The following is a 51,357-nucleotide window of genomic DNA, read 5'->3' on the forward strand; positions in this document are numbered from 1 at the left end:
TTTGTCACCAAGCTCTATTTTAACAGAATGTTAGTCAATGATGTTTTAGAATCGATTAAAAGGGAATAGGGATTTGTTTTAAAAAGAAATTGGAAATGGATTTGGATTTGATAGAAAAACGGAAATAACAAACAACCCTGGCGCATTAGGATTGACGGGGCCCTGGTGTAAGACTGAAGTAGACCCCAAACAAAACAAAAACAAGAATGAAAATGAATGAAGACAGTGTAGCTGACCAAGTAACGTTTAATACAAACACGCCCACCGTGTGTTTGTGTTGTCTTTACTGAACAATGGCACATCTTATTTCATTTTTAATAAACTGACATTCAAAAAATAAATAAAATTAACAATAATAGCAACAATAATAAGAAGAAGAAGAATAAACAGCTTTTGTAAATAATGTAAAATAATAAGACACATGAGGCAGCTGAGCAATCACGTGACCAACTGCCAATCTGGTCGCTCCGATTTGCACTTTCGTGTTTTGATTGACAGTCCGGCCAACACGATCTTGCCGCGGTGTATTTTTTCTAATCCCAGTAGGACGGTTACGCTGCTGGGAATGTGACGTCACCAGCTTCTCTCCCAAACGCAGACAAATGGGACACTTTTATATACACTGAATATCCACACAGAAATGAACTTTCAGGGCTCGTCTGCATTGGTGGCTTTAGAGCTTCCCTCATCTCACCGACAGAGGGCAGCATAGTAACGGCAAAGGATCACACATCACAGGCATGTTAAAGAAATCCTGGAGGAGTAGGTCAAGATCCTTCAGGCAGAATTCCCCTGCTCCCTCCATCCAGTCTCTGCAGTGTAAAGGTATACCCTAAGGGGTAGCTGGGCTGGTTTCTGAGCAGAGGGAGGGATCGCTCAGCCTGTCACAGCTGCTCAAGCTCCATGAAGAAACATGCCGAGCACCAGCAGCAACACAAGCAGCAGTGAGAATGTAACAGGTAGCCGGCTTCTCTGTTCAATACGAACGCCTGCAGAAAGAGGAGACGAGCGCTGACATAATGTACCAACATGGAGCAGAGTGGAGGTGTACAGTGGGAAACTACTGTCCTCAAGGGGGGTTAGTGTCTGACAGGGGACTGCATTGGGAGAGGACACCAGAGCAACATGAGGGGGGCTAGTGTCTGACAGGGGACTGCATTGGGAGAGGACACCAGATCAACATGAGGGGGGGTAGTGTCTGACAGGGGACTGCATTGGGAGAGGACACCAGATCAACATGAGGGGGGGTAGTGTCTGACAGGGGACTGCATTGGGAGAGGACACCAGATCAACATGAGGGGGGGTAGTGTCTGACAGGGGACTGCATTGGGAGAGGACACCAGATCAACATGAGGGGGGGGTAGTGTCTGACAGGGGACTGCATTGGGAGAGGACACCAGATCAACACAAGGGGGTATTTGTTTCTCAAAGCCTAAAGTATACTGTCCAGTCAATATATGATTAATTAAAGCTTCTGCATTCAGTGTCTATATAATATTAACTGAACTGTAAAGGAGAACTCTGCTGCTATCTTAATGAAATGAAACAATGCTCCCCTTTAATTTCTTTATCTGAGCGTGTTCAACATTTATCAGCGTTTTCTTTGTGAATGTTTCATTTAACAAGGCCAGGCACTTTAACAGTTCATAGCCTGACTACTGCACACATGACTAATCTCAACAGGGTCTGGTAGCAACGGACAAGGAGTCTCCTGTAATCGGCTTCCCACTGAACTTCAGTAAAGAGCTGCAGCGGAGAGGGAACAGAATTGGACGTTTTGAATTGAGGTTGACTCGGGTTGACTGAATTATAAAAACGGTGCACCCTCACCCCCGCGCGCTCAGCCCTGATTTCTCTCCACATGCCCTTACCTGTGCTTGGGTGCAGGGTGACAGCTCGGCTCACTCTCTGCTCCATCACGGGGTGATCCAGCTCGAAGGTGAAGGTCTCTGCTTCATTCACCACCGCCTCCAGCTCGTTCTGGATCTGGTAGAGCCCCCTGCTGTCCACAGACGGCTTGGTGTGGCTCTGGTTTGTGATGTCACTTCCTGCCGCATTCAGCTACAGCAGTGTGGGCCGGGGATAACCGCCCGCCACCCTGACAGTCAGGGTCACATGATCACCGGGGCGAGGCAGGCCAATCGCTAACTGCGGCTCGCTGTAAGGGGCTGGACAGACACAGAAACACAGCCAATGAACACTGAGGATTCTGGAGCAGAGAGCCTTCAATAAAGCACATGGTTAATATGCATGGAACACAATGTTAAGAGCACATCAACATACTATCATGGACTCCCTTGTAAAAGTAATAGCACAGCAAAGTGTAATAAAGCACAGTGAAAGCACGGTAAAGCAGGAGGTAAGTGTTATGAAGCGCAGAAAGGTATGGCAAAGCACATTTAAAAACCATGGCAAACCAGAGTAAACTATGGCAAACGCACTGCATGATCATGGGAAAGCTGCTAAATAACCATGGGAATTTACAGTGATAAACTTGAATAAGGGTATTTCCACACACGCTCAGGTTAGTATTAAAACCAGCACCACTGCAAGTCAGCAATGCAAAAACAAAACAGAGATGATACAAATGATCCAGACCTGTGATCTTTACAATGCTAGTTAATGAAGTGTCAGCATCAGTGCCGGGGTGAGTGCTCCCCCGTCTCCTATTACAGGTGGTACTGTCTGTAGGAACATGTTATACAGAAAGCTGGCTGACAAGGACTGAATGGGGGGGGGGGGGGGGGGGGAAACATGCTTAGACAAGAGAAGCTGCAGCTGCCAAGCTTGTCTGAGTCTGTTTCTTTGTCAGGGACGGTTTCCTCTCATCTGCAGTGCCAGCTAGTGTTGGGATCAATTCCTTTTATCTTTTAAAGCAGTTCCCAGTTGCTGCTTTCAATTGAAGCTGCTTTTCAGTTCAGCTGCTTTCAATTGAAGCCAATGTTAATCGATTAACAAAACAGCGACTGATTGAAGTAATTTGTTGTCACTGTGTGAGGAGCTCGTATGAACAGGATGCTGCTAAATGCAATTTTGATCAATGATGTGTGGGAGCTAATGAAAAGGGAAAGGGAATTGAAAAAAAAGGAATTGACGAATTTCAGCCACCTTCTAAAGAAAAGAAAGCCTCTGCGTCATCAATACAATCAGAATTTTTAGCACTGGTATTTACACGTACTAGATCTGAGGACAACCCAAGACCCCAGTGCGGTATTTGTCAGGAGGTTTTGTCAAATGAAGCTCTTAAACCTGCAAAATTGATAGGCCATTGTGACAGGAATGGCTGAGTGGGTGGTGGGAAGAATAAAAGAGACCAGTCACGGCTTTTAGTTATAATAATCCGCGGCTTTATTGTGCCACAACAGAAAAATAATGGAACCGGGATACACAACGATGTGTAACCCGGCAACCACAAAGCAAAACAAACAGGGGGAAATTGGAAAAACCAAAAACAACGAAGAATGTCAATAAACCAAAACAAAACAACAGTCCGTCCTTCCTCCTTTCCCCCAGGTACACAGGGCGGAACCAGTGTTGCGCTCCTCCCGTCTCGCTCCGGAGCGTCCCGTTAGTGCTCTAATGGGTGCAATAAAACAAGGGGTTAACAGGGAACCTCTGTGCCACACAACCTTCCTTCTTATTTCCCTTCCCCTCGTTATTTGTACTCCGTCCGTTTACTTCCTTTCTCTCTCTCTCTCTCTCTCTCTCGCCGTCTCTCACGCAGTACCTTGCCAGAAGGAACAGAACTCCGGGCCACGCCCCCTTTTGTACGCTCCGTCCCGCTCCCATTGGGCAGCGCGGGCAACCGCCGTTGACCAATGCGCGATTGCCACAGCGCTCCCCGTCTGGGTTGGTGACGTTGCGCACCGTGGACCCGCCCCCCTTCCAAGATGGCCGGCTTCCACCTCTCCTGGGGATGTCTGCTCCTCCTCCCCAGCACCGTCACCGGTCGGAAGGGAGATCTAAAACTAGAATTCACTCTCTCTTTGTCACATATCCCACCGCTCAGAGTGGAGCCGAAGGAACACTCGGCCAAACCTACCATTCCCATTACTCCCCCCTCCCGGGAAAAATAATCCGCATTTTGGTGATCTTTCCCGGCACGATGCACCATATGATACATATAAGGCTGCAATGCCAAATACCACCGAGTTATTCGAGCATTGCTATCCTTCATAGTGCTTAACCATCTGAGTGGGGCGTGGTCCGTGACCAGATCAAATGAATGTCCCAGCAAGTAATATCTAAGGGAGTGAGTTGCCCATTTAATGGCTAAACACTCCTTCTCCACAACGGAATAGTTGCGCTCCCGAGGAAGCATTTTTTTGCTGATATACAGAATGGGGTGTTCCACCCCGTTAACTCTCTGGGACAAGACCGCCCCCAAACCGACCTCTGACGCGTCAGTATGGAGGAGGAATCTCTTGCTAAAGTCTGGTGCTATTAGCGCAGGAGCCTGGCACAGTTTTTGTTTAATGGTCTCAAACGCCCCCTGACACTCTTCTGACCACAATAATTAAATTTGGTGCACATTTCTTAGTGAGGTCTACCAAAGGATTGACCACGGTGGCATACTCGGGGATAAAGCGGCGGTAATAACCAGCCAATCCCAATAGTGACCTCACCTGGGATTTGGTTTTGGGGACAGCCGCATCCACCAAAGCCTGGACTTTGGTGGCTACGGGTTTCACCCGTCCATTCCCCATGATAAATCCTAAATACTGTGTTTCTAATTTAGCAAACGCACATTTCCTCAGGTTAGCTGTTAGCCCAGCAGCCCTTAGAGACTGAAGGACGGCTTCCAGTCGAATTACATGCTCTCTCCAGGTGGAGCTATATATAACCACATCGTCAATATACGCTGCTGCATACTCACGATGGGAATGTAACACCTCGTCCATCAGTCTCTGAAAGGCAGCGGGCGATCTGCCAATATCCCTTCGTCAGGTCCAGAGTTGAGATAAACCCTGCCGTCCCCAGTCGGTCGAGGAGTTCGTCGATCCGAGGCATGGGGTAGGCATCGAACTTGGCGATAGCATTGACCTTTCGAAAGTCGACACAGAAGCGATTAGTGCCGTCCTTCTTGGCCACGATAACAATAGGACTGCACCACTCACTTCTGGAAGGCTCAATGACCCCAAGTTCAAGCATCGCCCTCACCTCGTTCTGGACGCCACTCCGCCGACTTTCTGGGATCCGGTAGGGCCTCTCCCGAACAGTGACACCTGGCGGAGTAATAACAGCATATTTGGTAAGGTTAGTCCTGCCGGGCACATCAGAAAACACATCCCCAAATTTCCCCATTAACTTACGTAATTCTACTTGCTGATCCGGAAGTAACTGTCCCCACATTGAAATCTGGCTGGGGCTAGGGGCCTCTATACAGGGTCCAAAGTCATCCTCCATCTCGCCTGGGGCTATGAATAAGACCTCCCTTGCCTTCCAGGGCTTTAATAAATTGACGTGATAAATTTCTGTTTTATTCCGGCGATCAGGCTGTCTAATTTCATAATTCACTAATCCTACAGCCCGTATCACCTCATATGGCCCCTGCCATTTAGCACACAGTTTTGACTCCAATGACGGGAGAAGCAGCATCACTTTATCTCCGGGCCGAAAAGTTCGAATTCGTGCATTAGTATTGTAATGCTGCTGTTGCCGACGTTGAGCCGATCTAAGATTGTCTTGAGCCAATCGACCAATTAAATCGAGGCGGTCCCGCAGTAGGAGCACATGCTGCACTACATTTTTAGAGGAGCCCTTGTGTTCTTCCCAACCTTCTCTCAACAGGTCGAGGATGCCCCGTGGCTGCCGGCCATACAGCAGCTCAAAGGGGGAAAATCCCGTTGAGCTCTGAGGCACCTCTCTCACTGCGAAGAGGAGATAAGGGAGAAGAGTAGCCCAATGTTTCTGCTCCTGACTCACAAACCGTCTCAACATTTGCTTCAAAGTTTGGTTAAAACGTTCCACCAGTCCGTCCGTTTGGGGATGATAAACCGACGTCCTGATGGGACGTATTTTTAGAATTTTATACACTTGCTGTAGCGTTTTCGATAAAAAGTTCGTTCCATGATCAGTTAATATTTCTTTTGGGATCCCTACTCTAGCCATAATCTGACTTAACTCTTTCGCAATTGCAGTGGCACTAGTGGACCGCAGCGGAACTGCTTCCGGGTACTGCGTCGCATAATCCACCATCACTAATATGTGTGTGTACCCGGAATCAGAAGGCAGCACTGGCCCAACTATGTCCATTGCAACGCGTTCAAAGGGAATGGAGACAATGGGCAGTGGGACCAAAGGGGCGGGGCGCACTCGACCCGGCGCTACTCTCTGACAGTCCGGGCAGGTAGCTACATATTTCGCCACCTCGGTGTAGAGCCCTGCCCAATAAAATCGAGCCAGTATCCTGTCCCTCGTCTTGTCAACACCAAGATGTCCTGCAAAGGGGACGTCATGCGCCAGCCTCATGACCTCTGGTCGACAGGACAGGGGAACGATCAACTGTTTGACAGGCTGTCCTGTGCCCGGGGCGGGGTTTACTCTATATAGCAAGTGCCCCTCTACAACGAAATGAGGATATACCAGCGTCCCAATGCCATCAACATTCTTACCCTCGATAGACCGGACCTGTTCCCAAGCGTGCACCAGTGTGGGGTCGTTGTTTTGCTCCCACACTAGGTCCGCGCTTGAGGCCCACACGTCCGGGATATCGACGGGGGCTGGAGCAGTCTCTGCCCTCAAGGGTCCAGTAACCTCGCCCGCCCGGTCACACTGTGTCCCCACTCCCTTCGATTGGCGTTTGGGACCATCAGAACCTTCCCCCGCCAGTCCCCAGCCGTGTCTCATCGATGCGCCCTCCCACTTTTCCTTCCGTCTCTCCTTACGTGTTTTCCTAGGACGGAAAAGGGGAGAAAACAGTTCGGCGTGAAAAGGAAAAACGGTGCCAATGACTTCCTTTCCTCGGGAATCTGCCGTGTTTACACGTGTGGTTGAGGCTGCCGATGCTTTTAGTAAATCTTTATATTGCGGCCAGTCTCGACCCAGAATAACTGGGTGTGGTAACTTCTCGGCCACCCCCACTACTAGGTGGCGCTTTATCGGACCTACCGATAAGTATACTTTTAGAGTGGGGTATGTCGCCGTATCCCCATGGATACAGGAGATCGCCACCTGGCCTTGTGGCTGCCACGACATACCGCCAAGGAGAGCTGTTCGAATCAGAGTTTGCTCACACCCTGTGTCCACTAATGCGTGGGTACTCACATTCCCCAGCGCCACATCAACAATACACGGGCCCTCCCGACCATTTCCCCATTTCTTACCTGTCTCAGACGCCAGGTGACACGCAGCCACATCGCATTCCATAGCGGCCGGGCAGTATCTCGCGATATGTCCCGACTGCTGGCACCTGAAACAGATTGGAGGGGCAGAGGGTGAGGATGGTACGTATCTGTCCCGCTGTTGGTATGTCAGCGGGGCAGGGGGAGCCATTCTACCCCAGCTGGGGGCCAACCTCTGGGTGCAATAAAACAAGGGGTTAACAGGGAACCTCTGTGCCACACAACCTTTCTTCTTATTTCCCTTCCCCTCGTTATTTGTACTCCGTCCGTTTACTTCCTTTCTCTCTCTCTCCCTCTCTCTCTCTCTCTCGCCGTCTCTCACGCAGTACCTTGCCAGAAGGAACAGAACTCCGGGCCACGCCCCGTTTTGTACGCTCCGTCCCGCTCCCATTGGGCAGCGCGGGCAACCGCCGTTGACCAATGCGCGATTGCCACAGCGCTCCCCATCTGGGTTGGTGACGTTGCGCACCGTGGACCCGCCCCCCTTCCAAGATGGCCGGCTTCCACCTCTCCTGGGGATGTCTGCTCCTCCTCCCCAGCACCGTCACCGGTCGGAAGGGAGATCTAAAACAAGAATTCACTATCTCTTTGTCACAGCCATTTATCTACAAAGCATTCAGAATGCGGAAAAGAAAAAAAAACACCTTTTCAATGTGCGAAATGACAACATTGCTTGATGAACTGGCGGTGAAAATTCCACCCCAGGGATCTCATTAAGTTAGGTCAGTTATATAAACACTTTACTCTCTAAAATGCCCAATTATTTAACCCCTGATTTGCTCCCCTATGTAGAATGTCCTGTCCTTTCTCCCCTCACCGCAGCGATTCCCCACACAGCTCAGGAGAATTTAAGGCTCAGCGGACGTCCTCCGATCCCACGAGCGAGCCAGCTTCCTCTTCCACACCCAGGAACTCCAGAGAGGAGGTCAGCGAGCGACCGGCCTCCGGGGAACAAAGGCCAGCCCTGCAGATGTCCGCCCGAGCTCACTGGACGCCTGGCCGGTGGGGTCCGCTGCAGCGCAATGAGGAGAAACCTGAGCTCGCTTGACATGTGCTGTGTGTGTGTTTAACATGTCCCCTTCCCCTTGAATTACCTGCCATGGTATAATAGTCAATGACAGGCTGGTTTATAAACACTGACCTGCCACTATGAGCCGCACGTCTCCCTGGGTGCTCTCCACTTGGTTGGTTACAGCGCAGGTGTACCAGCCCTCATCCTCCCCCCGCACCTGTTTCAGTCTGAGGGAGGCGTTCCCCACACTGAGCTGCTCTGGGAACTGCTGGGTCCGATTAATATAGGTTTCATTCTGCAGAGTGTGGTGGAATTTTCTGCATACAACCGAGCAGGCACCGGTCCCGTACTGAGGGAACGATTGAGACAGAGACAAGTTGGAGCAACTCATACTTTATTAGTCTGCAGACTGGAGCATTCAACAGAGTGTCACAGACTCTGCAAGCAACCGCAAAGAAAGCTCAAAATACACTAAGTCAAACAGTTCCTTATGTAATCAGTTTTTGCACAGAGTTCATGACTTGTGGTAATTCTTATCTTCCTTAGTCAGCTCAAACCAACCTTGTGGTATTCTTGATACTGTTGCCTACCGACTTTTCTGATTGGTTGATTTTTCTAGTTGCTAGGGAGAGAGTGTCTGTCAGGTCCCACAAAGTTGATTCTCCCAATACAAGAATATTAGCTAAGTGACTGGGGAGAAAAGAGGAATTATCGCTGTCTCAAAATATTATCATTTGAGACAGTGTCCTATTCTCATGTCGCTGACTCATACACTTCTCTGAAAACAGGGCTGCTGACCCTTGGCCACATTCCAGTGTGTTAGTTCAACATTGTAAATCTAATACTTTGTTAACATCAAACTTCATATAATATCATTATTCAGGTTATACAAATCACAGAGATCACCCAAACATATTAGATTAGAACTCTTTGTGCGATTATTCTATCATTCTTCTATCACATTCCCTCCTTTTGTAAATATTATTACAACTATTGTTAGATAGAATAATTATACAACATCGTCAGCCATATCACTGAAAGGGTTATTATCTTCATTGCACAGGTTCTCAGTAGTAAGCAGTGGCATAGTTAGGTGGTGTCCAATGCTTTGGTGCACAGTTTCTTGATGCATATTACAAACAACATTGGCTAGCCCTGTAAGTGATCTCTTGTTTCTTTAAACACATATTTCAAATAACAGACAATAACATAGCAATAAGCAATACCAATAATGAAATAAGCGAGGACGCATGTCCCGCTACATTCCACCAGTCAGCCCAGTCCACTCCAGCACTTTCTCCAGCTAATCCACATAGGATACCCCACCCGCATAATCGGGCATCTGCTAATATTAGTTGACCAGTGTTGCCCGCCAGCGACGCCTGCACTCTAGCTATCACTACTCTTGAGTGAACGTCCATAAGCTGCGTTAATGTGTGCCAATGCCATCAGCATACCTGTATGATTAATTGTCTTCATCCATTCTTCAGCATCTTCAATAATGCCTGTGATATTAATAGGTGGAGTGGGGTGCATGCTCAGGTGTCCCACAGTCACAACACCCTGTGGGTGAAAACACACAGCCGGCGACATGAGGCATACCTGGCCGCTACTTCCTACCCCCATGCTTGAGGTGATTACACACCATGTTCCATTCCTCATCTGAGTGCATCTTTCGTACCCTAGCTTTGAGTGTACCATTGCTTCCATCATTTACATTGACAGGTTAAGGCTGCCAGCATGGTCACACAGAACAGCATCACCAAATTCAATACACTCAGTGGCCTTGAAGTGCAGGGTGGCATTTTAGGCACACTGACCAACCCATGTCTATTTGTGGGACGATAACCCATGTTCCAATTATTACCCCTAGGTTACTGACATTTATCCCGGTACTGTGGTGGACCCGACTGGTGGCATGTGGCACCATTAAAATAAAACAAATATCTCCGTCACAGCGTTCAGTACATATCACCATATTATCCTGAAACTCTGGATATGCTGGGTATCCGGTCTTAGCTATTCCACGTAACATCTGTTCTCTCCAAGCTGTCAAATTTACATCTTCAATTATTGCGTCAACCGTCTTTCACCAGTCATTTGTTCAGCCATGGCCAATCTCTGAATAGCATCACCTGTTTCAGAAACTGGCCATGGTTTTCATTGTCCTGCTGTATATTATATATGGAATTGAGGCCTGAATTCACAGCCCCGAACCACCCAGCAATGTCGTCAATCAGACCCCTCCTTTGACGGCCACCTGCATTACGTTGGCAAGTATCCAATTCACGATTAAAGGTTTTATTCAATATTTTAGTTAATAGTCTAAACTCACCACACCTTTTGGTGTATTGTCGTTTGATATCTTTAATGTTTATTCTTACCAACGTTTACAACCAGGTTACTCCCATCACAAATGGTTTTGCCCTCCCCACAGCTAGCAACCTGTCTGGGGGAGAGGGCGTTAACGGGGGACATTGGGTGGAGTGGAACTGTAGCTTCATACCTCCCATATACCATGTATTTCACACTCTGTGTGCTATACTTTGCCCTGTCACATTAACACATGTCCAATCATAAGTATCGTGGGTGCACCCCCACATTCTGCTGTTTTTGCTCTCGACTTGTTGCATTAGTTTGCTCCTGTTGTCACTGTTTGGTATAGGTTTTTTTTTTTTTTTTTTTTTTTTTTTTTCGTCCAGAGACAGTCCACCTCCAATGACGCGTTACTGCTTACAGTTCAGTTGCATATTGACTCATACTGGACCCCTCTTACTGTTAGTCGCCATATCGCAAGTAGAACATTGTTCAAACTGTGTTGGAGTCATTGTATTATTCTGGCTTATCAAACACACAGGCTGCCATGTTCCCTCTATGTTACTCTCGAAGGAAAGTGGTCTTTGTCGTTGTCTAAAGATTCACGTGCAATTCTCCCAGGGGGCCCTCCAAAGCTTGTCTCTCTGTACACGTCTCGTTCCACGCCCAGAGGTGTGGAATCCTCTCTGATTTTGGAATGACATAATACCTGGAACACAAATCATGTTACTGTCCGTTGCTGCTCCCGCTGTCTGTGGAAAGAGATATACCATTAGTTTCAGGACATTCAGTGTCAGCAAATTCAAACTGAGATGTATCCACGCGATGGTACCATTTGGTCTGTGTCCAATGTACTCACTTAACACCATGTGGGAGCTTCACTGCTACACTAGTTTGTGTCACCATCAGTACTATGTATTGACCAAACCATTGACATCTCTTTTCCCTCCTTGTGTCTATTTTGTGTGTCTATAATAGACTGCTGTTTCTTGCCCGGATCCTTAATAGACCCGTCGGCACTCAACCTGTTTTTTCGTCTGTCCTTTTTTTTTTTTTTTTTATCAATGCATTCCGTTTCTATCTGTGCAAGTATAACAAAATATATCTACTGACACAGCTGCTGTTTTGTGGTTAACAGGAAACCGCATTGCTTCCTTAGCTGGCTTGTTCACTTTTTCGTTGCCTAAAGACAAAAAATCTGTTCCTTGACTGTGTGCTTTCACTTTAGCTGACTGTGTGGATTGTCCAGTTCTTTTACTTGGTCCTATAACGAAACAATCACCGCGCCTATGCCCGAGATTACCACAGTTGTCACATTTAGGCTTCTGCCCCTGTTTGCAATCTCACCTTTTATGTCCCACTTTACCACAGCTCTGACATGCTCCATCAAATTGTACAGCACTTATTTTCATTTTTATCTTCCTTTTGTCGGTTTACATCTGCTACTGCCCAATTCATTACTCTTTTGTATGCATTCCCTGGGTTTAGTTTACCCCCAGCTCAATTGCCTTCTGCAAATGTGGACCCAGTCCACTAATTAATACCTGTACAAACACTTGATCTGACTCATTTGGTCAACACTTCCTTCCTGTTGCTCTACCTTAGTCAGATAATCTTTAGTTGCATTTTTGCATTTAATCTTTGGCAGGCATGCTCCTAATGACTGCTTTTCTAACACCGTTAATGCATAAACCGTCATTTCCTTTTCCCCATTGTGCTTCTCACAGCGTCTTACTAATGTTGCAACTTTATTTTATTTTGTTTTGCTACAGTATAATTTCAATCGGTTCCTGCTGCAGTAAACCACTGTCTTGTTTATGTGACGCCCATGCATCTGGGTAAACTGCACAGACTGTTCCCCATTTATTCTCCTCTCACAGTTTCCAAATTATTTATACTTAATATGTCGCTCAAAGGAAAACTCGGGTTCTCACACTACAGGTCGTTTTAGCTAAGGGACCCTAGTCTCTACAATCGCACTTTTTCCCTCTGAGCCATACCCCTTCTTTTTACATCCACACACACACACTCAACCAGACCCGGGTCACTCAATCACATCTCACAAGAAATTCCAGTTACACAACAATGCCGCAATCGGCAAAACACTAGACCTTACATGTCCGTCTACAAGGACTTAATTTACCCTCTGTCAAGTCTCAAGTCTTGGTCCAGCAAACACCCACGAGTGCTTTAAATGCTTAGTCGAAGTACAAACTCAACTGTTAGCGACTGGATCCACTAAATATTGGGAATGGTAATTAAAACATACTCATCCTCCTTGGACAGTCAGTAACAGACAAGCCAGCGCGACAATTAATTGCAAATTGGTTATTATGTTAAATCTGTAGTGGGGTCTTTTGGAAGGACTCAACGTGACAGCCCGTAGCGCCAATCTTATAAACTTTGAATACGCAGCGCGAAGGAAGTCAGCAAGTGCATTCAAAATACAATTCTGACATTCGCGCTCAATATAAACCACATGTGCACATAAACAGATAAACAAACAGAAAGGAACAAACACAAAAGATGGACTATTAGTTCAGTAGCTTTTTTTAGGAACAAGTTATTACTTCAATTCACTTCATGAACGATAATAATTCCTGGGATTTCAATAACCATTTACCTTACACAGAACTCCCCGTCCGTTTCTATAATGAGCTACGTTACTTGTACTTAATGTTCCTCTCAAGGAGAAACTTGTCCTGGCATTTTACGTAGCACCAAATCCTCCAAACTCAATATAAATCGCCCATTTACTGTATTTTCCTTTAAAACAAGAATCTACCATTCATTCTAGTCCACTTAATACAAAAACTGGCTGAAATACGAAAAACGGCCATGCTGTTTACTGTAGCTCAGAATAAAGCTGTATAAAAGAATAAATCTCTTACTAGTTAGAAGCAGTTTGCTAACAGACAGGAGCTGGGCATCCTCTTCATAACACCACAGAAGAGCTGGGCATCCTCTTCATAACAGCACAGAAGAGCTGGGCATCCTCTTCATAACAGCACAGAAGAGCTGAGCATCCTCTTCATAACAGCACTGAAGAGCTGAGCATCCTCTTCATAACAGTATAATAATAATAATAATAATTTGTGGTTTGTCTGTTTGTTATTGAAGAGGTGCATGTATTGTCCGGGATAGGACCATGCTGGGGGTTGTCTCTGTGTCTGTGTCTCTGGGGAAGGTTCATGAGTTCTGGCAGTCCAGTCGGACTTTACCTAGATTGCTCCAGTAAAAAACACCCAATTGTAAAAATGGGTAATTGTATGTAAAATAATGTGATGTCTGTATAATGTGATATCTTGTAACAATTGTAAGTCGCCCTGGATAAGGGCGTCTGTTAAGAAATAAATAATAATAATAATAATAAAACGAAAATAAATAAATAATAATAATTGGACCTACAGCTCGGAGTTCACATTTTAAATGGATAGTGTCGTGCCGGGAGGTAGTCAGTGTTGTTTAAAAACGATCTTAAATAGTAATAAAATAATCGATTTGTAGTATTTGTAGGCACATGGCAGTTTTTCGACTTTTTTTTTCCAGCATCCGTTACGTGCAGACCTGGAAACGAAGCCTGGATGCGGGAGACACATCTTAACCAAAACGTCACGGCATAAAAGAAACACGACTTTTAAAATTTAACGTCACAAAGAATGATGCATGTGACCCACGCGTGTCTTCTTTGTGACGTTGAGTGTCAGTCTTTGTGACGTTGAATTTTGAAAGTCACTTATCTTTTTGAAAAGTTACCTGATTTGATTTATTGTGTTTCAGAGTACTGACAGAGATGGTCACTTTTTTCTGCGTGATATTCTTTAGAAAACATAGTATTTCATATTTATTTAAGTTCCTAAATAATGATAATAATAATAATACAAAGAAACATAAAAGATAAAAAAAAAATAGGTGAGTTTGTCTTTTATCTTTTATAAGCTAATTTAAATGGAAATGTGAGAGCCGGTTAATTTTCTAGAGGTTAATATTTGTTTTCTGGGTAGTAAAGTCAGGGAAACCTTAGTCAGATATTCTTGACTTCAGAAAATAAGCTTATTTTATATCAGAGATACGTGGTAGAGTTTGTGAAACTTTTTTTTTTTGTTGTCAGAAACGATTATTTGAGTTTTATTTCAAACAACACAGATGTCGTTTTTATTGGTTTGTTTGAGAAAATGAAAGACAACAAAAACAATAATAATTCGACCCACAGTCGGCAATAACAGGGAGGGCTGCAGGCCGGAGACTCTTTGAACCCCTATTTATGTTTTAGGGGCCCCTATATATGGCACTTAGAATATAATATACAATACATAAGCAGCGTGTGGCTGTTTTACAAAGCAGATGACTGTCCCGCGACACGCACGTAGAAAGCACGAGAGCGGCGCTCAAAAATAAAGGCGGGAAGCACAATAACTAACAAAGTCTTCGCGATGAGGAAGGTCTTTAAACTAAACAGATTTAAAGAATATTTAGACTGACCGGTTGTGGAGTTTCATCCGTACGATTTATTCCTTTAACTGGATTATGTGGGTGGTCTTGTGGTGCTGATATCAGGCTTTTTAAGGAGACCGTTTTCATTGGATTGAGATAAAACATGCTGATGTCGTCTAACTTGTTTTTCAAGATGGCCCATGGGAAAAGGCCTTGTGTCACAATGGATGCGCAGAGTAAGAAGACAACCTGTCTGTGCACAGTAAGTCACTGTAGAATTATGTACATTTATTATCTCTTAACAAAAAAAAAATGGTTAAACTGCTTATTAAGATATTTTATATCTATATCAACGTGTCTTAGGTGCTGCCTGAGTGTGTGTGTGTGAGTGTGTATATATAATTGTTTGTCAGTGTAAGACAGCTAAGGCATGGGTATCACACTGTTATTAAAAAAAAAATGTAATGAAATGACTTCAGAATTCTATTACATCATCACTTGCTGTTATTGCATCACTGTGGTATTAGTGGAATGACGTGACATCATCATTTTGAAACGTGTTTTGGCAATGCTGTGGGGTGTGAATCCCAGACTTGTTAGCTAGAGAATTATTTTATTATTTATTTTTATTTGATTGTATTTATTTAACCAGGAATGTCCCGTTGAGATTTAAATCTCTTTTTTTTTTCTTCAAGAGAGGTCTGGTCAAGAAGGTGACATATAAATAAGGGCTTCTGATTTTCAGTGTTTTCCGCCAACTTTTCGACTCTCCTTTAAAAATTCAATTGATCCCTGTTCAGCCATCTGTGTGTGTTAATCACAGAGAAACATGTTAATAGTGGAATTCATTTAATTGACAGGGTTTTATTTTCTGTGAAACAACAAAATGGGCTTTTAAATCGTAAGTTTTACTTTCTCATCTCAAAGCAGACTCCTGTAATGTAAACACAGTCACGCTGCAGAACGACTGTGATAAAGTGTGTCACCAGCATAAAACAAAAGCCATAGCCTGGACATTGCCGGTTCGAGTCCAGGCTATTCCACTGCCAACCTTGTAAGCTGCCCAAGAGCTGCGTTGTCCTCCGACACTATAGCTCTGAGGTGGCTGCATGGCAGGCCTGCAGTGTGAAAAGAAGCGGTCGGCTGACGGCACACGCTTCGGAGGACAGCGTCTGTTCGTCTTCGCCGCTCCCGAGTCAGCGTAGGGGTGGTAGCGGTGAGCTGAGCATAAAAAATAATTGGATATGTCAAATTGGGAGAAAATGGGGTAATATCAATTGGCGACTACTAAATTTAAAAAATAGAAATAAATAAAAAATTATAATGTTGCAACCTTCGAACTCTGAACAAACAGCAATACCGCTCAACAGCACTGGAGATTCTGTGAAGAGTGACATCACTGCTTGATCGCAGTCTTTCCTATTCGGAGATTTCATTTCTTTAGAGGCACAGCGCCCAATTGTTTTTTTTTTTTTTTACAGGTGACACCAGCAGAGAAGGAGGAGGATGCGCTGAGTCTGGATTTCGACCTTATTATCGACGATCTTCTGAACAGCCCTCCGCCACACCAGAGAAATGGAAGCTTTAAAACACCCGAACTGAAAGAGAAAGAGGAGAAGAAGGTGAGGTTCTGAGATTACCAGGCCAGGGCAAGAACCGAGGCTGAAAGTAGAGGCCAGGGCTGAGGCTGGTAGAGCCCAGAGCTGAGGCTGAAGGTAGAGGCCAGGGTTGATGCTGTGGCTGAGCCAGAGCCCAGGACTGAGGCTGAGGTAGAGCCCAGGACAGCCTGAGGCTGAAGCTGCAGTATGAATCTCATACTTTTTAGCTAGAGAATGCTCAAAATGTATTTATACTGATGTCACACCCTTCAGACTCAGCAGATATAGCAATACTGGTCAACGTCACTGGAGATTTTGTCAAACCACTGCAGTCTTTCCTATTCAGAGATTTCATTTCTTTAGGAGGCACAGCTCCCAATTGTTTGTTGTTTTTTATACAGGTGACCCCAGCAGAGGAGGAGGATTTGGAGAGTCTGGATTTAAAGGGTCTGAGCCGCGTTATGGACGAGCTTCTGGACAGCCCTCCGTCACGCCGGAGAAATGGAAGCTTAAAAACACCCAAACTGAAAGAGAAAGACGAGAAGAAGGTGAGGTTCTGAGATTACCAGGCCAGGGCAAGAACCAAGGCTGAAGGTAGAGGCCAGGGCTGAGGCTGGTAGAGCCCAGAGCTGAGGCCCAGGTAGAGACCAGGGCTGAGGCTGAGGTATGAATCTCACACTTTTTTAGCTAGAGAAAGCTCAAAATGTATTTATACTGATGCCACACCCTTCAAACTCAGCAGATATAGCAATACTGATCAACGTCACTGGACATATTGTCAAACCACTGCAGTCTTTCCTATTAAAAGATTTCATTTCTTTAGAGGCACAGAGCCCAATTGTGTGTGTTTTTATTTTATTTTTCATTTGTTTTTTATACAGGTGACCCCAGCAGAGGAGGAGGATGCGCTGAGTCTGGATTTCGACCTCAATATCGACGATCTTCTGAACAGCCCTCCGCCACACCGGAGAAATGGAAGCTTTAAAACACCCGAACTGAAAGAGAAAGAGCAGAAGAGGAAGATAGTGACGTTCCGAGACTATGATGATGTGTTCACATTCAGCGCGGAGGAGGAGGAGGAGGAGGAGGAGGGGGCTGAGCTTGACCAGGAAGAACCTGACCAGCTGACGCTGCTCCTGATTAAGCTTGAGAAAGCAAGGGAGGCTCGGACCCTGGCCAGGTCCCGGGCGAGAGCTGAGGTCGAGGCTGAAGGCAAGGCCAGGGCTGCTAAAGCCAGTACTGAGGCTGAGACGAAAGCTAAGGCTATGGTTGAAGCTGAGAATGAGGCCAAGGCCAGGGCTAAGGCCAGTACTGAGGCTGAAGTCAAGGCCAAGGTTGAAGCTGAGAATGAGGCCAAGGCCAAGGCTGAAGCTAAAGCTAAAGCTGAAGATGATGCTAAAGCTAGGATCAGAGCTAGGCTTCTGCCTGGGTCCAATGCTGTGCCAGAGGCCTGGGCTGAGGCTAAACCAGAGACCGGGACTGAGGCTAAGACTGGGGCCAGGGCTCAGAGAAAAGCGAAGCTTCTGCCTGGGTCCAATGCTGTGCCAGAGGCCTGGATTGAGGCTGAGGCTAAGACTGGGGCTAGGGCTCGGGCTAGGAGAAGAGCTAAGCTCAATGCTGTGCCAGAGGCCTGGACTGAGCCCTATGCTGTGCCAGAGGCCTGGACTCTGCCCAATGCTGTGCCAGAGGCCTGGACTGCGCCCAATGCTGTGCCAGAGGCCTGGACTGAGATTAAGCCAAAGGCCAAAACGGACGCCCGAAAGTCACCGGCGGGCAGCTCCAGTGCCGAACATCCCGATGAGCCTCACGCCAACGCAGGGAAGGCGGACATCTCCCGCAACAAGGGCCCCACGACCTGTGCCAGGCTCTTCGGGAAAATGTGCTGGAAATGGAGAGCCGAGAAGGTCCAGCGGGAGCGCCCTTTTCTAACACTAACCGAGATCAACTTCTCCCTTGATTGCCATCAGCACCAGCAGCAGCAGCAGCAGCAGAGGGCTAGCAAGGTAAGACTGTTCATGAATAATTGCATTGTAAATTGGGTAACACACTGGCCAGTTAAAAAGTGGAGATGCTCTCTTACCTGGGGCGGGCAAGTCGTTTTATTTATGTTTTCTATGTAGTTGCATTCTCTGTTTTAACTGATTCATTAGCCCCCTTCTTCTGTCCCGAGAAAAAAAAAACTTTTGCAAGGATCTCTATGTTGATACAATATGAAGCGATGAGATTAAATTAAAGAACCGTTTCACAATGGGTATGTCTCATTCCCCCCCCCCCCCCCCCCCCCCGTGTGTACCCAGCGTGAAAGGACCTGCATTTTAAATGATGACATTAAGTTTCACTCTGTAACGCTTACTTTTGCAGTTTTATGCGCGAAATACATTTTACGTAACAAAGAAAAACCTTTTATCTTCGCAGGCGTCCACTGCAGAGACCCTTTGCATGAGCATGAAGAAATGTTTTACAAAACGGATTCAGAAAATATTTAAGAAGTCAGGAGGGAATCCAGAAACTAAAAGCCAGAAGTACATCAAAAAAACAAAGGAGAAGAAACCCGCGGCCCGCAAACCCGTCGAACACCAAAATCCCGCCGGCGGCTTCGGAGCCAGAAAAATGGGCTTGGCTTTTAAAAACCACACCGACCCCAAGATGTGTTTATAGGATTTCTGCGTCCTCCTCTTCCTCCTCCTCCTCTTCCTCACCCTATTCTATTCCAATAGACTCCAATCTGTATGATCTGCTCTGTCTTTTCAACTAAGCTTCTGATTTCACAGTCGCAGAAGAGGACTTCCGTTGAGTTTCGTTCCTGTTTCAGGGGATGTAGGCTGACCTACTTTTGGCTGATTGGATTGGTACCACCCAGCTGCTCAACCGCAAAAAAGATGAAGTCGGGGGTCCCCGAGTGGCTCACCTGGCAAAGGCACGACTGGTGTGAAGGGCGAGTCATACAGTCAGGGGGAGCGCTGGTTCGCTGGTCTTCACTGGGCATTCCACAGGGAGCGTCGCATTGGCTCTGGCGCTCCCGTGGGTTAGAGAGGCAAAACCGGCAGGGACTGTTTCTCCTCATCGCACTGCAGCGGACCCACCGGCCAGGCACCCAGTGTGCTCGGGCGGACGCCTGGAGGGCTGGCCTTTGTCCAGCTCGCTGACATCCGCTCTTGAGATCCTCGGTCTAAAAGAGGAAGCTGACTTGGTCGTGGGATCGGAAAACGCTCCCACTGGACCGTCACTTCCGCTGAACTGCGTGGGGAATTGCTGCGCTGAGGGGAGCAAATAATTGGGCATTTTAAATTGGGGGAAAAAAGTTATTGGACATTCTAATTTGGGGAAAAAAGTTATTGGACATTCTAAATTGGGGTAAAAAGTTATTGGAGATTCTAATTTGGGTTAATACTTGGGCTGTGTGGGAAATTGCTGCGGTGAGGAGAAAAAAATTATTGGACATTCTAAATTGGGGGAAAAAAAGTTATTGGACATTCTAAATTTGGGGGAAAAGTTATTGGACATTCTAAATTGGGGGGAAAAAAGTTATTGGACATTCTAAATCGGGATAAAATAATTAGGCTGTGTGGGAAATTGCTGCGGTGAGGAGAAAAAAATTATTGGACATTCTAAATTGGGGGAAGAAAGTTACTGGACATTCTAAATTGGGGGAAAAAAATTATTGGACATTCTAAATTGGGGGGAAAGTTATTGGACATTCTAAATCGGGGTAAAATAATTGGGCATTCTAAAATAAAAAAAATAAATAAAAAAAAAAGTAAGAAACAGGAGCAGCTCCGGACTGTGGAGAATTTCTTCCTCTCTGCTTCAGGAATCATCCTCGTTGAAAAGAGATCACTGAGCTTGAGAGAGAAAAGAGTCTATTAAAAATCCCTGTCACTGAAAACACAGTGCGTGTCGCTTGCTTTCATTTATTCAAATATATCTTAATAAGAATGCAAGTCACGACAGACAGTGGGTATGTATATTTATTCAAATTATAATAGGTAGCTGAACTACACCACATGGTGAAAGGTACGGGCACCAGGTCCCAGGATGGTGGTATACGCTGGTAATTAGGAATCTAGTACTTGGTAACACTTAGGCTACTCGGATCTCTCTTTGCAGGTTCCGTTTGATCCCAGGACCACACAACACAGGGTAGTTATAAAATAGATTACAGAAGTTTCTTTAAAAGATGGAATTTCATAGATCACAACATACAATATTGTTTTTTTGTTGTTTTGTTTATCTGGTTAACACAGAAATAGTCATTAGTATTTTTAAAACACATTCAATAACCCTTTAATTGCAATTAAAAGAACGCATCAGAATTCAGTGGCACTGGAACCATTTTCAAAGTGGCGGTGCTGAAAGCCAATGACAAAGCGTCAGCCGGTAACAGCGCTGGGCTCCTGCTCAACCGGGTTTATCTCGGAAGGGGATATGGCAGCCACAGTCTTACAGAGTAGGAGAAAATACACACCCGTCAGCGTCTTCTGAACCCAGACACAGGCACAGATCCACGCAGCTTCCCTCCTTGCTGCCCTGGTCGCGTCTCTTCCAGTCTCCGTGCTCCTCTCTCGCACTCCGTGTGTTTAAACGTGTGTGGATTCGCTTGCATCTTTCACCGGCTCTGCTCACACGCTCTTGTCCACCTGCAAGCATCATAAATCAACAATTAGTGAATAAAACAACACACATTGAGAATAATAAGAGTGAAAAATAACATATTCAGTCCACACAATAGTTAAAAAACGAATTGAATTCGTTCCATACTCGCATTAAAGATCACAGAGCTTACAGGGCCGACCCAACGACCTGAAGGAGCGAGACTTTAAAATCTCACTGCTTCTTTCTTATACCGTTCCCTTGTGATAACAAAAAATGCGAAATGGTGTTTCCGTGCCGCTCGTTCAGATGGTAGTGTTGCTCCGTAAAGCGGCCGGTGTTGAATTCATACAGCAAGGAACTCATACGCGAGTTCTGGAAGTAAATCTATGACTTTTAATAAACATTTGAGACTATTCGAATCATTCTGAAGACAGGGGTTGGGTGTCTCCGAGTTTCAGACTTCCGAAGACAATCTGGCTTCATGAAACAAGCGCATTCTTTTAATCAGTTTGAATGACCAACAGCCGTCCCCGCTGAGGTTTTTCCTTCAAAGGAACTGGAATTCATATTTTAGAGACATTATTGTTAAGAACATAAGAACATAAGAAAGTTTACAAACGAGAGGAGGCCATTCAGCCCATCTTGCTCGTTTGGTTGTTAGTAGCTTATTGATCCCAGAATCTCATCAAGCAGCTTCTTGAAGGATCCCAGGTTGTCAGCTTCAACAACATTACTGGGGAGTTGGTTCCAGACCCTCACAATTCTCTCTGTAAAAAAGTGCCTCCTATTTTCTGTTCTGAATGCCCCTTTATCTAATCTCCATTTGTGACCCCTGGTCCTTTTTTCTTTTTTCAAGTCAAAGAAGTCCCCCACATTGTGTAGATGAAGACATCTGTGAGTCAACATAAACTCCTAGGTCTTTTTCATAGTTCACTTCTTCAATTTCAGTATCTCCCATATGATATTTATAATGCACATTTTTATTGCCCGCATGCAATACTTTACACTTTTCTCTATTAAATTTCATTTGCCATGTGTCTGCCCAGTTTTGAATGCTGTCTAGATCATTTTGAATGACCTTTGCTGCTTCAACAGTGTCTGCCACACAGGGACATTTATCAACTGTGCAGGGTGTGCAAAACACACACACGCACAAAAGTAGAATTTAACTTGTAGGGTTTTGGTTTAATTTAACAGCGATCACAATCGCTGTGTAATTTGACTCGAGTGTGTTACATTTCTTCGCCAGTGCCCTTTGCTTTGAAAAAAAATATATACTTTTGGGATGTTTATTGAAATAACCATATTGAATTTGCTGTTTATTTATTTTTTTATTTATTTACCTTGTTTTATATCAGAAGACCGGTTTTTCTCTCTCTCTCTCTCTCTCTCTGTTCAAACTGCGCGCTGCGGTCAACGTCTGAGTCCGCGCTGCCAATGGAATTTTCAGATTCAAATAATCACATTCCGTTTAACGGCTCCTGCAGAACGCCATGGGGTGCCATGTGTAAAAAAACGCGTTCATATTTTAACATGTCTTTTTTTCCAAATTTAACTTAAATCTTGTATTTTTTCCCAGATTTAACTTAAATGTCGTATTTTTTCGCCAGATTTATAAATCTCGTGAAAATAAATAAATCTTTTTTTTTAAATGTGTACATTCAGATATAATTTATAAATCTAGTTAGAAGGTTTACCATTTAGCTAAATATTTAACTAAATATTAAGTCTCTTAACAAGATTTAACATTTAGCTAAATATTTAACTAAATCTTAAATCTCTTATCAAGATTTAACATTTAGCAGCATTCTTAAGAAGCGCGGGCTTCGGTTCGGTTCCCGTTGAGAAAGACGTCATGGCGGATTCCAGTAACTTACCTGTAATCATCGAGCAGCTGCTGCTGGTGTAAGAGCCGCGCTACAGGCTGGAACAGCCAGCGGTGCTCAACCACCACAAACTGAGGGACGGGTAAGGATGTCATCCGTGGGACTACGACAGTCGCATTCGGTAAGTTTAGCGAAATGTTTTTGTTTATTTATTTAATTTCATAATAGGCCTTACAATTTACGTGTATCTATGCTACGGGTTTTCAACCGGGGTGCTTCTAAAGGTCATAGGGGGTACACAGGACGACTCAGAAAAGCACAAATAAAAATGACATGATTGTTAGTAGTTATTATAGTTTTATGTTTAGGTAAACATTTTAAATGGCACGTAATTATGCGGAGATGGGAAGTAAACGTTCGCGTTTACAATGCACACTATTATTTATACTAACTTTGCCGAATAGAAAGCGAATACGACTGTTTCCAAATAGATTAGTAAATACATGTCTCTTAATTCTGTGCATTCAAATACTTATTAAAAATTTTAAGAATTACGCGTACTGTTTGTTATTTTGTCCTTTTATTGCAACTGTTGTGCCATCCAGTAGAGCGGAAATTGTAAACGGGTACTCGACCTGAAACCTCCAGACATAAGGGGTGCAGTTTCAAAAAAAGGTTGAAAGCCCCTGGTGTAGTCTATATCTCTAACACTGGCGAAGCTATTTCAGATTGAATGAGTGTCGCGATTTAATAAATGTTAAAGACGGGCACGATATGTAATAAGTGTACCATACAGTACAGTGACATTTCCCGCGTCTTCATTGGTGCCAGAGCCCTAACTAAGTATTTGAACTCCCGGGGCGAGCAAGAATATTCGCGCCCCCTACCCATTTTTTTTTCTTTTCGACGTTATAGGAGTTAGGATATGTATAATACTTGTATAATATGTATTGTATGTAGATATAAATACTGCCTATTTTTAAATTTGCATTGTTAAGAAAATTAATAAAATAAAAAATAATGAGGCAACCAACCAATGAGCACACACTCGAACTGTAGTCGGCAGCATAGGGTTAATAAATCTGGCCCTTTTTCTTTTTCTTTTTTTTTAAACGAAGTAATTTTTCCGCTCGCCCCGCCGTAGTTACGGTCCTGCTTGGCGCCCTCCCTCTGTAAAATTGCACGCCTGTGTTGCCAGACAAGAATAATAGGCCTACTTTCTGCAAATAATTGTTTCAATTACAAATTTAAGGACAGCACATGGCCTTTATAATTTTGTTAAATTAACCAAACTAATTAGTTTAATATTGTCACAACCATAACATGCCTGTTCCATACACCTATTAGGCTAAAATTAAATACGATAAAAAAAAATGTATGATTTTATAGGTTCTTCATGTCACTTCTAAGCTGATTGTGCTTTGATAAGATGTAATATATATTATATATATATATATATATATATATATATATATATATATATATGTAACATATATAATATGTAATATAATGATAAGACGAGCAGATAAAGGCTCAGGAATAGTGATAATGAACACAGATGACTATGAAATCTGTAGAATGTGAATTAAATAATACATATACATATGAAGAAGTTAAAAGCAATAAGATCAATAAATTGGTAAAAAGAGGTTAAGGAAATTGCGGAGAGACTACAATAAAGGCATTATATCAAAAGAATTAAAAAATACATGCAGCCACATAATGCAAGAACAGGCCTAGCAAGAGGAAATCCTAAAATGCACAAAGAAAATCACCCTATGCGAATGATAGTCAGCACAATTGATAATCCAACACACATAATAGCTGAAATAGCAGAAAAACAACTTAGGTTGCACGTTGAGAAATTACCAAGCTATGTTAAGGATACAACACAATTTTTAAAAAGACTTGAATCAATAAAACACAACCTTCCAGAAAATACAATTTTATTTTGCATGGATGTAAAATCCTTGTACCCAAGTGTCCCTCGTAAAGAAACTTTAGAAGCTTGTCAAAAAGCACTAGATAATAGACTAGATAAATCAATACCTACAGCAGAGGTACTGAACATGATCAACATAGTTTTAGAAAATAGTTATTTTACATTTGTTGATAAGAATTACAAACAAAACGATGGTACAGCAATAGGATCTAAATTAGGAATGCATTTTGCCAGTACATACATGGGGAAATGGGAAGAACAATTACTTAGAAAATCGGAAAGAGAACCTTTAGAATACATTCGGTTTGTAGATGATATTTTTGGGGTTTGGACACATGGAGAAGAGTCTCTTTTCCAGTTTCATAAAATGGCAAATGAAATACACAGTAATATTAAGGTGGACCTTCGATGGACAAGGAAAGAAATAGAATTTTTAGATACCATAGTAAAACTTGAAGGTTCAATTGAGACTGACCTCTTCTGTAAACCTACTGACATGCACCAGTATTTACACATGTCCTCTGCACATCCGATACACACTAAAAGGGCAATCCCAAAGGGTCTAGGAATAAGAATACGAAGAATATGCTCAAAAGAAAGTGACTATGTAAAACAAAGAAATGTATTAAAAACAAATCTTTAAAAAAAGAGGATACAAAGAAAGAATTATAGAGACGGAGTTAAGAAAAGTGGATAAACTAAAAAGAGATGATCTACTAGATTATAAAAATAGAGATAAAAAGGTCAAAAGAGTCCCATTAATAATGACTTACTCTAAACTTTTGCCCAATATTTCTAAAATAGTTTGGAAACACTTGCGGATTCTACATAATTCAGAAAAATTAAAAGTATTTCTTAAGGCCTCAGTTGTAGCATTCAAAAGAGAAGCTAATTTAGGTGATATTTTAGTTCACAGTAAACATAAAAGAATAATTGACAAAATAGGTTCTACGAACATATGCACTAGTAGATGTAAAGTGTGTAAATACATAGACAAAAGTAAAAATATAATTAAACATAAGAACACCACATATCCACTAAAAACTAATACCTACTGTAAAAATAGCAATGTTGTTTATGGAATAGCCTGTGAAAAATGTGATGAAATCAAATATGTTGGAGAGACTGGAACTACTTTATATAAAAGAATTCAGAACCACCTTTCATTAATTAGAAATAAAAAAAATGAATGAACCAATAGTACAGCACTTCACCAGTCAGGGACATGACATAAATGATGTAAAGTTTGTAGTATTAGAACAGCTCAAATTAGACAATGCGACATATAGAAGAATAAAAGAAAGTAAATGGATAAATAGGCTGAACACGATTATGCCAGCGGGACTCAACAGAAAAGAATGAACTAATTAACTTCAATAAATATATAACATTTAAATAAATAAACAAAATTCATTCAAAAGTTGTGCATGCTGATGCGCTGGGGAGGCCAAATCTAGACTGATCCTCAGAGCCAGCATTGCATGATATAATAAAAATATAAGTTTATATAAAGTAGTGTTAATTAGAATTAATACCGATTCAAAGATAGAAGTAAAAATGATGTCACAATATATAGAACACCATTACATCATGTAAGAATAAATCATGGATTTGAATGTAAACAATAACAAGTAGTTATAAATACCTCCAATGTTTGGATTCAAACACAGGCTCCCTTGAGAAAGATATGTACAACATATCGAAACGTTGGGCAGCTGGCTCTTTGAGCTAAAATATATATATAATTGTGTAAGATAAAGATAAGGCTTTATTTAAAGTTGGGTGTATTTGTATTTTTTTTATAAAGTAAATAAAACATCTTGCTTTTTGTCTCTGTTATACAATACCATATTCAGCTATAAAATATGAAAGTCCTTATTCTTTCTCTGGTAAAAAAAAAAAATACTAAAAATAACATACGCGGAGGTTACAAAATCTGTGCTATCAATATCAATTATGGATGAAGGACATTTATATTGTTATGATCACGGGGGGGTAAAATTATAGGGTTAATTATTATTATTATTATTATTATTATTATTATTATTATTATTATTTAGATTAGCCAGGACACTGGGGTTGGCACCCCTACTCCTTTGGAAATGTGCCATGGGATCTTTAATGACCACGAGAGTCAGGACCTTGGTTAAATATCTCATCCGAAATATGTGATAATATTATATTTGGTGATATTAGTAAGTATGAAATGTATTTTTTCCTACATTGCAGGTTCCACTCCCTTCTTTTCCACCCTTGGGAAGAGCCAGCTTTCATCGTGGGAATTTTTGCAGAAGACACAAATTTTACACCAAGGATGTTGTGTGTTTACCATTCCATTCAGGGTCTTCATTCACAATACCCAGAGGGGAAAATAGAGCTCGACTAGCTGAATGTGGCCTTATTGGCAAGATTTCCTTTAGTAATGAATGGTCAGAAGGGCAAATGAGAGAGGAGATCGGCACCCTTTTTAAAACCAAATTTAATGTAGCAGAACACGAAACGTTCTCGTTCGAATATTTAAGTACAGTAAGAGAGTCAAAAAAATTGACTAAACCAAATGTATCGCAGCATTTCCTCTGGGGAGGGGAAGAGGTTGCAACCCTTTGCTCTAACTCTTGTCTGTACATTTTGGCTGGAATACAGAGACCTGCTCAGGTAAACTCTTCCCAATTACTTCCTAATAAAGTCTTAAATGGTCTATCCAAAATGTTTTATATATTTAATTTCAGTTTTGAAAAAATGTGTACAATACGTGTGTATATATAAATACAGTGCCGTGAAAGTATTTGCCCCCTGTCTGATTTTCTGCATTTTTGCATATTTTTGACACTGAATGTTATCAGATCTTCAACCAAAACCTAATATTAGATAAAAGGGACCCCGAGTGAACAAATAACACAAATATGATACATATTTAATTTATTAAAGAAAGTTATGCAACACCCAATGCCCCCGTGTGAAAAAGTAATCACCCCCTTAGACTCAATAACTGATTATGCCGCCTTTAGCAGCAATAACTGCAACCAAACGCTTCCTGTAGTTATTGATTAGTCTCACAGCGCCGTGGAGGAATTTTGGCCCACTCCTCCATGCAGAACTGCTTCAACTCAGTGACATTTGTGGATTTTTGAGCATGAACTGCTCGTTTCAGGTCCTGCTACAACATCTCAATGGGGTTTAGGTCTGGACTTTGACTAGGCCATTCCAAAACTTTAAGTTTCTTGTTCTTCAACCATTCTGATGTAGACTTGCTTGTGTGTTTCAGATCATTGTCTTGCTGCATGACCCAGCTGCGCTTCAGCTTCAGCTCATGGACGGATGGCCTGACTTTCTCCTGTAGAATTCTCAGATACAGAGCAGAATTCATGGTTCCTTCAATGATGGCAAGGTGTCCAGGTCCTGATGCAGCAAAGCATCCACAAACCATGACACTACCACCACCATGCTTGACTGTTGGTATGAGGTTCTTACTGTGGAATGCAGTGTTTGGTTTTCGCCAGACATAAGGGGGCCCATGTCGGCCAAAAAGTTCCACTTTTGACTCATCTGTCCATAGAACATTGTTCCAGAACTCTTGATCATCCAGGTGCTTTTTGGCAAACTTGAGACGAACATTCATGTTGTTCTTAGTGAGCAATGGTTTCCGCCTTGCTACTTTGCCATGAATCCCATTTTTGCCCAGTGTGTTTCTGATGATGGAGTCATGAACACTGACCTTAGCCAAGGCGAGAGAGGCCTGCAGATCCCTGGATGTGGTTCTAGGGTTCTTTGTGACTTCCTGGACAATTTTACGCCTTGTTCTTGGAGAGATTTTGGCAGGATGGCCACTCTTGGGAAGATTCACTACTGTCCCAAACACTCCATTTGGACAATATGGCTCTGACCGTGGTTCGGTGGAGCCCCAGAGCCTTAGAAATGGCTTTGTAACCCTTTCCAGACTGATAGGCATCAACAACTTTTTTTCCAGAGGTCTTCAGGAATTTTTTTTTGTTTGTGGCATGAAAAATAGCTATGACATTTAGATGTCCGTTATATCTCAAAGCTGATTGGCTGTTGGGACACAGTTGTTTCCGTTGTTGCATAATGGGTTAATAAATGTTTTTGTCATACCAAATATTTTAATTAAAATACCAGTTACATTTTAAAGCTTTTTTTTTTTTTCAGTATGACAATTCACAAATGTCAGATGATAGTGATTTTGAAAGGTCTCCACAACTAAGGAGGAGGAGGAGAGGTAAGAAATAGGTTTGTTTGGTCCTTAGGCTGCATGTTGCTAAATATACATTGTCTTGTGAAATGTATTTAAAGAGTTTTTATTTAATTTTTGTGAGAGGCTTGATGTAAAGTTGTTATCCATCCTGAAAGGTTTGTTTGTTTCCAAACAAAAAATTGTATCCATGCATGGTTATCAGGTTCAACCTTGAAGTAGAATAATGTCTGGGCTACATTATCTGAATAGTTGTGAGTACTTATTGTGGTAAAATAAATCAAACAATGTATGTTGTTTTTAAAAACCTTGCTCTTCATGTCTATGCACTGTTTTAATTTTATTTAGATCAGCACCAGAGCAGTGACTTGCCAGGAACAAGTGAAGCTGCAAGTACTTTGGCACTCACTGAAAACTTAGTAAATCCAGAGAGTCAGAATGAGATGGAATCCATATCTGATGATGGACAGATAGGGGCAGTTACTAATATGGAAAGACAGGAAGCACTGGAGTCAGCTGAACTTCTGGCAGTTGATTCATATATTCCTATTGAATTTGCTGACTTTGTTTAAGACATTTTATGAGAGAAAGTTCTGTGAGCAGAAAGGAGGTTGAATACTTTTACATTACAGCTTAACAGTAACTACAGTTACTTTTCATTCACATTGTATGGACTTCTATATATTTTTGGTTTAATGTTTGTTTGGTGTTGATACTTGTTACTTGGAGTTGCATTTCCATATACTGTTATAATCCATGTGTTTTACTTACTGTAATTAACAGCACTACATAGTATTTTAAACCCTTGGATACAATAATTAACAGCTTGAACTGTACAGTCATATAAACTTTACATTACAATTAATAGAAAGCATAGTACATTGACATAGTGGAATGTGTTCTCTTTACTGATTTTGTTTTGTTTGTTTAACAATTCAGTCCTGTGGTCCTGGAAGAGCACGCAGTCGAAGAAGCTATTCAGCAGAGTCTACAGGAAGATTCTCAGGATGGCATATTTGAACCAAGGTTTGATATTTATTTGTTTGTTTATTTTTACACTTCATCCAAGTTTACATAAACCAATGTATGGAAACTTCCATACCCCACTGTAGTATTATATACATTTTTTTTAAGGTCAGTTGAAATTACAATGTCCAAGGAAGAAATTATTGGAGTACTCAAAGCTCACAGCGAGAGGTTCATTGTTCCACCAACAAGACCAATTTATATAAGCCGGAGTGCTTTGTGGACCACTGCCTTTCGGCAGTTCAGCAGGCCCAGTTTTTTTAAGAAACATGGCATGCTTTATGTCACTTTTGCCTGTGATGAACATGGGAACCAAGAGGACGCTGCTGACTTGGGAGGACCGAGAAGAGAGATTTTTAGACTCTTTGTTAAAGCTGTATTCCAAGATAGCGGAGCATTTCAAAGTTTGTTTATAGTTTTTTTTATGTGACCCAGGACAACTAGGACTACTTTAAACAAGCTGATTCACTGACATCTCGACATCAGCTTGAGTTCCATATGGTGTTTGAAATTGTATTAGTAATTGATTATACAATTCCATCATTTGATTAACATTTCTTTTACTTTACTATTTTACCAAGTAATTCAAATTTTCAAAACTGTCAAAGACCAAGAAAATTGAGTATGGCTGAACATCCGCACAATTAACTTTTAACTTTAGTTATTGTTGTTATAAATTATTTTGATTTAAGAGACTAGGTGCAGTGTGAAAAAGTGGGTCTGGAGAGCACAGTGGAAGGTAGCGAGAATCATTTTAATAAAAAATGTGACTGATAATTGCTTCTAACATGCTCTTAATAGTAGAGCATGTTTTTATTGCTCAATTTAACCCCCAACACGGCTTGCTCACTGAATATCTGAGTATATTCTGAAATGCAATCACGTCCTCTAAAAGACTCGTGAGAGATTAAATGAGCAAGTCCTATCACATTTGCACCAACACACATACATACTAGCCATATGTTTTCATACTGTATTATATATTTCCCCAGATTGAACAATCAACTGATGACTCTGAATTGGAGGAAGTTTTACAGTTGTGTGACTCATGGCGTTTTACAGTGGAAGGTCTGCCAAACCCTGTGACAATGACAAACCGGCTTCAATTTGTGAGAATTGCAACTTTGTACACAGTGATCCTACAATGGCAGAGTTGTTTTAATCAGATAATGGATGGGTTGGCCTACTATGAGGTGAATGTTTTAAGTATGATAAAACATACTCTGGGTCAGATTAAATCAAAGCTTTGACCCAGCGCGCCAATCACAAATTACAAACCTGTACTTCATAGCGCTTTCCTTTCTGGTAAAAACCTTCTTCCTTTGTCTCATTAAAATCTATTTGATACAACTGATTAATTTGTTAATGAAGAAACTTGAAATATATGGCATTAGCATTGTTGTGAATAATTGGCTTAGTTATTTGGGAGCTTCGCAAGAATCTTTCCTTAGATAAAGAATGTTGTGTTAGTGTTATTTATGTTATCAGTTCATACTTCCTCCTTTTAAATCATGTATTACGTTTACTCTGTATTTGTGTGCTGCTTCGTCTTTTTCTTTTGTTCAAAAATAAATAAAATGTAATTAAGTAATATTTATAACAACCATTATTTATTAATTGATATTTTGACTGTTATAAATATGATCTAAATACTGATGGTTTACTCTACATCACTGCATTTAGGTGCTCCAGCTTCTGAGGAAGAAACCGTGTATGCGGTCTCTTTTGGATGGACAGAGTGCAGACAGTGGTGCAATTACTGCAGAAAGTGTAATAAACCTGCTCAAACCCAGCTACTCTGTGCTTGGGAGCAACAGAAGACAAGAGAGAAGAAATCCTAGTAGTGAAGTTTTGGGATATTCTCTACAGTATCCAGGGTGAGTATAAAACTTTTTATAAAACCCAAATTATTTTTAAAAATCACCCCTGGGGTTGACCTTCCCCTGGAAATACCCATGTATTCATTTCATACAGCAACTACTTATCCCAGAGCTCCAGAGACAGCATTGTTGAGACCAAAAAACAGGATTTAATGTGTGCTCACTTTATTAAATCATGTACACACAGCTTATTAATAATTAATTGTGGGAGCTTTTTACTTACTGGTTGTTACTAATAATGCTTTCTTATGGTACAGTACTCTCTATCTGAATATATGTGAACACAAACTCATTTAGTAGTTAAGGGTACTGAAGAAGCAGAACAACAGGAGTGTACAGCTCATTGTAGTGTAGGGTAGGTCAGTTTAGACCACTGATCTAATAATTAACCAGTGATATGTCACACGCCGCCTTCGTGTGGCCATGGACCAGTGCAGGAAGGCCAGTCATTGGACAGAAATCTGAGTCCACTTCCACAAGTTGCAGAGCAGAAGTGCGGTTGTTTATTGTGCAAAAATAATAATGAAGGTGCAATTCAAAAATAATTAGATTAACAAAACAAACAACCAAAAAAAAAACCCCAGTTATCTTTAGCAGCTGCTATTATAGATCTTGGAAACAAGACATATCGTCCCTGTTGAGCTTTGCTCTACTTGGTTTCCTTGCAGACTTCCAGCAACCTCATTCACTCTCTCCATTCCCCACACACTCCTTTTATACCCTAGACCCCTCCCCTTTTCCTCTGAATGCTGGGAGGTCCCTACCATAAAAGCCATCGCACACTAGACCGACCCGATAAGACACTGACACGATTTCGTTGTGATTTTGGATTTTGCTCGTCTTTGGGTTTTCAACAAGTTTGAACATTTTTACCCCATCGTGAACGTATCATGTCGGTTTCCTCTCGCGTCGATACAGTGTGCTAGGCATGGCGACAGATTAAAGATGCAATGGGTCACTGATGCATACAACTGACAAATGAGGGTGGTAGCTGGAATCATATGCTGTGGATTCTTGGTGAACCTTGGAACAGGTAAGTCAATATATTTTCTCATTTAATTAACCCCCCTTTTCCACAGGCCCATAGTTAATTTCACTCAGTCCAGGTCATGTTAGTTCAGTGCTGTGATATTTAATGTGTTATGCTTTTTTTTTTTTTTTTTTTTTTACTGTATAGGATGTGTTACGTATTTCTCTATTTAAAGTTTTATGGATTTTCTTGTTGTTACTGCATCTTGTGAAGTTCTTTGTGATGGTGGTCCACTGAGAAAGGTGCTGTATAAAATAAAGATTGATTGATTGATATTCTCATCACATGATACCTAACTAGAATTCTTTAAAATCATGTACAACCCATATACTGATAAGCTTGTTGAAAAACACTGGTACAAAGTTACAAGATTAGGTCTTCTTTCATATTGTTATAGGTTTTTGTATTTCATACATTTTCATTATTAAATAGTTCTGGCCCTGAGCAGCATGATTCCTTAAACGTTGTTTTAATAGAACTGAAATTGTCTGCCTTTGTGTGTCTTTCCCAGACAAACTCAAGTGCATTTCTGTCAAGATTCATTATAAGGACTGTTGCCAGAATCCACTTAAATGTACACTTGTGATGAGGGATACATTCAGACCTTCAAAGGTTCAGAATTAATATGGGAACAAAAAAGATACATTTCAACTTCTCATTTATGGCACGTGATGTTCTAACAGCCTTTAAGTGAAATGTAATTTTGAAAGCATTTGTAATCTTTATGCTCTTAGCTTGGTTATAGCCTCCACTTTTTTTTCAGATAAAGAGCTTGGTGACAGGCTGAAGGACAGGGAATTGACAGAAGCAGAAAAGGACTTTGTGAATGCTTTACGACTGGGTCACATCTTGGCATTTGCGACAGGAAGTAGCACCATTCCAGCTATGGGATTCAATCCAAATCCCAAACTAAGTTTCAGTCATGATGAGGCAAAAGTGCACCCCATTGCTCACACGTGTGCCAATGAGCTGCAACTTTTTGTCAATAACAGAACCCTGGCTAACAATGATGATTTTGAGTATATTATTTTAGCTGCCCTAATGAATGGGGCTGTGTTCAGCACAGTGTAATATGTACAGGACAAGTAGACCACTATGAAAGAGCAGCCCACCTGTACATCTTGTAGGTAAATTAAACATACCAAAGCTAACTTTCTTCCTAATCTATTAATTGCAGATAAACTAGTTGGTAAATAAGTATTTCATTACAAATTAAGCAATAATCTACCCCTACATTAATAGTCATATATTTAATCATTCACCACTTGTTAATAAATAACCAAGGAGTGCTGTGTGTGTGTGTGTGTTTTTTTTCTTTTAACTCTTCTGCACTAATTGCACACGCAAAGCTCTTGGGCTGTGTTTAAAGGTGATCCTTTTCAAATGGCAGTGTAGATGCAACTCCACTGATCTTTATCAAATACACCGATGCATTTGATCACAATCAGAAATGTCAGTGTAAACGCACCTGTTGAATTTTAGTTTATTATAGGCTAATTTCAATATTAATTTATTTAAATTTATACAATTTGATCAATAATAATGACATGGGTGAAGCACATTTAAATAAAAGTAAAATGCAAATGATTTAATGCCAAACTAAATACTAGAATTGTCCCAAAGTGGTGAGTAAGTTTGACGGGCAGAACATAACAGGCACACGGTCCAATTTGATTTTGTAAATGTAGTAGAAAATGAAAACCGGATAGGAAGGAAGCTTGTGGTTTTACATTGGTACTTGACATGACAATGAACTAGCTTGTGGTTTAAGTATTTCATATTCATAATGGCAAGTATATACAAATGCTGTTAATTGACCAGTTCATAATGTTTTGTATTGTCACTACATTGTTTTTATATATTTTTCTTACTTAAAATTCAACTAGGACGTGTTGGAATACACCTGTTGCGCAAATTTGTTAAACTACAGTGTGTTAATGTTTTTCCCTCACAACAATCTGGTTATTTATTTTTTACGTAAGAACAATTAAACAGATTGTGGAAATAAATTTAAGATTGTCACAGATAGAAATGTTTTCCTCCTTTATTGTTAAAAATAAAGAAAACATTCAGGTTCAAGTCCATTTGTGTAGCATACAGAAACATGAATAATAAAAAAATAAAAAATAAAAATCTTGTCTTATATAAGATGACATACAAGCAGTATAAAACTCATGAAAATCGGGCTATTGTAAACTTTAAGCCGACCAAATCAGTTTTTCAGCTTTTTAAAGATAAAGCTCTTTGGTGCAAATAATAAAGTTTAATGAATTATTCATCTCTCATTTATTGTGTAGACTACTTTAACATTTCAGTTTGATAATACAATTTACAGCATGTGCATATTCATGTGCCTTTGACTAGAAATGCCAATGAAGTTATTTTGACCCCTACACTTTCTACATTTTCCATTATTATTATTATTAGTTTATTTAGCAGACGCCTTTATCCAAGGCGACTTACAGAGACTAGGGTGTGTGAACTATGCATCAGCTGCAGAGTCACTTACAACTACGTCTCACCTGAAAGACGGAGCACAAGGAGGTTAAGTGACTTGTTCAGGGTCACACAATGAGTCCGTGGCTGAGGTGGGATTTGAACCGGGGACCTCCTGGTTACAAGCCCCACTGGACCACAGAGCCATCATCCTCCTGCTCACATCAGTTCTAGTGTTAAGCCCACTTGTATTTGTCCTTTATTAAACTAAACAAAAATAGGATTTCAATAATTTAAATTTTATTTTCCTGAATTTGAAATTGAGTCAGCCTGTAGAAGATGAACAGAGGGAGAGAACAGAGATTGGAGGTAGGATGGAGTGGAGTACATTGAAAAAAAGACAGCTGTGGTTACAGCAGTACATGGTTATTAAATATAAGACCTGGGATAGGAAGCCAGTGTACAGTGCAGAAGAACAGAACAAACAAAACAATCGATATACAAAAAATAAATATAAAACAGCTTTATATACACTATTCCAGTGGTTTTCAATCCTGGCCCTTGCATACCCGTGTTTGCTGGTTTTCCCTTCAACTGATCCCTTAATTACTTTATTGAACAAATAATGAGCTTAAGACCTTTTCCATTGTTTTCAGCTCTTACACGTGAAGATATTTCACATCAGGGCTCAAGTAACTTAAGTTCATTATTAGTTCAATTTATTAATGAATAGATCAGCTGGAACAAAAACGATAGGTTGCGGATGCAACCCCGGTTCCCTGAAAGAGAAAATAACCATCAACATGAGATATTGCCGTCAGGCAGCACCGGTAGGCTGAGCTTTTATAGCAAAGCTGCCGATAGGCCCCCACGCCAGCTGCAGTGTAAGCCCGCCCCCCTGGGAGCTTACTTAACTGCGCGCGCGGGGATGCACTTCCTCTTTTGCTCTTCAGGCCGTGAAGGCTACCGGAGCGACCTCGCAGCTTGATGGTTATTTTCTCTTTCAGGGAACCGGGGTTGCATCCGCAACCTATCGTTCCCTTTCAAGTCGAAAATAACCATCAACATGGGATACAGTGTACCCTAGCTGTCGCGAGGGAGGATTCTCGGCAGTAGGACAGACTTACGTCATAACGCAACTGCGTAGGCAGTACATCTAGGCATATGCGGAGCTGCGCCTCAGCGTCTATGCTCGTAATGACACCTGTCTTAAAGGTGGAACAGTCAACACCATGCTCGTAGAGTGTAAAACAGATGCTCCAAACAGTGGAGCAGAGGAATCCAGTACATTTAACCTGTAAAACCTCATGAAAGTATGCGGCGTAGCCCAACTGGCTGCCGCGCAAATATCAGACACCGGCACCCCTCGAAAGAGGGCCCAGGATGTCGCCATACCCCTGGTAGAATGCGCCTTCAACTGCCCTGGTGGTGGAAGGCCTGCAGATTCATACGCTAATTTAATAGCATCCACTATCCAGTGGGAAAGGCGCTGTTTAGACAGCGGCTGACCCAAAGATCTAGAACCATGGCATATGAACAACTGTTCTGTCTGCCTCACAGTCTTTGTACGGTCAATATAACACCTCAATGCCCTCACGGGGCAGAGCATGTGTAACCGCTCTTCCTCTGGGGAAGAAAAAGGAGGAGGATGGAACGCCATCAACTCGACTGACTGGTTCATGTGGAACGGGGATATAACCTTTGGCAAAAAGGCCGGATTAGGGCGCATGGAGACCTTAGAACCGTCTCCTGCAAAACGAGTACAAGAAGGATGCACTGAAAGTGCATGTAACTCGCTCACACGTTTTGCTGATACCACAGCCAGCAAAAATGCAGTCTTAATAGACACGAACTTCATATCCACGCTGTGGAGAGGTTCAAACAGTGCCTTGGCAAGGGCTTCTAGCACCACATCAAGGCTCCACGACGGTAAACTGGTCGTTCTTGGAGGCCGCAAGCGTCTTGCGCCTTTCAGAAACTGGCAACCAGGTGATAAACCGTCAATGCGTACATGACAAGCCGAAATGGCGGCTAAATACACTTTAAGTGTAGAAGGAGATTTCCCTTCATCCAGCAGTTTCTGCAGAAACTGCAATATTACTGCCATAGGACAGGAGACTGGGTCGTGGCTCTCAGCCAGACACCAACTCTGAAACAACTGCCACTTATACGCCTACTGCGACCTAGTAGAGGGCGCTCTCGCACTCTGGATGGTCGATATAACTGCAGTCGAAAGCCGTAAGGCTGACAGGCGCTCCCGCTCAGGGGCCAAGCCCATAGCTGCATGAGCTTGGGGTTCGGATGCCATAGCCCTCCTTGGGCTTGGGACAACAGGTCCGCTCGCAGAGGGAGCTCCCTCGGGCGACCGTGCAGTAATTGCACTAGACTCGGGAACCATATTCTCCGAGGCCACCGAGGAGCGATCAGAATCACTGTCGCTCGCTCTACCCTGACCTTCTCCAAGAAGGCGGGGAGCATCGGAATCGGTGGAAAGGCATACAGGAGCCCTGGCGGCCATTCGTGAGCCAGTGCATCCACCCCCAGGGGGCTGTCGAGGTCCTTCACCGAGAACCATAGAGGACAGTGCGTGGTCTCTCGCGAAGCGAAGAGATCGACCTGCGCTGTGCCGAACCATTCCCAGATGCGCTCTACCACCCGAGGGTGAAGACGCCATTCGCCCGCAAGAGGACCTCCTCTGGACAGGAGGTCCGCTGCGTAATTGACTCTGCCCGGCAGATGAACTGCACGCAGAGAGGCTAAACGCGGTTGAGCCCAGAGCAACAGCACCATCCGGTGAAGACCGGGGGACCGCAATCCGCCCTGGCGATTGATATACGCCACTACTGTGGTGTTGTCTGACCACACTAACACGTGCTTGTCTAGAAGCACTGGCAAGAAGTGCCGAAGGGCGAGGTCCACTGCTCTGAGTTCCAGAGCGTTGATGTGGGCTGACCTCCAGGGTCCTGACCACACTCCACGGGTCCCTGTCCCGTTCCAGACTGCTCCCCAACCTTGGTTGGAAGCGTCGGTTGTGATAACTTCATTTCGGAAGATGGGACCCAAGCGCACGCCCTGGCGGATGTTCGACTGAACTTTCCACCAGCGTAATGCTTCCCAGCAGGTTCGGGATACCCTCAACCTGCGGTGCTTGTCTCTCCGCGGGTGCAACGCGAAGGCATTGAACCAGGCCTGCAGAGGTCTCTGGTGTAGTAAGCCCAAAGGCAGGGCTTGCGAGGCGGCAGCCATCAACCCCAGCATGCGCTGACAGAGCTCCATGCTGACTGTTTCTCTCAACCTGAATAGGGAGAGACACCGCTCTAATGAGGCAACTCTTTGTGTCGATAGGGTCGCTTCCATGGACACTGAGTCCAGATGCAGACCCAAAAACTCGGTCTGTTGGCTGGGCACGAGGCGGCTCTTGTCTGGATTGACCTTCAGACCTAGCCGCTGAAGATGGTCTGTAACCATCACTGTGTGCTGTGCCAGCTGCTCCTTTGACTGCGCGCAGACGAGCCAGTCGTCCAGATAGTTCAGCAGTCGGATGCCTTGAGCCCGCAAAGGAGCTAAAATGGCGTCCATACACTTCGAAAAGGTTCGAGGAGCTAGAGACAGGCCGAATGGCAGGACACAAAACTCATAGACCCTGCTCTGGAATGCGAATCGTAGATACTTCCTGTGACCCGGACAGATGGGAACGTGAAAGTACGCATCTGTCAGATCTATGGTGGTAAACCAGTCGCCCTGCCGGACAGACTGGACAATGTGCCTATGCGTGAGCATCTTGAACGACAACACCCGTAGGTATTTGTTCAGTACACGCAGGTCTAGAATAGGGCGGAGCCCGCCGTCCTTCTTTGGCACAAGGAAGTACTTGGAGTAGAACCCCTGGTCGGTCAGAGCAGGGTCTACTAGTTGAATGGCACGCTTCCTGAGCAATGCCTGTATTTCCACATTCAGAGCTGAGGACTGAACCACGTCCTTCACCACAGTTACCACCACCCCCCTGAAGGGGGGGGGGGTTTAACCGGAACTGAAGGGTGTACCCGGTGAGTATAGTTTTGCGCACCCAGATATCGCTGGTGCATTGTTGCCAAAACAGAAGCTGTGGAACAGTATAGGGTTGGGTTAATGGCTGCCTGGTTTTCTCAGGGCTGCTTAGGCTTCGCTCGCTCACGAGGGGCCTGGCCAGAGCCACGAGGGCGTGGTCTGCCGCCTCCTCTAGGTCGCCACCCTGTGCGCTGCGGTCGTCCCCTTGGGATTTGGCCACGCGCTGCTGTATCCGCCGGGGAGGTCTTAGTACCCCCTGGACGGGGCTGGTGTTGCGGTGGTGTTCTACGCCACTGATGTTCTTGTGGGCGTTTGACCTGGAAAGGCCTACGCGGCCATATCGTAGCCAACTGCTGTGCTGCCTCTCTAGCCTTAGCTGAGCTTTGCAGCATCTCTTCCACCGCTGGGCCAAATGTGTGCCCCGGTGTAATTGGGGCATCCAACAAGGGAGCTTTGTCATGCTCCTGGACTCTCGCCTGCGAGAGCCAGAGCTGTCGTCTGGCCACCACCAGAGACGCGATGCTCCTGCCCTGGGCCCGCGCATTAAGCTGGGCTAGCTTGACCAGCAGCTGGGCAACTAGCCCCAACTCCGCTCTCAGAGACACCGAAGGGTAGTCTGGGAGATCCTTTATTAGCGCAGCCTGATAAACTGAGAGGAGGCTGGCCAGATTGGACAGCCTAACTGCCTCTGTAGCCGCCGAATAGCCCCTCTTGAGGTGCACCTCAGTGATCCTGCACTGCTTGTTAGGGCAGGTGGGGTCTTTCACCAACCCAGAGAGTGTTGGTGACTTCACCAACGCTGCGAACGCAGCGCCAACTGGCGGAAATGACGCCAGACCCGCTTCACTCGCACCTTGCATGGTAAAGGCAGCCGCCTTATGCGAGGTTGCCGGGGCGGAGGCTGGAGTCCCCCAAGTGGACTGCACCTCCTTAACAAAGTCTGGGAAGGCCGGAAGCGTCCTAGACTGCTGGCCCTGTGCCAAAGGCGACTCAAAAAGAGAGCGCCTAGGTTCTTCAGTGGCAGGCCATTCTAAGCCCAGGTGGCGAGTCGCCCGCTCTACTAGGGACCATAAAGAGTCATCTACGCCTACCTCCATCTCAGACTCTGAGTGGTGGGACGTGAGCTCTGCCTCCACACTATCCTCTCCGTGGAGAGGCTCACCCTCTGATGCATCTCGAGAGATAGCATCCACGTCCCATGCGTCCTGTTGCGCAACTGGAACGGACAGGGGTTGTGGTAGGATGATCGGCTGGTTGACAGCCGGTCTGACTGGCTCCTCTGCGGCCCGAGCTGTGGCCAGGGACATGAGCAGCGATTGCTGCCCCATCATAAGGTCCATAAACTGAGACATCTTATTAGTAAGCTCAGTTACACCACCTCGCCTGTCGCGACGAGGAGAACGGGAACGTCCTCTCCTTCGGGGCGATCTAGAGCGGGATCTCGAGATCTGACGGGGGCGTTCGCTGCGAGGAGAAGGGCCTCGCCTTACAGAAAGGCTGTGGGAGCGGTCTCTCTTGCGCCTAACGTCAGGAGATCGTTGACCAGGGGTAACCTGGGAAGGCGAACTCCTGGAAAAAGGCAGCTTCACTGGCGGGGAAGCCAAAGAAGGCTGCGGGGCGGAAAGGGTGTGTGACGACCCAGATGAAGGGGAGCGATCCCCGACTGCTCTCCTCGCCCTACGACGCAGAGTGCGCGTCTGAAAGCTTGCACATAACGTGCAAAAGGCTTTGTCTGCCAAAGCAGATGCCGCATGCTCCGGCCCCAGACAGGACACGCAGTCCTCATGCGGGTCATTAGCCGGTAACTTCGTCCCACAGGTGACACAGCGGTGAAATGACATGGTGCAGCACGTTGTATGCCGAAGCGTACCGTGCCAGTAATAGGAGCGCCGAGCGTTAAGCACTGAGCACCAAGCGAACAGCTTTAAGGTGCGTTGAGGCGCGTGCACCAAGCACTGAAAAGACAAACGTCAAGTGCGTGCACCGAGCACCGAGCGTCGAGGTGCGTGCACCGAGGCACCGAGCGTCGAGGTACGTGCACCGAGGCACCGAGCGTCGAGGTGCGTGCACCAAGGCACCGAGCACCGAGCGTCGAGACGCGTGCACCGAGGCACCGAGCGCCGAGGTGCGTGCACCGAGCACCGAGCGTCGAGGTGCGTGCACCGAGGCACCGAGCACCGAGCGTCGAGGTGCGTGCACCAAGGCACCGAGCACCGAGCGTCGAGGTGCGTGCACCGAGCACCGAGCGTCGAGGTGCGTGCACCGAGGCACCGAGCGTCGTGCACCGAGGCACCGAGCACCGAGCATCGAGGTGCGTGCACCGAGCACCGAGCGTCGAGGTGCGTGCACCGAGGCACCGAGCGTCGAGGTGCGTGCACCGAGGCACCGAGCACCGAGGTGCGTGCACCGAGGCACCGAGCGTCGAGGTGCGTGCACCGAGCACCGAGCGTCGAGGTGCGTGCACCGAGGCACCGAGCACCGAGCGTCGAGGTGCGTGCACAGGTGCGTTGCGTGCACTGAGCCCAAGCACTAGGCGCCGAAGCGCTACACCAGGCGCCTAAGCGCTGACACCGAAAGCGCCGGAGCGCGTGTACTGCACCAGACGATCCACGTCAGCTGACCCGCAAAGCGGAGACGCTATGTGCTCTAGTACTGTGTCTGAGTCTCGAAAGACAAGGTGTTGTGCTGCTTATAAGGGCAACAGTTAATGCACTTGGTGGTCGTCTTCCTTATACTGTATGGGAAAAAAACTTTTTTTTTTTTTTTTTTTTTTTGTTTGGACGCTGCAGCAGACACTACGTATAGTGTAAAACAGTGGGGCTATACTCAATAGCAGCCACGTGGTGGTAGAACGCGCCGCGGTGGGGGGGGAGACTGCAATGCAGGCTGCACGCACACACACACACACACGCGGTCTAGCCTAAGCAAGACCGAGGCTGCAATAATGCGCGTGGCCTAAGGCCAACGCAACACGCGTCCCAAACAATATACAATAAAAAATATATATAACAATATATATATATATACACAAATACCCAAATAATAAATATAATAAAATTATATATTATAATAATAACAATAAGAAAAGGAAGACGGGAGACCACGAAGACGCGATGCCGAAGCAAAGCGAAAGGAAAAATATATTAAAGAAATATATATAATCCTAATAACACAATAACTGAAATAAACTCAGAGAAGGGGTAATTGACCAGCTTCTCAAGCGTAAAGCTTATCGAGTACAATCAGTTAACAAGCTCTATTATCTATTACCTACCGTACCAAGGCTGAAGACAAAAGAGGAAGTGCATCCCCGCGCGTGCAGTTAAGTAAGCTCCCAGGGGGGCGGGCTTACACTGCAGCTGGCGTGGGGGCCTATCGGCAGCTTTAAAAGCTCAGCCTACCGGTGCTGCCTGACGGCAATATCTCATGTTGATGGTTATTTTCGACTTGAAAGGGAACCAGTCGACCCAGTGAGTCGCAGGGCCCAGGATTGAACACCACTGAACTGCACGGAGTAAGCAGACATACGTTTACCTCATTTACAGAAATGAAAGCAGTTCAGAAGTGTTTGAGTTTTGGTGTTGAAGAATGCAGTTAAACACACATGCAACAAGTCATGTAATTCAGTGGTTCGCAACCCTGGTCCTCGCGAAACTCGGTCTGCTGGTTTTCGTTCCAACTGCGCTCTTAAATATCTAATGGAATCATTAACTAATGCTTGGCTTATTTTTTACTGTTTCCGTTGTTTTCAGCTCTGAAACAGGTGGAGATAGTTCAGGAAAGTGTTCAATTAAGTAACTGACAACTCAGCTGGAATGAAAGCCAGCAGACACGGGTCCGCGAGGACCAGGACTGAGAACCACCGATATAATTAGTTGTTTTCACAGGGAAACGAAAGGCACAGGTTAAATCAAAACTTTGACCCACTCACTAATCGCAAATTATAACCCAGTACTTGATGGCTGGTGTTTCCATGAGTAGAAGCAGCTTTTTAAATTAAAAATAAACATTGATAAGTACATATTGTAATTTGCAATTAGCGAGTGGGACCAAATTCTGACTTAATATGGGTATAAGTTAGCTAAGGAAGAAACTGGGTCATACCACTATTAATTTATATACTGGGAATTTGATAATTTGTTGTAAATAAATTCCTGGACTCTGAAAGAGAGTCTTACCATGATTGTGGTCATTTGCAAGGGGGTCAATTGTTTCTGAGAGTTCTTGTAAATCTCCTTCATTCAGTGGACAAAATGTTTCATTGGTAGGAGGAGCACTTGGTTGTGAGGGAACTGCTCTTTCCTCAGCTTCAGCATGTGGATGGTGAATGTACAACAGATGCTTCTCTCCCATGAACAGCTGGAGTGGTGTTCTGTTTCCTTCTGAAGACACAGAGTGGTTGTTGTACGCAGCTCTGAATTCATTCAGTGTACGATTGACCCTTGGAAGATAAACGTAGTAAAGGCTAAAGAGGTCAGTTTTATTGTCTAGGTCCAACAGGTGCATGGATTCTAAATCGTAGAACACAGGAGCATAGACTTGGCTGCAATTTCTGTTTAAGTCCCTGTTGAAGCGTTCAATGCGCTGATTGTGTACTGAACCTTCTCCTCTGGTTTGGCACATGTCTTCCCAAACATGGACATTCTCTCCTCTATGATCTGTTCTCACATGAAGTGGTCTGCCAAATTCAGACACTGCTTGTCTAAAATGGTGCTTTACAGTATCTGCTCGGTTATTATTTGAGCACCGTAGAAACATTACCATCCTGCTAAATCCGTCCATGGCACCATGAACCACTAATTTCCAACAAATCAATTTGTGATTACCATCTATATGCCATAAGTAATTTGGGCATGGCATAGAGTACAGACGTCGCTGTATTGTTCTGCTCCTCCGAGCCTCAATACCATGAGAGTCCACTCTCTTTAAAGACTGTCTGAGACGGTTTCTCTGAATAAATATGCCTCTAGACCGCAGGTGGCCATTTAGCATTATCTCTCCTACATATGGGTGGTGGACTTTTATCTTACATACAGCAGCATTAAGTTGTTCATCACTTAAAGTTGAAAATGTGGGTCCAGTGATCTGATATTCTCTCATTAGTCTGTTCAGAGTTGGTCTTGAAATCCCAAGTATGGATGCAACGTCAGACAATGTTGTTTTTAATGAGAGCAAATGTTCCATTTCTTCTTTTGAGACATTTTGTCTGGGTCTTCCACAATTTCCACCCTGAAGATAAATACATAAACAGTTTTAAATAAAATGAGATAAGATTTATGTTCTTTTGGTTTGACAATTAAATCCATCAATGGAAAGGTCTTTCTGTAATGCTGTACATGAATGTTGTAAACTACACGTAACATACACAGAAAAATCCTCTGTTGCAGCTCAATTTATTACTACTAGTAATAATAATAATAATAATAATAATAATAATAATAATAATAATAATAATAATAATAATAATATCAGGGCTTAAGTGTAGACAATCTAATGAAATATGCTTTCTCCATTTTATTATACACAGACATACAGTAGTCTCCAGCCCATTATAGTCTATGGAGGGTATGAATAATTCTGGAGGCTATTGTATATATGGTAGCATTGCTTTATATTATGATACATAGTATATTAGGATGCATGTTAAATGTTGATTTCTAAAATAGGACTTCCTGCAGGAACACGTTTGGTAATATGTAAACAAATCAGATGAAGTAATTAAATAATTAAAAAAAACAAAACGTATACAAATATATAAAAGAAGGGAGTGGAACCTGCAATGTAGGAAACCATACGTTTTTCATACCTCTTAATATCACAGGTAATCTTTTTTCCGCTTTTATCGTGACCGTCTTTTCCAGTACATGTATTATTACATCGACACACTCATTTAATTTGAAATAGCTTTGGCCTTCAATTGAAGTTTGAATTTCCATCGACTGGGATATTTAAAAGTTTGTTTCTACATCGCTATACTCGGTGTTTAATTTGGTGTGCAGTCATATTCCCGGTACCTCTAATTAAAAATCTCATAAAATGCTTTCTTTTTAAATTCTCAACACAGTTGTAGTTGTATAAAGTCTGCAAGTTCTTGCGTGCGCGCTAAAGAGACAGCCCGCTGCCACGTTTTTAGCCGACTTTAAATTACTTTACGATTTCATGTTGAGTGCCTTTAAGTAAGACGACACTGGCTGCACAATTGTCTTTTATATACACAAATAACCTTGATTTGAAAAACGTCATGAACGATACAACTTCTTACACTACTTGGTTTAGATTTAGCGGGCCAGTTAAATATTTAGCTAAATGTTAAACCTTCTAACTAGATTTATAAATTATATCTGAATGTACACATTTAAAAAAAAGATTTATTTATTTTCACGAGATTTATAAATCTGGCGAAAAAATACAACATTTAAGTTAAATCTGGGAAAAAATACAAGATTTAAGTTAAATCTGGGAAAAAATACAAGATTTAAGTTAAATCTGGAAAAAAAGACATGTTAAAAATGAACGCGTTTTTTTACACATGGCACCCCATGGCGTTCTGCAGGAGCCGTTAAACGGAATGTGATTATTTGAATCTGAAAATTCCATTGGTAGCGCGGACTCAGACGTTGACCGCAGCGCGCAGTTTGAACAGAGAGAGAGAGAGAGAGAGAGAGAGAGAGAGAGAGAGAGAGAGAGAGAGAGAGAGAGAGAGAGAGAGAGAGAGAGAGAGAGAGAGAGAGAGAGAGAGAGAGAGAGAGAGAGAGAGAGAGAGAGAAAAACCGGTCTTCTGATATAAAACAAGGTAAATAAATAAAAAAAATAAAATAAACAGCAAATTCAATATGGTTATTTCAATAAACATCCCAAAAGTATATATTTTTTTCAAAGCAAAGGGCACTGGCGAAGAAATGTAACACACTCGAGTCAAATTACACAGCGATTGTGATCGCTGTTAAATTAAACCAAAACCCTACAAGTTAAATTCTACTTTTGTGCGTGTGTGTGTTTTGCACACCCTGCACAGTTGATAAATGTCCCTGTGTTACATCTACCCTACATATGGAGTTTTCCTTGTATTCTGTAGGGTTGAATTTTTCCCAGCGTCTTCATGGGTCGGTTTCTGATAGTCTTCTGGTGTGTCACGGTGAGTTGAACTCTCTGCTTTCCATTTGTTCAGCACAGTGCTCGAAGGGGTGACGGGACGTGAACGACTGTAATGTTTTCGAACGTACTTGATGACTTGTGACCTTTTAGTATATTTTTCTCCTGTTGAAGTGGAACTTGATTGAAACCATAGGCACCTAGCCCATAGAGCACAGAGGAGGCGAACGATTTATTTTGCCACTCTACTTTTTTTGCTCACACTATTATTCTATGTTTTGTTATGGTTTTGCCTATAAACGGTTTAAAATGTAAAAAAAAAAGAAGTCATCATTCATAAGACGCCATAAGTCCAACATTAAAAATAAATCAATAGAAACCCACAATAAAACGCCCCCTCTTCAATATTTACGACAGCTAACGTTAGCAGCGGTGTGACTGCAGCAGAAGATGCTGGGCAGTTTGTGGAGACTACAAAAAAGGATTAATTAAATATAGGCTAGGTAATTGTTAGTTTAGTTTGTTTTATTCTCTATTAATTAAATTATATTCAGCCGGTTATTTATGTTTTTGGTTTTTTTTTAACAAGGGTGTCTTGCATTTGCTTCATACTGAAGTCTTTTTTTATATAGTAAAACAGTGCTTTTGACATGGCAAGTATTTTGAACTGCGTTACTTGGGGAATAATTACCTTCTATAGAACAGTACTTGCTTTTCTTGGTTAGTCACTTTCCTTTAATAAACTGCATGTGGGAGTTCTAGGTGTAGCATGTGCAGAGACTTGCATGTATTTGTATTTAATGCATGCTAAGTAAATACATATTGTAGATTTTATAAGAAAATAAGAAAGTTTACAAACGAGAGGAGGCCATTCAGCCCGTCTTGCTAGTTTGTGCAGGATTAGTGAAGGGGATACCGCCACCTAGTGTGGGGGTGTGAAATACATGGGAAAACAGATTGGATAAATTACAACGGATTATTGTAAACGACATAAATGTGCATATATTACGCGTTTGCATTTAATTATCGAACGTAACTAGTAAAACCGATGTACATAACTTAAATTACTTGAACAGACCTATAATAAAATGATAAGAACGATCCTGACACCTGCAGCAATGCAGGATTTGTTGTCTGTCCAGTTCGTTTGTCTTGTCTGTCTTGTTTTGTCCTGCTGCTGTCCAGGCTATTTGTTGTTGCGGCCCCACAGGAATCCCCTGTTTTTTTTTTTTTTTCTTCAAATAAACCTGTTTAAGAATGAACACTGTTTCCCCAGAGCCCTGCTTCACAGACATGACGATGTTACAATATATATGGATGTGTTTATTTATTTTCCGAGGTTGCTGTAATTGTTGAAGGTGGTGGAGCACGAAGGGAAACTCAATTGCTTCTATCTCTTCTGCAATGGCAAAATCAATGAAGTTGGTCGCTCTGTTTGCTCAGTCGACGGTGCTGGGAAACCTCCTAAATCTGTCCTCGCTTCGTCTACGCAGACGGTGACGTCAGAGGCAGACTCCCGCAGGCGACGCAGGATTTTTAGGAGTTACTAGAACTCAGGCTGCGTTCACGGAGATCATTCTGCGCAGATATTGTGCAGAATGTGACCAATTTAGCCAATGATCTTCTATGAACTGGTCAGATTCTGCACAGAACCTGCGCAGAATGATCTCCGTGAACGCACCCTCTGCCTCTCTGTTCATGTGTTTCATTTAGGGCTAGGACTATAAGAAGGATAGGAAAATGGTGTTATAAGTGGGCTGAGTTAGTAAACAGTGGCGCATTTCTGGAGCCCGTCGATCACTTTAACAGCGCACTCGCAATGCTTTTAACGTATTCACGCTCGCCCTGGCAATATGTTTCTTGACATAATCAAGGATTAATTCGCATAAATAACAATCAGTAACTTTATAGTAACGGTATTTTGTGCTGCAACACAGCATCGCCTCAATGTATTAAGTACGGAGTGGGCTCCAGAAATGGCGCATGTAATTGAGCACCGAACTGCATCACGGGATTGACTGTCCTATCCTTCTTTCTATGGTGCTAGATTTAGAGTTGCCACCCGTTCTGGTTTTGCCTGGATTGTTCTCTTTTTGAGGCAGCTGTCCTGGGAAATCTGTAAGACTTCCCGGGACATTAAATGCCAAAGTATATATTTAATTAATTAATTAATTTTTTTTGTACGAAATGACTCTGGTGTCTCGGTTTTTTGTAAGTCACAGGTGGGAACCCTAGTTTCATTAGATACATCAACACATCTATTCTGCTAAGTTAAATACCCAGACCCCGTTAGAAACAGTTTGCCCGTTGTTATACACAGAGCGTGCACAATGTGGAAAATGAATGGTATGTTATTTATAATAATCCTATTACAGCATTTAAACCGCACAATGACGGAGCAATGCCACTCTGTGCCAGGAGATGGCGCTGCTGTGTTAGTAATGCCGCTTCAGACTGTACGCTTCGAGTGATTCCAAACCAGGACAGTGTATTCCGAGTGAGCGCCGCCCAGCCCCGTGTGCGTGTATTTTACACAGAAAAAAACAGTATTGCAGCTGTTCAGCAAAACAGAACATCTGTCTTTCCCCGTAGCTGAAAAGCCTGGCCTTTCAACACCAATACCGAAAATAAGATTTATTTTATAGATACGAGGTAGAGTTTGTGTAACTTTTATTTTGGACAGAAACCAAAAAAAAAGATTATTATTATTATTATTATTATTATTATTATTATTATTATTATTATTATTATTATTTAAATCAACATAGACGATGTTTATATTGGCTTATGTGATAAAACTAAAATAAATAAATAATAATAATTGGACCTACAGCTCGGAATTCACATTTTAAATGGATAGTGTCGTGTGCCGGAAGGTAGTCAGTGTTGTTTACAAACGATCTTAAATCGTAATAAAATAATCGATTTGTAGTATTTGTAGGCACATGGCAGTTTTTCGACTTTTTTTTCCAGCATCCGTTACGTGCAGACCTGGAAACGAAGCCTGGATGCGGGAGACACATCTTAACCAAAACGTCACGGCATAAAAGAAACACGACTTTTAAAATTTAACGTCACAAAGAATGATGCATGTGACCCACGCGTGTCTTCTTTGTGACGTTGAGTGTCAGTCTTTGTGACGTTGAATTTTGAAAGTCACTTATCTTTTTGAAAAGTTACCTGATTTGATTTATTGTGTTTCAGAGTACTGACAGAGATGGTCAGTTTTTTTCTGTGTGGTATTCTTTAGCAAACATAGTATTTCATATTTATTTAAGTTCCTAAATAATGATAATAATAATAATACAAAAAACATAAGTGAGACGAAAAGATAAAAAAAAATAGGTGAGTTTGTCTTTTATCTTTTATAAGCTAATTTAAATGGAACTGTGAGAGCCAGTTAATTTTCTAGAGGTTAATATTTGTTTTCTGGGTAGTAAAGTCAGGGAAACCTTAGTCAGATATTCTTGAATTCAGAAAATAAGCTTATTTTATATCAGAGATACGTGGTAGAGTCCTGGGTAGTAAGTGTTATTTCCTAATTGCTTATGCCTCAAAAGTATAGAAAATGGCTGTTATTCCCCACAAACTTTGCTTTTGTGACCAGGAGTGATATTTTGAAATTTACCTATTTCCAATGAGAAAATGGGTGAATTTGTGTCTTTTTGTTCACATAAAGTCAAAAAAAACAACATATGAATCCAAATTAACATGTATTTATACTAAAGTAATACAAAAATGACTACAAAAGATTTAGAAGTGAGTAGTTTTTCGAGATTTACGATTATACTGTAAATCACTTTCACGAATCAGCCCCCAAATGTAGTCTCCCATCATGTTCTCGTTATACTGTCCTTCATTGACAGCTCATCCAGGAGCCTCAAAGCCGTGCTGCTCCATAATGGTAACAAGTACCCGTCTCTTCCTCTGGCTCACTTGGTGCACCTCAAAGAGGATTACAACAGCATCAAGACCTTGCTGGACGCCTTGAAGTATGATGAGTATGGCTGGGACCCCCGGAAGGTGCTGATGCCACCACTGCACATCAAATTGGGCCTTATGAAACAATTTGTCAGAGCTCTAGATAAGGAGTCGGCAGCCTTCAAGTACCTTCAAGACTTTTTCCCTAAGCTGAGGCAAAGGTCAAAGCCGGTGTCTTCGTCGGACCACAGATAAAGATGATCCTGGAGTGCAATGAATTCCCCAAGAAGCTCACTAGTAAGGAGAAAGCGGCTTGGAACAGCTTTGTCGCAGTGGTTCGGGGCTTCCTGGGCAATCACAAGGCCGAAAACTATGTGGAGCTGGTTGAGACTCTGGTGAAGAACTACGGCACAATGGGCTGTAGGATGTCCCTCAAAGTCCATATCCTTGATGCTCATCTTGATAAATTCAACATGGGAGCGTACTCGGAGGAGCAAGGCGAGCGCTTCCACCAGGATATACTGGACTTTGAACGCCGCTACCAAGGACAGTATAACGAGAACATGATGGGAGACTACATTTGGGGGCTGATTCGTGAAAGTGATTTACAGTATAATCGTAAATCTCGAAAAACTACTCACTTCTAAATCTTTT

At 43.0% G+C, this 51,357-nt stretch overlaps 2 protein-coding genes and 2 long non-coding RNA genes across 4 annotated transcripts; 2 read left to right on the forward strand and 2 right to left on the reverse strand.

The window, feature by feature from the left end:
* Positions 1–566: 566 nt before the first annotated feature.
* On the reverse strand, positions 567–2,681 carry LOC131709106 (uncharacterized). The gene is made up of 2 exons (XR_009311380.1): positions 1,872–2,681; positions 567–989 (listed from the first exon to the last, which is right to left on the reverse strand). It is a non-coding gene; the product is annotated as an uncharacterized LOC131709106 (long non-coding RNA).
* A 474-nt stretch (positions 2,682–3,155) lies between these two features.
* On the reverse strand, positions 3,156–4,869 carry LOC131709030 (uncharacterized). The gene is made up of 3 exons (XM_059010637.1): positions 3,728–4,869; positions 3,488–3,576; positions 3,156–3,183 (listed from the first exon to the last, which is right to left on the reverse strand). The coding sequence occupies exons 1-3, from the start codon at positions 4,319–4,321 to the stop codon at positions 3,156–3,158; spliced, it is 711 nt and encodes a 236-aa protein (XP_058866620.1). The 5' UTR covers positions 4,322–4,869.
* Positions 4,870–14,757: 9,888 nt separating this feature from the next.
* On the forward strand, positions 14,758–19,619 carry LOC131709170 (uncharacterized). The gene is made up of 5 exons (XM_059011296.1): positions 14,758–15,367; positions 16,587–16,727; positions 17,105–17,251; positions 17,585–18,706; positions 19,119–19,619. Exons 1-5 carry the CDS (start codon positions 15,269–15,271, stop codon positions 19,359–19,361), a joined length of 1,752 nt encoding a protein of 583 aa, XP_058867279.1. The 5' UTR covers positions 14,758–15,268; the 3' UTR covers positions 19,362–19,619.
* Positions 19,620–23,189: 3,570 nt separating this feature from the next.
* On the forward strand, positions 23,190–30,291 carry LOC131709169 (uncharacterized). The gene is made up of 3 exons (XR_009311420.1): positions 23,190–23,303; positions 27,294–27,719; positions 30,211–30,291. It is a non-coding gene; the product is annotated as an uncharacterized LOC131709169 (long non-coding RNA).
* The last annotated feature ends 21,066 nt before the right edge of the window (positions 30,292–51,357 follow it).

Source organism: Acipenser ruthenus, chromosome 41, assembly GCF_902713425.1.
Source record: "Acipenser ruthenus chromosome 41, fAciRut3.2 maternal haplotype, whole genome shotgun sequence".
NCBI classification, from domain to species: Eukaryota; Metazoa; Chordata; class Actinopteri; order Acipenseriformes; family Acipenseridae; genus Acipenser; species Acipenser ruthenus.

Coding starts and splice junctions, on each gene's coding strand:
- LOC131709030 (XM_059010637.1), bottom strand. CDS start 4,321: ATGCTTCCTCGGGAGCGCAACTATTCCGTTGTGGAGAAGGAGTGTTTA. Junction 3,577..3,727: donor GTTCTGTTCCTTCTGGCAAG/GTACTGCGTGAG, acceptor TGCACCCATTAG/AGCACTAACGGGACGCTCCG. Junction 3,184..3,487: donor GAAAGGAGGAAGGACGGACT/GTTGTTTTGTTT, acceptor GGTTGTCCTCAG/ATCTAGTACGTGTAAATACC.
- LOC131709170 (XM_059011296.1), top strand. CDS start 15,269: ATGCTGATGTCGTCTAACTTGTTTTTCAAGATGGCCCATGGGAAAAGG. Junction 16,728..17,104: donor AAGAGAAAGAGGAGAAGAAG/GTGAGGTTCTGA, acceptor TTTTTTATACAG/GTGACCCCAGCAGAGGAGGA. Junction 17,252..17,584: donor AAGAGAAAGACGAGAAGAAG/GTGAGGTTCTGA, acceptor TTTTTTATACAG/GTGACCCCAGCAGAGGAGGA.